General features: G+C 37.1%; 1 long non-coding RNA gene across 1 annotated transcript; it reads left to right on the forward strand.

The window, feature by feature from the left end:
- Positions 1 to 5,812: 5,812 nt before the first annotated feature.
- LOC122158101 lies at positions 5,813 to 49,277 on the forward strand. Its single transcript, XR_006168125.1, has 3 exons — positions 5,813 to 7,866; positions 28,144 to 28,347; positions 48,789 to 49,277. It is a non-coding gene; the product is annotated as an uncharacterized LOC122158101 (long non-coding RNA).
- The last annotated feature ends 22,812 nt before the right edge of the window (positions 49,278 to 72,089 follow it).

Below are 72,089 nucleotides of genomic sequence, written 5' to 3' on the forward strand. Positions count from 1 at the left end.
AGTTGGACTAGGTGATCTTCAGAAGTTCTTTCCGACTCCTGTGATTTTTTGATTCTGTGAAATAGAAGGCATTACTTTCAGAGTGACCTACATACCTTGGCAGTCCTATTTATACCTTGGATAGTAATGCATTAGAAGAGTGAAAGAGCAGTATAGGTAGGAATTATAGTGCTGTTATTAACCCAAGGGAAGTAGTTGCTATGGTATCTCTCAAATAAGTCTGCTCTCCTCTTCTAGTATAATACACTGAGAAACCTAAAGAAGAAGAATGAAGTCACTGTTATATGTTTCCCCTGTAGCTCTGTCCTAGTTGGAGAAGACTCTTTGTAAAGTCATTCAAGAGAATTGGTTTTGTCAGGCAAGCACTAGATGTTCTTGAAGCTGAAAACACAGAGGCCTGTGACAAGATTTCAAAGGCCACTATTTTAAGGCTTTGTCAATCCTCTCTAAAGACATATATTAAGTTTATATTCAGTGGATGTATTATTTTGAGTTAATATCTATATAAATACAGCAGTAACAGATTGAAGTGTGTTTTAGCCCACCAGTTTGCACTGTATTCAGCAATGCAGCTGCTCACTTTCCAAAATGGAAAATGACATTATTTACAGTCTCAGCAATTATGCAATTATAGGACGTATATCCTAGAAAATCCTATATGGGGTTAACTACACCTGCTGATGATGAATGTGTGAACTTAAATTCCCTCTAAGGCTTCTCTCTAAAGTCACTTGCTCTTTTTACTATGGATGGACATTCAGTGTATAATAAGGAAAATGTAACATCCTGTTTTTGGATGAAAATATTTATTTGCCGGTAGTTACACCTACTCAACCTCAACCTTCTAAGAGATGATGTGAACAAATTGTCATTCCATTGTTCTTCATTTGAAAAAGCATTGTAAGCACCGAAAGTTCAGTAAATGTTTATACAACCAGTACTCTAAATTCAGTAATTTAAGAAAAAATGATACTTCTTCACAGAGGATTGCATGAGCATTTAATAGAGATTGTTTTTTCCATGGTATTTGTACCAAGCTGCTATTTGGAAAATTATCTGTAGTTACAAGGATACAAAGATCACCAAAAGGTAATCAGAATAATCCTAATTTTCATTGCTGTTTGATCTCTGGATAAACATTTGTCCATCTAGTGACATTTCTTTTCTGGATTCCTAAATTACTCCAGATATATATTTGCTGCAACATACTAGATTTAATGATAATATGCTTAGAGTGCTCAGTCATTTATCTTGGAATTAACTCTGTTATACTTGCTTCTGTGACACTGATAGTAAGTTACAGCACGGTTTCATTTGATTCAGCCACTTATTTATTAAGTCTGAATATAACGGCAGTGCTATAGCACAAAAGGTATGCTGTTATTGTTAGTACTATCATCACTTATTACAAAAGCCCTTCACCTTTCTATTTTCCATATTGCAATGGGCAATTTAATCTAGACTAAGAAAAAAGATGCTATCTGTAATGCAGAGAAGATGGAGTATTTCTCTAGCCTTTTAACCCAAGAATTGTCAGCTTCTATCAGCAGTAGCAGGGCCTGACACTTAGGGTAGCTTGAACTTGTTTTGCATACTGTGAATTCTTACAACAGCAGCATGAATTGTGACAGGGGCTAATTAGCACTTCTACCCCCTCTGTTCAACTCTTTTATTTTTGATGACAAGTGCCAGAAGCAGTAAAGGAAGTTTAACTAAACCCAGATTAAGAAATTAGGCTCCAACCTTCCAAGTTGAGAAAGACATCTCTACATTTGTGTCAGGTACTTCCAAGTATGTGTATATGTGAAAGTGATATACATCTTTATTCCTATGCTTTGAATACAAAACTGTTTGTGCCTCTTTTACATTTTAGAATAATACATGCAGTGACTTCCAGCTTCCCCATCAAGGTATCAGGATCCTAGTTAAACTAGTGACACTTTCTGGTTGCTTCAGTTGAGATTATTTTCTAGTTTTATGTCCGTGAGTTACAAGCTGGTATTTCCGGAAAATGGAAATTGGACATGACACTTAATTAAACTCCACCCAATGTTACCAGCTCCTTTGACCTTTGTTACATGCTCTGTAAGCTTTTCTGAAATCAGGTAAAATCCCATGGGCCAGCGATACATACATCCACTGGAATCTAGAAGACTCCAATAAGAAACAAACACACAAATTATCTTTAGGTTATAATTATCTCTACTAATTATTTATCATGTAGTAGTACGTAAGAGTCTCACTCTAAATCTTTGCCTGCTACATGCTATTCTACTTGCAAGTAATTCAAAGTCTGTAACAACTTGTAGAATCACACAGAGATGATCACACATAAACTAAGCCAAACTAAGAAGTGAACTCTTTTTAGCCCATCCAGTGTCCTTATCGCTAAATATGCTGTCTGATCTATTTGTCTATTGTGTTTACAGACATGATGTAATCCCAGTACAAGGTAAGAAGAGCATAACTTGCTGTCTATATGGGAAACACCCTGCCATGTACCATTGGCTTCTCTGTCTGAAACATGACATTTCTCTTAAAATAGCTATTGTATATTTTTCCTATATTCATATTCATTTGTTGTATATATGTTGAATACTATATTCATTTGATGTATTTAGATCAAACCCACCTGCAACACAGGCTTTTTGTTCTGTGTTTGTGTTGCACATAAGACAGGTTGAGAACCTGATCTCCAAACAGGGGTCCTAGCACTAGTGCACCACAAATACCAACTGTCTAGAGGCAATGAAGAGCAAGGGTGCTAATGACAGTCTAGCAATAAAAATAAAATGAAAATATCTGCAAATGATGATAAACAGTTTAAAAAAATAAAAGAGGCAGTGTTCTTATTCATTACAGCACTTTGCATCTGCTTAACATTACGTGTATGAAGAGCCCCAAGATTTCAAGGATACTAGTCATATACTTAAAAATTAAGCTTCAAGTTATTGGCATACAACCTTAATGAGGATAATTTGGATAGTCTAATATGCACAATGAATTAATCACCTGGCAGACTAATTATGTCTTACTGAAATGTTGATCCCAACTATAATCATACCAAACATGCCAAACTGTTCAGAACAGAGGGAAACTGGAGAGTTCGCAGTGCAGTATGCAAACAGATTCAGTCACATACAAAGAATCAAAATTCCATGATTTCTACATACTTTGGGGAAAGGTTTTTTTGTGAAGCAGGCTCAAAGATGAAGGTTTCTACTTTAGGAGTAAGGGGAGAGTTTCTAAGCACAAAGTCTGAGAGAAATGAGTCAAACTCAGAATGGAAAAAAGTGATGTGAGCAGTAGACAACTTGTGTGGGACCCATCAAAAAGAAAATTAGTGCATTGTTAGCTTTAGATCTATATATCAGGCCAATGAATATTTTTTTCTGGTATGCTTCTCTGAGCATGGTGCTTTTTTTAGGAGAGATGTTAGGAAGATGATTCGATAGGTTCTTCTGGAGCTTGCACTTAAGGACCACCAAAACTATTTCCTTTACATCTCACTTTCAAAAGTCTAATTTATTGCTTTAGTTAGCATGTTCTATGTTCAAATGAGGGAGCCATTCAATACAGGATATTCTGGATATTCTGGATATTTCCAAGCATTTTTTGAAAACCTGAAAAACTAAAGTTGTGATCTGAAGTACCATAAATCGCTGCAGATGGAGCGAGTATGGGATCTTTTGTTGCCTCAACTTAAACTGTTTTTTTCATCATCAGTAATTCTGAGGAGTTTTCAGCCTTTTGTTCTCTTTCCGTTTTGCTTTTTGATGTTGGATTTTACAATTAATATAAGAAATGTGGAAAGCAGGCCTTCTGCTTTTGGCAAACAACATCACAAATACTGCTTTGGTTTCTACCTGGCTTGTTCTTTAATTACACAAAATTAAATAAAAGAACTTCCCCTCACTAAAGTGTGTTTGGGAAATGTTCAGACACTCTTTTAAAAGTGCAGAACTTCAGTGCCTTTAGGATATAACAATGCTTTATTTGGATTCAAGTGATTAAAGAGCTAATTTTCTTAGTGGGAGGTTAGTACATTTTTACAGAGAACCTTACAGGAATATGGATACATTTGCATTCCACAGGGGCCCAGGGAATTCCAAATTCCCATCTCTCTGCTTGTAGCAGCAAAGACCATTAAAAAAAAGTCAATGTTTCGTATCTTCTGAGTATGATGTCTCCTATAGAAGTAGCTGGAGACAGTCATGTTCAATTTTCCCTAGGGTACTAACTTTTTCTGAAGTTGTCTGTTTAGTCTTTTAGTTGTAAAGTCAGATAGATGATTTCCTCTGCGTTAATTTTCAAATGATGCTGTATATATGATGTTCAGATTTTCTTTCTAATCAACTTGGTAGATAATTTCTGAAAATATTGATTTCTTCCAAGTTAAAATTTGGAGTACAGGAAGTCCAGAGAGACCAGCGCATAAAATCTGCAATACTACATAGCTTTTGACTGTGCTGTTGAATTGTTCCCAGTGAAAAACAAGGCTTAACTCTGATACTTTCCATTCTAAGTATGTATCAGGATTGCAGCAGGTATTTGTAAGAAGTATTTTTCCTTTTTATTTATGCCCAATCTATTTGCCAAATTCAGTCTGACAATGCTATTCATTGTCCTAATGAATAAGTTGTCTGAAAGCTTTTTTCATAGTTTTATCTGGAATGGAAGTGTCAGACTTACAGGATGAAGGGTATGGTCTCCAGTTGATAGCCAGACAGGCATTTAACCGAAGAGTAATGGAAATAATCAACATGGACTTTGGCCTGGGTCCAGGAATTAGAATATTTAAGCTTGCAGGAATGTCATTGTCGATGACTATGTGCCATTGGCTACGGTTCATCTGAATGAAGACATTTCCAAAAAAATTGCTGCTTTGTGTTGGATTTCCCCAATACCAAGTTGAACTCAAATGAATGCTTGCTAAGTGAAATATGTGAAAAACTCACACAAGTATTTTACCCTTAATTCGTCATTCAAGCACTGACTGAAACCAATACAGCTTAGAATGTGTAGATAAGATCACTGCCCTAGCTGAAGTGAAGGATTTCCTGCCACCCTATGGAAAGCCTCATGCTGCTTCCCCGACTGTGGAAGCAATGCTGTGTGTTCTGCCTACTCCTTCATCTCTTTGGCAGGTGACTTCTTTGGGTTATGTGTAATACTGGCTCTGAATTATGGAAATGAATACATTCCCTTGCCATGCAGATGGCTCAAAAGTAAAAAGCTGGCAGACAATTCCCTCAACAATGGCTTCTTTTTATTTCTTCTCCATCTATGACTGAAGCACTTTCTTTTTCCTTGTTAATAATTCCTTTCATTCATTCTCAGGCGTTTGTGCATTTCTCAAAGCACTAGCATTGGAAATGACTTATGACGTGTAAATTTTACATGTCTATTTTTACGTTGCTTTTTCTTCAGCAATGAACACCTAGTTCTTCACTGTCCATCTGGCTGAGTGCTGGACAGGGCAAATCTTGGTTAATTATTGACTAGGCTTTAAAGAGTTAAGCAATGGTTCAAAATCCAGGCAAATCAATTGCTTCAACCTCAGACTGAACTCTGCTCTGGTTTCATAAGAATTCACATATGAAATAAGCTCCATTATCTGGGGAAGAGACCGGACAGTACTGTATATAGTGTAGCTTAAATGCTGAGGAGATCAGTGTTAGATCCTGATTTTAGCAACATAGCACAGTAATCTGTGTTCAGAAAAGTTGGTTTGTTGAAGTAAACCCCCCCCCCCCCCCTTTTTTTTTTTTTCCTACATTCCAGGATTGGAAAGAAAAAATAGAGGCTGGGATTAGAGCCAAACTGAAAACTGATGCAGTCTGTCAGCAAGCCCTCAGGTAACAGTATCATAATTTATAAAATTTACCAACAATAGGATAGTAATTAAAGATAGAAGTTTTCCTGTCCCTATTTTTGGCAAAAGAGATTTCAGAATGCTAAACTGTGCATGTGTGTCTCGTCAAGGATTTAAAACAAAATGAAAAAAAGAAAAAAAAAAGGTAAAAAAAAAAAAAAAGAAAAAATCACACTATCCATAGGAAAAGGGTTTCATTTTTGCTTGTGTTATTTCTTGCTCTTTGCATACTTTTGCATTAATAGGCTGGTGGCTTACTTACTACTTACAAGCTCAGGCTAGAGCTTTTTGCAATTATTTTTTAATTATTATTTAAAATGAGAAACAGCCTGGGTTAGACCATGAACATCTGGAAAATTTCTTGGAGCTTTTGGGTTTGCCCCAGTGCAAGTCCTTCTTATTTCTAGTGTTTGGTCCACTCATTCAAGTGACTTTGGATGTCTCAACTAAGAATGGGACTACATGTGGGAAAGAGAGGAATAGTTGGCTGTTTTGAAGGAACATTTTTCTCCAGATTACATCAACTGTAATTATTTCATATTGTAAGAATAGTGTAGGATCATGTTGAATAATACAGTGAGATTATTGTTGGCAAATGATGACATTTTAGTGGCAAACAAGGATGCAAATAACAATTATGGTACCACATTGTTTTTGTTGGCACTAATTAGAACACTTTCACTGCCTGTCTAATTCCTAATTTTATTTGGAAAGCCCTTGAATTATGGACATTATTTTTTGTAAGTTTTCTATAGTGCCCAGCACAAAATGGAACTCCGTTTATGATTGGGAAATAAGAGTGATGATATAATAATAATAATAACAGTAATAGTAAGAAATTGACAATATCAGTTTATACTTTGATCTTGTCAGTACTCATGAGTTAAGTGGTGTTGGATTAGTCCAATACCTAAGTGGCAGTCTGTCAGAGAACACTTCTGTTTAACAGATGGTTCTGAATAAGTGCACAAATTTGGTGTTAGGACCTTGCCTCGTACCAGGTTCCATCAGACATGAAATTGAGGTCTTGACCACTTGCATCCATAAAAATTAAATGTAATAAAAATTAAATATACTAACTATGAGGCCTAACTACAATACCAGCTATAGCCTACAAAAAGACTTCTTGACTGGTGGTCATTGAATCGAATCAACATTGACCAAGTCCGTCTTTAAGATTCTCTGCCAGATCTTCTTCTCTGCTGTCCCTGATTAAGATTTTCTTTTCATCTCATGTCTTACAGTGTTTGTCAGTGTTACCATGTACTATCCCGTAGATTCTGCATGTTACTGTTTAGAAAATAGGTAGTATTTTCTTCCTATGTACAAATTTGACAGTTAAGCTGAAAAACATAGTGTTCTTCTGGACTCTATACTTAGGAATTAGTTTTCTAGCTTTTCTCAGGGAATTGTAGATATGAAAGTATTTGAAAGGGATCTGAGAATGCAAAATACAAATCCTTCTAGGGGGGAAGCGACGTATTTGACTTTTACTTTTTCATTTTGTTTCTTGCATAACTGTCAAAAGTAATTTCAAAGACTTTGCCTGTTTTGCTCTTCTTATCTTGTACTGTATGTCTGATGAAGAAAGGATGAATGAGGTTGGAAAGGACGACAGTCTTTCCAAACGTATCTCCTTCTCTTAGGAAAATCTCCTTTCTTTCTCACACAAAGGAAGAAAATTTGGTTTTAAATTCAGTTTATTTTCTTCCATAAGTCTTGGCAAACTGTTCAGAAAACAATTTAGATCTGTGCAAATTTATATCCTGGTCATGGAGCCCAAGCTGAACCTAAATACATGAGTAAGGGCTGTTTAGATTGACTGCAGTACTTCATCAGTAGTTCTCTCCATATCTTAACCTGAACTATCACTGCTTAATACCCAATTGAGGAATAGCTGGGAGTGCTCACTGGTGCATACAGCCACTAGGATTGCTTCTATCATGCATATCCTGAAAAACATTTGTGCAAATCACCCACAGAGTAAACAGGTAAGTGTCAAAATACTTCTAATGTTTCCTTGTGTGTGTGACTGTCTTCTCTGATTTCATAGCGTGCAGGCAGTACCCTTCAGAACTCATATATATATCCTTTCCTGAGCTTAAAGAAGAAAATACTAATGATTATACTGGACAGTCCTTTCAGTTATTGGTGTTCTCATGGTATAAAAAGGCTTGTGATATTGCTTCAGAGCTTTCCTGATTTGTTAATATATGCCCAGCTGCTTAGCCTGTATATAACATAAAATGTTTGAATTTATGAAAAACTAACAATAAGAATGTGGATTGTTTACTGAAATAAAACCCTAAACAAGTAGCATTATTGACTGTAATTATTTAAAGCTCAGAAAGTTTCTGAGAAAAGAATGAAATTGAAAATACTAGATGAATTCATGAGGGCTTCCATCACCATGAATACCACCATGACCTCATTGACCTTCTCTCCAAACAGTGCTACTTAGTCACTTCGGGATTCAGTTCACAATCACTCTCCTGGCCTTTAATGGAACTGAGTGACTTTGGGGTATAAGCAGGGCATGATTATAATACCATAATGAACTACCTCCTGCATGTGTATCCCCTACCTTATACTACAGGGAATTAGAATGACCCCAGCTATATGTCATAGGCAGCTAGCAATGAGCAGCAAGTATAAAAGATGAGCTTAGGCTTAATGTGGGAGTATGTAGTGAACTGGGGGCTGGATCCATAAAAGGATTTAGGTCATGAAACATTATTTTTAGGAGCCTAGCAGTTTAGAGAAATTCGCAGCCCCAGAGTGATATGTCACAAGCAGCACATAAAACACAAGGAGTGAGGAACCTAGAAACTGGACCCTCAGAAACCATCAAGCTTTAGCATTGCATAATTCACTCATCAGGCAAGGAGAAGTGCCAGACTAAATTCTGCTCTGAGGTACTGGGGGCTCTCAACGTTTCTATCCACAGTGAGACTTGACACATAACACTGGATCAGATCACCTCTGTAAGGAATTTCATGCATAGAAACAAATGTATCCTGCAAACTAAGCACTTGCAATCAGATCATTCTTCTGAGATTCACTGAACAGTGTTCAAATCTTTATCTTCTTTGATCTGGAGCAAAGACTCAAACTTTTTCAAACTTCTAATGTAAGAGCAATGCCCAAACCATTTGGTTAGCTGGTATTCTGGATAGAGTTCTCAATTGCTCCTGGTGAAAAAGTTAAACACTGTGTATGTAATTAAAGATTCAGGATTTGGCAGTGGATGAGTGGGAGGTTAAGGATATCAGAAGTGCTTAAAAATTGGATTGGCTTGTCCAAGATCTCTCTGTGGACCTAAATCTGGAGCCTGTACAACATTTGGAGCCTGTGACTATCTGGATTCATATTCTGTGGTGGCTGTCAATGAAGATCTCTGAGCTATACAGTGTAGCACTGAAATCTTAGGTGACCATTGGCTTAACGTAGCATACTTACCTAACTGATACTAGCAAAACCTCACTCTTGGTATGGTACAGTGAGTGTCAGTAATTTAACGCTAGAGCTCAGTAAACTGCAGAATAGGAACAAAATAATATGAAAATTTCAAAAAATAATGAAATAATGCTGGTTTCCTCTTACTGGTATATTTCTGGTTTTTATTTATATTAAGTCACCTTCTTTGTTAAGTTCCTAGATATAGAAGGAGAAAAATTTTGTAGCAATGCTATTGGTTGAAGCATACATTTGTAAGAGACTCTATCTCCAAAGGTCAGATCCTTGTGGAAGTAAAGTCAAATTGCTGTGTTTTAAGTGGAGGTTAGTTAGCTTATGAAAACAGGAATGTTTGCAGGACACCTAGTCCTGCCCAGTTTTTTGCTTTAAGGCACCCATTCCTAGAAATTTGTTGTTTCATTTGTTGTCAGATCTAACCATCCCAATATATAAGGTTATGAAAGGATTTGCTTAAGGCATTTTTATTTTTATACAGGCAAGCACTTGGGAGAAGAGGGATGCAGTAAGGGAGAACAAAACAATCTTGGATGAGAAATGTGAAAATGCATAACTCTCAAATGCTTGTGCTTTGGGAAACAGTACTATTTCTGTTTAAGAATGAATGAAAGAGACAGGTGATCTATAGCGTATTGCTTAGAATGAATTAGAACAAGAAGAAAAGTGTAGGTAAGGGATTTAACAAATAAATTTTAGATAAATCTAACAACAGTGGACTGGACAGACTATAAAGGAAGGTGGCATATGTCCTTCTTTTCTAATAAGGAATAAAAGACAAATTGAAGATAAGGCAAAGCAAATGTAACTGTTGAAGAAAAGTTTCTAGGAAGGTTTCTATCTGAAACACTGGGCAAACAAAATTTGAATCTGAATCTCACAAAGTGAATGCAAAGGAGAATAAAGCAAGGTCAATGTATTTTTCCAGCTTTCATTTCAGCTATCTGGCCAGGCAGTGATATGTTAAAACCTTTATTTTCATGTGGTGTTAAGCGAATGTACAGCTAGAGATGCACTAAAATGATGATATTAAAGTAAAAAAATATTGCTTGGGAGCATGCCTCTGTACTTCATCATCCCCCCAGCGTAGTTAGAACTTCTGGACAACAAAGCCAATCTATAGTTATTATATCTCTTTGTCTCTTTTCATATCTCCTAATAGAAGCACTCTTGTAGCTGCTGGCTAGAAAATTAAACAAGTGAACTCTCTCTGTCTGTCTCTCTTTCTGCTCATCAGATTACTGGGAAAATTTAACATTCTCTCGCTCTCTCTTTTAATTCTTTGCAGGCTGGTAGCACACTGGAGGGGCTTAGACTGAACCAGTTTAACTCTTGCATATCTCATGTAGTCTTTACTGCTGTTGGTGGACACATCCTTATTCTCAACCTGCAGAGGGAAAGATGGGTAGAGCGTGTAGTTATTTCCAGATGTTGATCTGGGAATGTGGTTCATTATGAGAGAAGTAATATCTAAACCAGCAAAGCAGAGATGAAAACAGAAGATACAATGATGATCTATGGCATTTTATTGAGGAGACTTCATTTCAGGAGCCTGGGCTATAGTATTGTCATTTAGGTGCACATTCTGGTCAGAACAAAGACAATGATCTTGCATATCTTGATCTTTCCAAGCTTGAACTGAAATCACTGTATGTTTTGGATGACTGTACATTCTGTTGGCATCAAAATAGGTGTAAAAACTAGGGAGCATCCTTCATCTTCTTTGGAATATAAACATAAATTGGGAGATGTAAATTCTTTCACCTGTTAAGTTATTCTATGAAAGTCTGTCGAGCATTCTCTGCTTTATAGAAATGAAAAGTGGTTGGAAGGAAGAACAAAGGAAAACATTCAGGAATTAAATATATTTTGACTGACATAGTCAGTCAAAATAAAAGGTCCTTTTGAGAAATGAGAAGGTTATAGAGGAGTTGGAAAGCATAATAATTTAATGGCAAGAAGGAAAAATGTGAAAAGTCCTAATGACTTCAGAAATTATGCTGGGCCTTGGCATTCATATTTAAGATGAAGACTCTTCTAAAGCTGCTAATAGAAATTTTAACTTAATGTGGAATTTTCCTTTCAAAACTGTATCTAACATTTACTATCAGCAGAAGTTTGCAAATTATACTCTTAGAAATGTATGTACCACATCACAGAAGGGATACCTGCACTTCTAAAGATGTGAGAAGGGGATAATCAATAAAAATGACATTCCTGTAAATTTCCTGGTCTGACTGTGCACTTACTCCATACTTCTGGTCAACAAAGTTACAGTTAAGTAAACGAACATCCTGACTGAGCTGAGGGGTCCACAGATCTGTTTTGTCTAGTCCACTGATTTTCACTGGTTTCTCACTGGCTGGAGTGAGGAAAAATATCTGTTCCTGGCAGTCTGTGAAACCCAACAGCTGCCAAATGCTTGCTGGGACATCCACATACATGCAACAACATAGCCATACACTCATCCGGAAGGATAGGACCGCTACTGCTTACGGTGGTCATCTACAAACAAAGGAGACCATCACCTCTAAACATGGTCCTCTATGACTTCTAGCCCAAAGCATTAGGGAAGTATACTAAGAAAAAGCATGGGAGCAGGCAGTTTCTCAAGCACTCTATCATTCCATACTGAAGAAGACCTTGATGAACTTTTTTTTTGGTAAAACTGAAATTTTTTTGAAACTACTCAGAGTTGAGGAGTTGACCTCAAAACATTTATATACAAATTACTGCGATTGTTTTCAAAATGTCCAGTATACAAAATGTCCAGTAGTGGAACACTGTATGGCATAATGACAAAAGAATGGTTAGAAATAATGAAATTGAATGGGTGGAGAAGCAAGAAGTCTTTGCTCACTGCATTCACTGGCTTAATATTTGAGGTTTCACAAGACAAACACACTTTACTAAAAGGTGGGACTGATAATTATATCTCAAAAGTGAGGTGTTTAGAGAATTATTTAATTAGTGTTACTAAAAGATTTCAAAATCCATAACTAGATAGTATTCTAAAAGTATTTCCTTCAATAAAGACTGCTCACCAGCTGAGAATATGCATTTGGGATTCTGCATTTTCAGTGTTTCACAAAGCAGAAGGTATATGAAAAGGAAAAAGAAAAAAATCTTTTTAAAAAATATAGTTGCTTTTTATAGATTACACTAGGACTCTGACCCTGTAGATCTACTATACCACTGAGAAATCATTGCAGAAGTTGTAATGCTTTAAAGCAAGGAGAAAGCTTAGTGTTTAAACACTTAAATACGAACAGAGAAAATGAAATTTATTCCTTCTATGAATCACAGAATCAGAATCACCCGGGTTGGAAGGGACCTCAAGGATCATGTAGTTCCAACCCCCCTGCCTAGCAGGGCCACCAAACACACACATTCAGGTCAGGTTGCCCAGGACCCTGTCCAACCTGGCCTTAAACACATCCAAGGACGGGGCATCCACAACCTCCCTGGGCAGCCCGTTCCAGGGCCTAACCACTCTCCTTGTATAGAACTTCCCCCTAACATCCAACCTAAATCTTCCCTCCTTCAACTTCGATCCATTTCCCCTAGTCCTGCTGTTGTCAGCCCTTTTGAAGAGTTTACTCCCCTCGTGGGTGTAGGTTCCCTTCAGGTATTGATAGGCTGCAATGAGGTCACCACGCAGCCTTCTCTTCTCCAGGCTGAACAAGCCCAACTCCCTCAGCCTGTCCTCATAGGGGAGGTGCTCCAGCCCCCTGATCATCTTAGTCGCCCTCCTCTGGACCCTTTCCAAAATCTCAATGTCTTTCTTGTACTGAGGGCTCCACACCTGGACACAGTACTCCAGATGGGGCCTCACAAGAGCCGAGTAGAGAGGGACGATCACCTCCCTGTCCCTGCTGACCACCCCTCTCCTGATGGAGCCCAGGATCCCATTTGCCTTTCGAGCTGCCAGAGCGCACTGCTGGCTCATGTTCAGTCTCTCGTCCATCAGGACCCCCAGGTCCTTCTCTGCCGAGCTGCTCTCAAGGACCACTTCTCCCAGCCTGTACGGCTGCCTGGGGTTCTTCCGGCCCAAATGCAAAACCTTGCACTTTGCCGTGTTGAACCTCATTAGGTTCACCCGAGCCCAGCCCTCCAGCCTGTCGAGGTCCCTCTGAATGGCATCCCTTCCTTCCACCGTATCAACCGCACCACTCAGCTTGGTGTCGTCAGCAAACTTGCTGAGGGTGCACTCAATTCCCTCATCGATGTCATTAATAAAGATGTTAAAGAGCACCGGTCCCAAGACAGACCCTTGGGGGACACCACTTGTTACCGGCCTCCATGCTTCAGAAACATGCTCCTATGCTTCAGAAACAGTACTCTAAAATCTCTTTTTAATATAAAACAATTTTTTTCCTTGTCTCCCATTACCGCCTTTAACCCTCCTCCCCCCTCTCCCAGTACAAATTGCATTTGAGCTGAATAATGAAAGAAAGGAGTTGATGTTTCCAATAACAAAAAGAAGCAGATGAACTGATAATTGCCCTTGTATTCGAAGCTGTGTTTTGAAGCAGCCCTCATTGATAATCATGGGCTGAAAGAGTCAAATGGAACCCAGAATATAGGTAAAAGCTAGTGAACCCTTTGAAATGCAGGCTATAGTACTTTGTGTCCAAAAATAATCAGGATTATAATCATTATGTTTATGGTTACAAATTGATCCTAGGCAGCAGAGACACGAGGGACATCAGCTTAGTCTGGATTTTGGCTTCTGCTGTAAACTTCAGCCTTAGCCATCATCTAAATGATTCAACTCTTCCTTATCCAAGTCTTACTTGGCTACCGTCTTGAGGCTTCTCTCCCTTTCCCAATCTTTCTCTACTGCCTTTTCTTTGCGCTCCCAAGATTATTTGGTGTAACTCCTCTCTCCATAGCGTCAAGAAGGTTGAAATGTTCTCCAGCTGTAGTTTAGTCTTCTAGTTATTTACCAAAAAAAGACCTCTATATATGTGTGCATGTGTATATATACTATGCTTTTAGGTGGAAAAGTTTCACTCACACAACAATATAATCTTTCTTTTTTTCAACATCAGCTGCCCACCTGGCAGCTGGTGTTGGTAATTCAGAGACACACACATGACTTCCTAAGGGTCAAATCCTGCTTGCATTAGTAATGTAAACTGAGACATTAACTTCACTTTAAATTGATGCTATTAATTAACATAGAGTTATTTTTCTGTTATTTGTGGTTCTTTTCAAAAGTCATTAAAATCAGAACAGCAAGCCAATGTAATAATGTTTAATACATGCTCTAAATTACTTTAATTATGGAGTAGCAAAAAGGTGGCTAAAAATACATTAAACATTTTCTTTGTGTTATTTTTACAAGTATGCAATGCTGTAGTTGCCAGGGAGCAGTTACACTGTTGCACTTGTAGGACATGGGTTCATGAGATTGTCATAATCTTAAATTGTTTCTCACACTATATAAAATTCCAAAAACTAAAGGAACAGGTGTTTCAAATTGATGAATTTTTTAAAATGTCTATGAGGCACTCAATTACAGTTTTTAACATTGATGTCCATTCAGAAAACATTTCAAACAAATAAAGATTTATTCATCCATCTATCAAGTAAACCATGTGGGACTACATCTTATATCAAATGCATATGCATGCCTGTGTGTCTTAGTATTGTACCGAGACCACAAAAAAAAGGTCTTAAGATAAATTTAAGAAAAAGAATGTGATATTGGACTTCTGCTTAGAAATGATCAAGAAAAACTAGAACTAAAAGATAACACTATTGAAAGGAAAGCATCTAGTGATGGCCTCAAAATGACATTTAGAAACAAATATCACAAGTTCAATAAGCCTGAAAATTAAAATCAAAATAGAATAAGTGGCAAAGGCCATCAAAAGAAAAATCACACAGGACAGAAAAACCTCCAAGGAAGATATCAATTTTCTACCTCTATCCCAAATTACAAAAAAATCTACCAAATCAGAAAGTTGAATAGGATTATCAATCAAGAAGCATCTTCTTTCAGGTCACATACATGAATGTTTTCAGTATTGCATAACATTCACCTTGTTTCCTACCTAAAAATGAAGTTACCTAGTGCTATTTTAGACTATCAGGAGGAAAAAAAATGGATTTTTTCCTTGAAGCTTCTGCAGGCAAGAACTTTTTGCACTGAAGAGAGTTTAGGAAATCTGTTGCAGAAAGTTGAGTAGCTCTGCTCGTATTCTTTGGAATGCTGACCCAGATGTGGCTTATGTAAGGTAGACAGATAAACAACAGAATCAGATTCTCTGACTGATTACTGTGCTGCTGAGCTCAGAGAAGATTTTGAAGGAAATCTTGGGAGCTGAGCTGCCAAATCTGTGTATTCTGTTTATATCTTTAATTGAACCTATGTATAAATTCAATTCAATGTCAGCTCTTTATCAGAAGATGATCTGTTTTGGATATATACTATGCTGAAGGATGCATAACAGCTCCTGAGGGAAGGTTATCTCTAGTCTTCTGCATTTGTGTATTCTGGGCTGACCAGTACTTTGAACCTGCTGCTATAAGATCATACAGCTATCCCGACATATCCCTGAGTACTTCCATGCTCTGCTCTCAGCCATATCTGAATTCATTTTATTAGTCTGTTTTTGTTTTATTTCTGTTGTGCATGAATCAAATTTTATTTTAGAGAAGTAGTAGTTGTTAAAATATTTCCTATTCTTTACTTGATAAAACATAAATATCCAGCATTCAGGTTGGACATTAGGAAAAAATTCTTCTCTGAAAGAGTGGTCAGGCACTGGAACTGGCTGCACAAGGAAGTGGTTGAGTCACTGTTCCCAGTGTTTAAGGAACATGGAGGTGTGGCACTGAGAGGTAAGGTTTAGTGGGGAAATATTGGTGGCATGTGGACGGTTGAACTGGATGATTTGGGGGCTCTTTCCTGACCTTGGTGATTCTATGATTCTAAGATTTTCCATTAATTTGTAATCGTAAGATATTGATTTCCTTTTTCTTAATTCCTACTTAAATCATCAAAAAATTCCCATCTGCTGTTTAGAAGACTGTTTTCAAAATGGTCATTTATTTTCCACAAATAAGAAACATCAGCTCTCACATAACAAATCTATGGGAATAACCTAGTGTGGCAATTCTTTCCCTGTCACCTTATAAGTAAATCAGTCTTTAGTTTGAGCATCTTATTGAATCATATGTCCAGGGTTGGAGGAGAAGTGGGAAATTACACTGTATTCAGAGCAAATAGCCACAATTTGGCAGTATTATTTGAGTTTAAGAAGGGTAGATGTTGGAATTCCTCACAAGAGAATATATTTGGGTGGGTAAGGATTTCATGTACCCCAGCACAATCAGTAAATTCAGCCAGAGGAAGTACTAGATGAACTTCAAGCTACATTTTTATCATGGGTTAGTAAAGTGCCAAAAGCAAATGTAATCTATCTCATGATTCAAAAGAAGAATGATTCAGATGAAACAGACCATAAAGGGGATTTTTTTTTTTGTGAACTTCCACATAGGACCCTATGGTTCTCCCAGACTCCACTGTGTCCTCTATACCAGGAAAGGACTTGTGTTTCCAAGTCTGTCTTCCCAGAAATATTATGTGGTGTTTCCTGTTTTCTGTAAGCCCCAATTCTGTGAGTGTTTATGTGAAGTTGCAACCTATTTGTGGCTGAGAAGGCAGTATGGAAGGCTATTTTGGGTAAGACTGATGACAGCAGAGACTCTCGGTGTTGTCTCCTCCACAACTCATTTCCTTTTCCCTGTTCTAACATCCTTGTCTGCTCTCTCTAGTTTTTCCTCCATCACTTTCATTTTCCAGGCTGGCATCTGCCCTGGGATTTGTAATAAAGTTCCTGAACTGTATGTAAAGTTATAACATATTGAAGTTAGAACTTCTGACATTCACAGACCTTATTTACATTTACAAACATGAACCGGAGAATCCCACAAGCCCTTTGAGCTACCCTGGAGAAGTAATTCTTAATCAGGCTAGCCTATTTCACAGATGAGACAACTGAGACAGATTTCCCAAACCTGACTGTAGGCTTTATCCAAGACCAACCAGCTGGACATGGAAAGAAGAGGATAACCCAGGAATTACTGACTCCAGCCATGTGATCACTGCAGAAGTCTACTTTTTCTCAAAATGAATAGGTTTTCCAGTTATGGAAATTGAATCTCTCAAAATCTGATTCAATTTCAACAGCCATATTCTCTAGTGATTTCAAGAGGCAAAGATTTCTGATGTTTTCCAGCCTTCAATAAGTGAAAATATCTCAGGACTCCCATTTACCAGTACAGTGACATTTTTCCCTTCTTCCCAGCAGGTAGAAGTGGTAATAGAGTCAAGAAAGAGCTATTCCTTGTTGAAGTAATTGAGGGCAGCAGGTACAAGAGCCCAGAAATGTTCAGATGCTAACAGGAATATATCAGGAATACATAGAACACATAGCACTTCACAGAAACATGAGTGTTGAGTTCTTGTCAATTGTGAAATGAGTGTAACGACTTAAATTAAACCATTCATTCTCTACATGTATTATTTCTGATGAATCATCCTTTTCCATGTACCAAGAATACACTGGTTTGCAATTGAGATTCATAAATGGTGCATGACGCAGTCAGTGGGTGACTAGATTTCAGTTCCTATATAACTTCTCTTTTCAGTAATGATGCACTGGAAAATAGTACCCAAAACAGTGTAAGACATCTAGTTTCCCTTATAGCTTTGAGGTGAACTCAGTTGCAAGGTCTACAGAACCAGAATCTAATATTGCTTAGTTTATTAAAGGCTTGAAATTTTTGGAGATCTTCTGGGATCAGTTTTCCTTGCATGATTTCTTCCATTTGAAATGGTAGACGCCCAGCACATGGCAGATTTGTACTTGGATTTTATTCGTGATGTGGTTAGAATAACAGTTTCATGACATAACATTTACATCAATTTCTTTTTTTCTAGTACGCAGATAAGGGATTTTCAGGTTCTACTCTGAGCTCCACCAGCAGCTTGTTCTTTATCCTACAAAAAATTTTGCACTTTTTCCTTTCCTTTCCTGTAAAATTGAGTGGTGTAGTACTGCATATATATAGCAAATAAAAATGCCCTAAAATATAATTAATTCATTAAAAATTATGAATCCTGAATGATATTTCCCTCCAATATATTTATTAATAATATTGTTATATAATTGAGCAAGTATTTAATGAACACTCCCAATCCTCTTACATTTTGTGCCTCTTAAGAAAGGCATCCTTGTCACTGTCATTATCATCTTACACTTCATCATTCTCTTCTTCCAGCTTGCAGTATTTTATATATACTAAAGCCCATATGTTGTTTTTAAAGACCTAAAAGCACGAATGTGAATCCTCTAATATGGAACATTAAAGAGGAGACAGACAAGAACAACAGTTCTGCATGATCACTGAAGATGGAGAACCCGGCTTTGGGGTAGCAGTTTTCCATTTGCCTTTGAAGAGTCATGGGAACATTACAACTTTCCTGCTCTATGGCAACTGTTGGGTCATGGCCTGAAAAACTGATTGATAACCTGAGGAAAGGACTGAGTCAGCCGTGGGAACACAGGTAAAGGCAGTTCACATGTGTGACCTGAAGGTCCTAGACCCCAATTAGGGGCTGAGTGAAACAGGGAGGGATCTCTTTCTGGAGATCTCTCCTCTGTGGAGTCTTTCCTGTAAACCTAGACCTTCAGATACAGGTGAACATTCCTTCCCTGTTTGTTTCTTTTCTTACTTTTACCATGATGATTTTTGCAGCTGTAACACCAACTTTAACACCTGCTAGTGGCACTTTTCTCTAGGTGGAGGCAAAGCAGTCAGCTCCACTAATGCTTAGGAGAATCACTAACTCTTCTTGGACACTGGAAAAGGAACTGGCATATAAAGAAACATGATTTTTGTGTAGATTCATATTCTACCTCATGTACCATGTCTCTGTCCTCTCTGAAACGAAATCCCACTTACATTCCAGAGAGAAGAGAAAAACTCTTCACATCTCCCAAAATCTGATGTATAAGATGTATTCATCTTCAGTTAATTGCATTTAACTCAGCTTTCCCATCGACTGTGTGTGCGAACAGACCAATGAACTAAATAGTGGCCAGCAAACCCAAGAGTGTCTTGCATTGTCTTGCACATAGCTGTCCAATGAGAGGCATCTTACAGCTGCTGTTGCTGATGAGTAAGGAGAGGAAAATCACAGGTGGAAGAAGTAGCAGACAGGTTTGTTTTTCTATTGGTTTGTTTTTGGGGTTATATTAATATTTGGAGATAGCACAACTTCTTTAAAGCAGGCTGAAGAAAATTCAACCAACATCCTCTTTTGAAATCTAAAATTCTATTAAAAATGAAAAGCTTTATAAAATTGGGTCTTTTTTTCCTTCCAATAATTCCATTTAAAGATAGGGAGGGAAAAAAACAACCTATTCTAATTATGTCAAAACATTACATTCCTATCTTTTGGGGAATTAAACACTTAGACTTATCACTTTACTTTTTACTATTTTTTAATTTAAATTCAGAAATTAAATGTATCAACATTAAAGTTGAATCCTATAGAAATTTAATATTTTGAATACCCTGAGATTATTCTTTTTTGATTATTTCTTTTGAATTTTTTTCATTTCATGGAGAATTTGAAAACAGTTTAATTTTTATTGAAAGTCAGAACTAAATTTTGTATTCTTAAAATCAATTTTGAAGTTGAATATCTTTTTTTTTTCTACACAGAGCTGATGTAATGAAAGGGGAAAATATTGTCAAAACCCAATGAATAGCAGAACAGAGCAATTGTTCCTCTGAAGTTTTATTGTTGGAGAACCATTCAAGTAGGGATATCAGACTTGCTGTAACTTGTTTTCCAGGATAATGAGATGCACAGGAGGGAACATAGACTTGTCTCAAAGAAAAAATGTAAGAATTTTATGACAAACTGAGCCTGAGTTTTTTCTTTCCTTTTGAAAGCTTACTGGAAGTTTGCAAAAGCAAGTTTTGCATTACATACCATGTCCATCTAAATGCTCTGGTTTCTAACCCCAGAGGTTAAAATTTGGTCCCAGTGGGTGGAATTTAGTCAGGGCTGAAAGAATTCTTCCCGTTTTTCTACTTGTACCTTCTTCCAGTAGGTCTCTTTTCTGGTAGTGCTATCTGATAATAGTGCACTTCCCATGGCTGGGTGAAAGAACATTCTCCTACCTACAGCCATCTGTAACAGTCTCTCCCATTTCTCTTCCTACCCGACTCTCCATCTTTTTCAATATGTAAGTTAAAAATAATAAGTAAAAATCTTTGTCTTTTGACTTTCACGATTTCCTCCCCATCCTGATATTAATATACTTTTCAAAATTTTCTCTCTGTAAACATGTGATGCCACACATAAATGTATAGCCTTTATGTGATTGGCATTATAAAAAATGAAGCTACATTGTATTGTAAATGATGTTACTGGCTAATACTCATTTGCCTACATTCTTCCTCTCAACCTCTGTTCATTTATAAGCACAGAGCAGATCATGCTTAAGGAAAACAGGATTCATTTCCTTTAAAAACCTCTAAGCTAATGCATTGTTTGTTACTGTGGTTTCTGTGAGAGGACAGGCAGATGGATAACAAAGTAGGCACTCCTAAAGCAAAGCATTTCCAAAGCAAGACCCAGATCAATGTCTGTTTCTAACCTAGGTCGTCCTCTTGCTCTTTCCATTTCATTCATCATAGAAAGTGTATGCATCTCCACAAAAGGAAAAAAATAATTTTCCCATACTGTGAGATTACACTTCTCTCAGAAAATGATTAGATGTGGCTATGCTCTGTATTAAACAAACAGACATAAAAACTCATAGTAAAATCAAGACTGTATGATATGCCACTGTATGATATGAACACACATAGCCAGTACTGATATTGTTTACAGTAAGGACAGCCCAGATTTGTAGGCAGTGTGCACTTGGGCTCTGCAATACAGCAAGAGTCATGTATTTCAAGCGACAATATGGATATTCAAAGAAAAGTATGTTAGATTGTAGCCTTCTTTCTGCCCCAGGCTCTCAAGGTCGTTCCCAGTACAGGCATATAACCTGATGTGAGAGTTGCCTGCCAGATCTTGCTTTCAGACCTTGTCATCCAGACCAAAGAAAGGTGAAACAAAGCAATTGCTGTGGCTTTGACTGCCTTTCCATCAGCACAAAGAGTGGGGGGTATCTCTAGGCTTGCTGCAGGTCACAGCTTGCGTGCATATGAGCAGAGAAGGTATCTGTGCCCATGGAAGCCCTTGTACCTGCATAAGCAGCTTCTACGCAGAAATCCTGTATAATGGAAAACTATTCTGAAAACAAATATAAATTCTGATGATACAAATCTGCCATCCAAAAATTTGAGAAAGCATTTTTGTGACTTAAAAAATATAAATGAGTTCCTTTTTAAAAGCATGATCATCTACGTGTTTTAACTAAATCAGTCTCCACGATCTTGTCACTACCAAGACTAATAATCTTCTATTCTTTCAACAGTCTTTACAATAATGGACACATTTTCAGCTTTCTCAGGTTAGGCAACTTATCAAAGAGAGCTATGTGGCTCCATGCAGAGCTGCAAGTGATTCTTAGCAGCTTACCCTACAGTACATCATGCAGGGACTTGTGCTACATTCCCCTGTATTATGGGCTTCATCAGAGTCTTTGAAATGAAGTAGCTATCCAATATATGCAGGTATCTCACAGGCAGCAAAAACTTTGTTGACACTGGAGAACTGCATGAATTTCTTTATTCAATAAGAAAATGTCTTATACACATGGACACATGCACACACACATGCCATCAGAGAACGGGGGTATAAATAAATCTGTGACATTATCACCTGAGATGGAAGAGGTGAGTGAAAGAGAGTTTTATGCACTATACTTATTTTGCCCCTGTTTTTCATTACATGGATAACCGTAGAGCAGTTCTTGTTAGCATTTAGAAAAAGGGAAAAATCTAGCCTCCTGCAGGGGAGCTATTATTGCTAGAATGTACTAGCATTATCTTGCTTATGGGGGGGCATATTGTTTATGCAGTCTATTTATCAGTGTACAAGTATATCTACCAATATAGCAATATCTCTGCAGTAATGGCATACAGGAATAAAAGAGTTTTCATGAATAGAGAGTTCCTGCCTGTAGCATGTACATCTGAGATACTAAAGGATTATTTACCTATCATTAAGATATGGATTTTTTTATCTGGTCCAGTTTTTCTTGCAGCAGAAATCATATTAAACTCTCTAGCTATTATATCTAACATCCATTGGGCAGCTTTTCATTCCAGGTAACCTAATATAAATGAAGAAAATAAATCCACGACAATTTGTTGAGCCATCTTTTTCTAACCACTCCCCCCCCCCCCCCCCCTTCTCCTTTTCCTGAATTAAATTCACATAATAAAATCCAAGGGTTGCTTTTCACTCACATCTGCTTCAATTAATGTGCATGACATTGTAAGAAATTTTTAATGGAAGAAAAAATCTAAAGCACAATATTTTTAAACCATTGTGCAGGGAAAAGTGCTGTGTATAATACAATGTGCTTATTTGTCATGCAACAGTCAGGTGGGCTTTAAAATGCAGTGTGAGCCTTCCCAGTGTTCCCTTTTTCTTATATCTTCCTGTATAGGAAGTATTTTGAAGAGACTTTAGTGATTTTCATGTAACAAAATACTGTTCAATAAAATTATCTTAGGAAATGCTTGTTTGTTTGAAACAATTAAATTTAATAATAACAGCATTAGCAGTAATATTTGTATAGTAGTTGAAGTTCGCAGCCAGTCAAAAGATTCTAAAGCACTATGTATTTTTTTGTCTTAGTAGATTTTTATCGATTAGTCAATTCTTCTTTTTTGATGCTCTCTTTTTTGTTGTTGTTGTTTCAAAATTCCTATTTTTGCTAAAAGAAAAGGGTAGTTTTGATATGGACAGAAAGATGCCATAGAAAATATAAACAATTGAAAAAAAATCAGTTTGCTGATTTGTGACTGTCCTAAGCGAGTACTAAGAGTTAAAACTGATTGCGCAAATCCACTAATGGAATGTTAAAATCAACTCATTTACATTTCCTTTCTGTACCTCCAATGTAACATAGCCCCCAACTATCCAATGTTGCATATGTTTCTTTTTCATTATACTGTGTCAAAAATGCCATGGTGACACAGAATCTGATTATATATCACATTTTACCTCCCTTTTGAAACTCATTTTAAGGCAGTGATAGAGAGTAGAAGGAAAATGAGGATGCTTTTCTACCCGAGACATCTGAAGTAAATACAAATTTCTCCTTCTGTTGTCCTGGCACATATAGACTGAAAAACTGTTCTGTGCCATGTCAATAAGTTGGTATCTATGCTGATACACCACTGGAGCAAGAAGAGGCTGTATTTAAAGATACAGCTATGGACATTTGGCCTTAAAGATAAACAAGATAGAAGAAGGTATCTTGTTTGTGTATTGAATTATTAGTTAAGTTATGGTCTTTCCCGGCTAGTTGTCTCACATACTGCCTTCTCCCAGTCTGAAGTTATGAAAATAAAAGTGTAATTTTGCATGTAATTTTGGATGGTTACTTTCTAGCCATGCCTTGCTGTGTGCTTTCCTGTTTAATTCAGCCATGTGAATCAGAGCCCAGGTCCTTATTAAACTGCCTTTTTGAGTTCTAGAGAAACGCTGCTGATGCTTTATCTGGCACCAAGGATATGCATAGGCCAAAGTCCTCCTCAGAGGTGACAAATGAGCTCTGTGCATGTCACAGGAGAAAAAGGGGAGCAGACAACATGAGACTGAACCACCCAGGAGCTCAAATGAGTTTTTTCCTTCAATTACTGAAGAGGTCAATTTGTTCTTTATTGACCCTTTTTCATCCTAATTTCTTTTTCTTTTGTAATGTATTTAGGAGAATTAAGTGCTCCTAATATGGCTGAATTGACAACATTAGAGATTCAACTGACTTATTTAAGGGCTTATGTTAACCTGAAGGTTATCCTATCCCAAAGCTTTCCTGAGAAACAGTCATGTCTCTTATAATAACTAAATGTAGCTGAAATACTACACTAGAGTCTTGTATTCTACTTTTATAGATACATAATACACATACAATGATACTGTTTATTCATTCTGTTTATTGGCTCCAACATGATTTTTAATGTGTAACATAAAAAAAGACTTTCAAGTTTAATTGCAGTGTCAACACTATCATGCTCATCTTTATCTCTGTCCTCTTTTACTTCGAGACTAGCATTTTCTTATAGGATATCCACACATAGTAAAGCATCCAAACAACTTTTTCACGTCATCTTCAATGAATTCAGAGGATGCAACAGTTTGCATACTCCTCTGCACACATTTTATTACTCCCACTTTCATTCTAAGGCTGAAGTGAATCATGTCATAAATATCTGTCTTGCACTCATGAGTTTGATATACTATTCTCTTCTGAGATCCTCTCTATACTCATAACTTTAAAAACTGGCAAAAAAAAAAAAAAAAAAAAAAAAAAAAAGAGTATTCCATGTAGTATTTTCTTTAGCAAAATTTCAAAATGTTTCAGAAAATCCTGTTCCAAAACAGATGTCTCTCTATCCTCAGGTTTTATTTTTTGATAATCTGGGAATACTATTGTGTACAATAAATGTATAAAGTCAAGCTCAGTGCTGGTTCTAGAACAGACACTGAAGTAAAAGGATCTATGCTAGTTTATATCAACACTTTTATATCTATGCTAGTTTATAGCCCAGTAAACATAGTGCAGAAAGCCTCTATATAATTTTATAATTTTAATACTCCACCTAACTACAGTTGTACCTACAGTTATAACTACTCGTCAAGTACCTTTCTTATTAGTACAGTCTTGTAACGTCACAAACTAAATGCGTATGTAATTGTATGCATCATATTGTGTATGCAGATTGTGGCAGCATTTATTAACTTCAGCATGCTTTGCTGACCACAGAACTCAAGGTGGGTGTATACTGAGAAGACCAAAATTGCTCTTTAAAGTCGACTCTACCACAGTATATCTGTACAATCAACTATCTTTTCTCTGCCTCCTTCCCTCCCCATACATCTTGTAACAATAAACATCTGGGTAGCTCGTTTCATCATTTGTAATTTGTTGATGAGTTCTACTGGGATATGAAAATATACTAGCCACTTTCTAATAAGATGGTCCTTCTACCATCTTCTTTGAATGCTTATGTTTAGTCAATGTATGACAGACAACCATTAGTGTGAGAAGGCCATCAGACTCTTGTGGTCAGAATTGGGTTTTGACTTTAAGCCTGAGACTGAAGTAGCTCTGGAATTTCTTTTCAGCTCAATAGACCAATATTTCTGTAGATTGTTCTCAGCACATTTTTGGCCCTACATACTGGCATGTGGTACAAACTGATTTGTGAGCTTTTTTTTTTGTGTGTGTGTGCTTTGGATGTTGGAGGTCTTGTGAGATCATCTGGTTTTTGTTTTTTTTTTTTCCCCCCTAAGAATCCTGCCATCTTGGGCCAAAACCTCATGGGAATAGTTGTTCTTAGAACATTTTTTTCAATATGAAAACCAGGATGAGAAAAATACGACATTTTTATTTAGTTTTGGATCTGTCCCACAACAAAGAGTAAGAGTTTCTTTAAATATACGTACATTGGTTTTCTTGCTTTCTTTTTATCCCCTCCTCTAGCTTTATGTTCAAAAAAGGACTCTAATTTCAATAGTCACAGTAACATCATATTTGATGATTACTTTATAGCTAGGTATGACTTCTTTCTTTTGATTCATTTATTTTTTAATTAAGAGATGAATGTTAGTTAGGAATTCATGGCACCTGTGCCTGCAAGTGTAACATAGTTTTTGATGCTCCCTACCACCAAGAAGCAAATAACATGGTTCTGTTACTATTATTGTGTTGTTCCTGTTTCTTACATGAGAATGAGAAAAAAAAAAAAAAAAAAACATTCAAAGCTATTGAAGAGAAACAACAGAAAACTGAAAATTCGTCACTTTTGATCAGGCAGCAGAAGCCAATACCACAAGAGATATGATTAGCCAACAGTTTAAATTGTTTTTAAAGAGAATAGATATAGCTAACAAGATTCTTCCAATGTAATTTTATACTAAAAAATATTATTTAGAATAAACGTGGAAACTAAGCCAGTCTCTGAGTATATAAGAGAAAAGGAAATTTTTATTCCTGGGAGATATTTTCTTCTGTGGTGGCTAACAATTTATTGAAGAGCTTTTCCCTTCAAATTAGCCCCTGAAGATGACCATTTTACCTTTTGAGCTTCATTTGATTTCCATGAAACTCAGGTCATACTTATAGTACTGGGTCTAACTCCCCTGGCCCCAGGTAGGTGCCTGTTGACATGGAGGATCTCCTGAAAGACACATTTCCCAACTGATGTTAAAAGCATTCTGAGTAATCAGAATCTGCTTAGGTAGAAGAACAGGAGTACTGTCGCTTGGTTCTTCACTCTGCTCAGTTTCCAGAACCTCTCTACCCCTTGGCTCCAATGGTTGCAGCTTGGGCTGTGTAACAAGCACAAAAGGTAGCTTTCTGTGTCAGGAAATTTGAAGTCTTTCTTTTTAAACTGTAATTACCAACAATATTACCCATTGTTCTGTAATGAGACTTGATATTTTAAACTACAAAGGAGCACATTTAAGATATAAAGCAGCATTGCTGGGCTTTGTATGTTTTTCTTTTAATTCTAGAATTTGTATTTTTTTCAGTTGATTAGAAACCTGAAGGCAGGAACTCATTCTAGATACACAGGTGCATGCAGTATGGACATATCAAAGGGAATTAATCTATAGAGATACAGATAAAAGAAGCAGGAATAATTGTATATAGGCAATGGATAAGAGAGGAGGGAAGACAAAAGGCAAGAAAGAAGTCAAATACAAATAAAAGAGAATATGAAAAGACTATTATATTATGCTAATGCTATGTGAAATTAAAGTACTTTAAGATCCTCGGATGTAAGATACTATGTAAGTATAAAGTATTATATATATATATATATATTTTTTTTTTTTTTTCCTGAAATTTGAATTGAGTTGACACAGTCTGAAAGCAGCTTCAAATTATGATTATATGAGACTATGGACACAATTTCTGGCAGGTAGCATGAATTTCAGTGTATTGCTATATTTTAAAAGGAGCCAGCAGTGTGAAGTGCTATATTATAAACATGTTACATTAGTCTTAATAGTTAATCCAGTATTCATATTCATACTGTGGGCTTTTCTGAGAGAAACAGCTTTCTAGATGCTTTTCATATTTCCAGGAATAAAATTAAAGCATGTTTAAATACTTGTTAGGCACTGTGTGCAGAATTTTGAGTTACTGCATTGTATCAGAACTCAAGAGATTCAGCTGAGAAATAAATTATGTAAACAATGCAATATGTGTGTGCATCTACAGCTGTATATCAATATCACCCATATCTATGTATACAAATATCCTTATCCTTTTCTGTCCGTCTGGAATGTGTTATGCTGGAGATGGTGAACTTCTCAAAAGAAATGCAAGACATGCTTTTAATGTTGCTTCAAAATTCAGCTGCAAACCAAAAAATGGATAAATACGTCATTATATTTTATAAACAATCTGCTTTCTGATGATTATGATGCAACAACTTTTTATTCTTTTTGTTAAAGTTTGACTCTGAATATGTGTGTGGGAAAAAAATTTAGTGAAAGGTATCACTTCAGAGTAACTTATCCCAAGTGAGATTTGTTGCTAACCTGATAACTGTAACCTCTGCAGTTACAGTGAGAAGTCCTTGCTCCAGTGCAGAAGAGGAGTGCAGAGGCTGTGAGGACACCCACCTCTCCCCCTTGGTTTGGAAGGGATCTGTACTGGAGCTCAACGAAGGCCCCATGTTCAGATTGGCAGCAGGTTCAGTTTGGATTTCCTCTCTGCAGCTGCTCCACACTCCACTTGCACCATGTCCAAACATCTGGCTTTAATGTGAATAGATTTCAAGTACTCTTCTCTTTGTCTCTCTCTGTGTATGTATGTATGTATGTAATTATGTGTGTAATCTTTCTAGAAAACTTTATTCTTTCCTATATCTTTCATTTATTTTTAAATTTATATAATTAAGGTATGAGCTATGTGGCTGATAAAGATCATGTTCTCTCCTACCTTCTATTCTGCTTTCAGAATGTGCTCTTATTAGTGTTTATCCTGAAAACAGATTGAGGAAGTAAATATCGCTAGCCATCAATCTTTTTTTTTCACAAGTTATTCTAGTGTTAACTAATGTAATGTTTCTAAGGTGCAGAAACACCAGCTCATAATATCATTTTTACTTTACTATTTTTTATTTATTTATTTATTTATTTTCCAGAAAGAGGAAATAGGTAAAAGTCATTTATGTCACCATATATCTGATTTTTGAACTTTTTCTTGGCAGTTTTTGTATATTTCACGCCATTTATGATGTCCTATGTCTTAAGTAGATTGGGCACAGTATTAAATTTCGTGTGGGAGAATGGGAGAAAAAGCAGCACACAAAACCAGAGGTTAAATAGCTGGTTTGCTTATCACACCTCCCAGTTTGATTATGGTAGGTTCCGGAGACCACAGGTGGAGGATACTGAATTATAGCAAATAAAAGCCTGAAACATAACAAAGCTACCTGAGGGTTTGGCTGCAGTCCCTGTGCAAACTGTGATTAACTGAATACCTGCCCTGGAATGCTGGTTTGGCAAGAGGTTATATGCACATGAATGAATCTGTCTGCATACTTAGACACTGCAGTTAAACTTCTTTCTCACTAAAAAAAAAAAAAAAAAAAAAAAAAAAAAAGGAGGGAAAAGGGATGAGGGGTATTACTATTCCTGAAGTAGCTGAATATAGTTTTGCTCTGCCTGTTTTGATATAATCTCCCTATCCTCACAAGAAAATTGAGGTGATGAGTGTTCTACACTCAGAGAGAATGGGAAAAATGGACAAATCAACCAAGAGCATTTGGCTGCATTGGGGGCAACAAGGTTGTCTTCTTAAAAATCTGGATGCTAGAGACAATTCCTCTCTTGGTGTAAAGTGATGAGAGACAATTAATGTAAATCCATCTGCATGTTAAATATAAAACCAGCTTTTACAGAAGGACCAGTGAGAGCTAAAAAGCCATTTGTGAGTACCTAAGAGTTTGTTGATATGGAAAAACTGACCAGCACAGTGACAATGTTTCTGCTGGAGTTGTCCATTAGGTGAAGACACACGCTTATGCTTGAAGGCCCCTTCAGAAATCAATGCTATAAATTACCTTTCACCCTAATATAAATTAATCCTGGGAGATAGTTGACGGACTTAGGAAGGCTAGACACAAATTATATGTTAGTGTCTATTAGACTGACTTCTATATGGTCTAAAACTGTATCTGGTTGTGTAGGACTCAGTACAGTCACAGGGGAGAAGTCATGGCTTGTTATGAAAGACTTTACATTCTGAATATGTTCTGTTTTTTTACTTTATTTTTTTGATCCTTGACATGTATATTCCATATGTTGCTAACAATTTGGATCCTAGACATTAACCCTACATCTGCAGGGTGAACTGTTGTAGGCAATGCAACAGTGAACCTAAAGCCTTTCTACTCCATTCCCCTTCTCCCAGCAGAGAGGGACAGAGTGTCCTAACACTTTTGTGACAGAGCTGTTCCAGGTAGGAATGTCACAGCAAATGTGTCCTGCACCCAGCAGCAGACTATGGCCCTAATTGTGTCTGGCTTGTGTGATGTAAGATGGCTAGAAGTTTTCTGTGCCTTTTCTTATGTAGACATGCCATGCATGAACATGTAGTGGAGGAACCTCGCCCTTCATTTATAATTGTGCCATGAGCTCATCTGTGCTCTAAAAGAGTTTATTGTCCAAATCTTGTTGGGTTTTCTCCAGGAAAATTTTTCCCCTGTGTGGAGAACTGGCCCCAAACAAACAGCTTTTCCACTCCTACATTTACTTATTTTCTTTCTGACCCTTCCCTTATTTTAATTTTCTTATTTCCTCAACGTTTTCTGCTAACTGCCTTATAAGCTCAATACTTCTCAGCAGCACAGGCAACACTGACCTATTTTTGGCCCATGTCAGGATGAAGGATACCTGGTACATGCAGCTATCACGGCAATAAGACATTCTCCAAAGCTTCATCACATAAGCTGATTTTTCCATGTGTGGCAGTCTTTTTTCTCTTTTTTCTCTTTTTTTTTTTTTTTCTTTTTTTCTTTTTTTTTTTGGTCAGTGGTGGGGACAACGCTTGTGTGACTACTTAGTGAGTCCAACAATCTGCTCCTCTTTATCTGTTACACCAAATAATCAGCTTATGGTATGACTTCAAAGCCAACGAGATCATGTTAAATCTATGTTGGAATTGTTTTCTTCTGGGTGTCCTACACAAAAACACCCCAAACCATTCGCACCACTGCCATTTACTTATTTGCTTTTTAAATTATTATTATTATTTCAAGATTTTTCCAAAAACTTCTAGACATTTTTCATTTTTATGACATTTCATTTTACAACAGGCAATGAAATCTCATATAGATGCGTATCATCCACACTCTCCACATACAGTTGAACATTATACATAATAAAGCCACATATAGCAATTAAATTCAGTCATTTGGTGGAAAATGGCCAGTTTGTTTTGCTTCTACTTGTTCTGAGAAAAAGACACCCCCCTTCTTCATCTGAATAGGCAAGATTGACATAAAAAAGTACTTCAAGAGCTGAACTCGTCTACTGAACACAAATACAGTGAATTTCTGTATATCTTTAAATGTTTTATATGTCCTAGTCATATATAATTTATTGTGTTGTGAAGCTGAGCTCTTCTTTGAATGAAAATTTTACTGTCAGAGCTTGGGGTACTTTAGTTTGATGATTTAAAACTCCCAATACGCTCGTAGCAAATAGCACTTTTTATTACAGCGTGTTTGTCCAAGAGGTCAACTCTCAGCACAGCAGGACTTTTTCCCACTGTAGAATTAATTCTGATGGCAAGACATCTCTTGTCTTAATTCATCTGGTGCTGAGTGTAGTAGCTTACACAGTCTTAGAGGCTTATTAAAGACTGGACCTGCCATGCACAAGAAAAGAGAAAAAGCTTCACCTTTTCTTATGCAAGCATCCTTTCTAGCAGATTATGCAGCATGTTAAATGCTGCATGTCTGCTTATGCCGCTTTGGTTTTAAGATTCCCATTTATAGTTTTGCTCCAGTATTTCATTTTCTCAGAAATGATGTTGAATTTAAGCTGCGTGGTGATGATAGTAAATTCATTTCTAAGATGAGTAAAAGTGACTAGAATTATGTGCATGTTTCCTGTGAAATATTGTATACGGAGCAGGTCCTAGATTAAAAGACAAGCTTGACTTTAAAGGTAATGTGATTAATTTCCTCAGCCAAAACCAGCTAGATAGTTTTCATGCTTATGTTGATATAGTATAGGTGCCCTATTACACTCACTTACACTCTCCATCCCTTCACCATTAGCCCCTGCTGAGCCTATTAAGTTGGTATCAAGTCAACTTGTCCCTTAGTGATAGTACACAAACTCTCAGAGTGCTGCAGAATTCTGCATCTGTCCTCTTACCTGTCACTTCAGCCTCCTTTTACTGATGTTAAAAGAAATCTTTACTGTCAGTCATATAACCAATTCACTTTGTTCACAGGCTGTGACAACCTTGTTGTGTTTCTCCCACCACACAACCGACTTCTGTGAATTAGTATTCTCAAAATTTAGACTAGCTCATTAGTGTGAATAAATTTGAAAGGCTGCTGTTCAAAACTTTTTTTTTTTTTTTTTTTTTAATGTAGCTTGGCTTTCTTTGGATATAATTTAGGTAACTTTAGGAAAAAAAAAAAAAAAAAAAAACCCTCAGCTCCCAGGTATTCACTTTATGATTTCAGAGCCTAAGGGTCTTTCAGTTGCTTCGTTTGAGATACTAAATTAAATCTTCTAAGTTCCCTATTCCTGTTTTACTTTTATTTACTTATTTATTTGTTTGTTTGTTTATCTTTCATGTAATTGAAAGACTGTCTACTTTTCCTGAAAAGCAAACAGAAATTCAAGTTCCTATCTTATTCATCTTCATGGCTGACCATGTCCAACTGACCAGCTTGTTACCACAACATCACTGAAAGTTTAATGTAGCCTTTCTTCCTCTAATAATTCCATCTAATCCTACCAGCCTTTTTCTTCCTCTAATAATGACATCTAATTCTACCTGCCTTCTTGGTAAATACGAATGTCACTGAACTCTGAACCAATCTGATTAAATCTAAATTCTTCAGAACTGGGTAAAGAAATCACCACTTTTGTTCTTGTTATTAAAGTTCAAATAGCTATAGCATTTAGTTCACAACATTTGTGAAATCATGAAGATATTGTCGCTCCATCGTGTCATGATACACAGAGTACTGAGAGTCCAGTGTTGAGTGCCCTGCTCTCATTCTAACCTCTGTCTGAGTGCTACCTTTAAGGAAATTCTTTACTACAGGCAGTAAGCAGATATGAGGACACTATTTTGAATTGTGCTGGCTTTCCAGGACATTACTGTTAGGAAACCATAAAGGGCAGAAAAGTGATTTTCCAGAAGCAGTAAGCTATAGAATAATTTATGCCAGTAGAGTACCTTTCACAGGAGAATTTCAATGTTTTATAAACAAATTAAATATTGAAGTAAACAATAATGACACAGAGATGAAAAACAGAATACAGGGGAACAAGTATTTTCCATTGAAGTTTCTTAGTTGATGTTGAAATTCCACAGTTTTCATTGGAATATGAGTTACCCTGACAATAAAAAAATCCAACTCAGAATTGGGAGAGGTTAAATAATTTACCCAAGGTTACATCAGTAGCACCTGAGCCCCAGAATGGAGAAAAAAGGTCCTCGAAGTTTTGCCAAAAAGGAGCTCATAATGTCTCTACTATTAGCTATAAAATAAAAATATAAAAATGTCTTTGCATTAACATCAGCACCTTAAAACTAAAAATGAGAGAGCTTGGCCAAAGAGACCTATATAACAGACTGCAGAGTCAGAGTTGGAAAATATAAATCAATCAGTTGAAATCATCCTTTGCTACAGACTGGAGAAGTTTGTGTCTTGAGGAAATGAACATTAAAGAAATCAGAGACACTCTCAAGAGTTCAGGGTGGATATGACTGTGCAGTGAAGCAGATCAGGTTAAAAATCCCAACCTAAGGAATTAATATACAGAATTGTAGGAAAAAAGGTACAATACAATAAAATAATGTTGTGGTGCTCTAAGTATGTATTTGGTGTGTTCTGAGTCTTCCTATAGAGTGAAGCTGCTCTCCTCATGTCAACCTCTTTCTCCCTTTCTATCTCTGTCTTGTCTTCTGTTCAAGATAATTGTCAAAATGCAGGTGTTTTCTCCCTTATCCCAGGCGCAAACAATGATTTTGTGTACACAGTTCATGCTTTATCACCTTTTAGTGGTCAATTTTATGTTCTGTGTCACTTCTCAACTGGGTATACCTGCACTTCTCTTCATATCTCTGCCTGCTGAGGATATTCTAGCAGCTTCCTCCAATTTACCTTGAATCTTAGTACTAATTACTGCTGAACAAAAAAAAAAAAGGATAAGTAGCAGGATCTGTTTTTACTAAGTCTGATTTGTAAATGTTTATTTATGGTGTTAACTGCTATGCACCCACATATATCTATATATGTGTATATTCCTATTTTCCTTTTTTAGGATACCTAACCCATGGGGATTTGTAGGGCAGCACTCCAGCTTAAACCTTAGTCAACTCATTTCTAAACTAATCAGAGAACTAATTAGAAGCATCAACATCTCCTAACTATCAGTCTGCAGGAGGAAAAAATAAGTACCATAGCATAAATACAGAAAATAGAGAAAAACTTACAAAACCTGCTCTAGCAAGTTTCAAAACTTTGAAACAATAGGAAAGGAGGTGTTGATTACTGGAGTATTCAGCTGCTTATAGCCCATTGCCTCATGATTTAGTGAAATACAGCATTAAAAAGTTGGGGGGCATTATATGTGATGGCTACAGACAAGGAGACACCTCTATCAGCAGGGATTTTATGACTCTTGTTTCCTGAGAGAGCTCATACTTCCTAGCGTCTAGACAGGGCATTGCCACTGCCACCATTTCATGGCAGAGGCTGTTTCTGTGCTGCTCTGCAGCAAGCAGCCTCTGTAGCCTCCTCAGTTCCTAAACCAGTTCAAAGCTAACCCCAGATCACTCTCTTGAAGGAAAAGGTCTGGAAAGCTCTGTATCTGAAGCACACTTTCCAGCATGCCCAGATTTTGGGTGTGGTCTGACAACCTACAGCTATGTGTTTTGCTTTTGCCCTGTTGATATGAGGATGACAGTGAGCAAACAGCAGATTGAATGAATCCAGTGCTTCCAGTAGCCCCACATGATAAGATCTAAATGTTGCTTACTGAGAGAAGGTGGATTTTATTGGCAAACTGAGCTGGAATACAGTGAGGCTACTTTCAGAAGACACATGGCCATGAGGAATTAAGTCAATGGAGACCCTTAGAGTTCCGTCCAGTAGTCGTCTCGCTCAAGTAAGTGGTGTCATACTGATATGTAACCCACAAAGTGGGTTTGCTTGCTCAAGGCCACCAAAAGATTTGGCAGAATAAGAAACTGAACTTCAGCCTCCATGTTCTGGGTTGTGTTGTACTATTAGATCATTCTTTTCCCTTTAGTCTAGTCAGAGTACTGAAATACACGGGTTGATACAAAAGACAAACTCTTGTTACTGGTAGCAAGTGGACATTTTCTGTGAACTGCTGAGTGGTCATAAAGTCCATTGAAATTCAGATGCACTCTTCATCAAACTAGATTGAACCCCCAGTATGGGCATATTTAAGTATCTGAAGTTCAAGGGCTTTCTAGTTCTACAAAACTGAACTCCATTGGGTAAAAACAATCATTGGGCAATTAGTTTTTGTATCATAATAGAAGGCAATTCCCCTTAGGAATAAGTGACAAACTTTAAAAGGGCAGATTTTAAAACTATGAGGAAAATGGTTAACAGCAGGCTGAAGGGCAAAGTAAAAAAACTTTAAAACCACAGAAACAGCCTGGAGGCTATTCAAGAACATTGTGTTAGAGGCACAGATGGTTTGTGTATCATTGAGAACAAAAACAAAGTAAAGTGGTGAGAAAAAAACTATGGCTAGGCAGAGAAGTGCAGGGCATTATTGAGGCTGAAAAGGCATCTTTTATAAGCAGAAAGGCTTCCTGAGCAGCCTAAAAAGATCAGGCCATCACCTAAATTGTTGACATACAAGTCAGTAATGACAAGGCTAGTAAGAAAGTGAATGGTCTGCTAGAGGTAGTAATGAGCTGGTGAGTGTAGACTGAGCCATATGTACTTATACCATGTGATTTTGGAATACTAAGTTTGCAGCAGAAATGTCTCATTGTCTTCTTGACATTCCTTTGAATTCTCACTCTTTTTATATATAATATACTAAAACAAAACAATAAGGGAGATGAAACTAGGCAAAAAAAAAAAAAAAAGAAAAAAGAAAAAAGAAAACAAAATTATTCTGATGGTAGTGTAGCCATGGGTTTATTGCCGTTGATGTCTCCTATCTTCATCTTTCTCTCCAGGCCAGCTGTCCCTATCTACTTAGGTCTCACCTGTTCTGTCATGTCCAAAAGATAGGACCATCCGCTTTGAAATAATCTGGGTTGGATTATTCACTGAAAGGCCCAGATTCCCCTAGAACAAACATTTTGGAAAAAACTGTTATGATATGCTGATTTATTTATTTATTATGAACCAATGACCCAGTCCCAATCTAATGCAGTATGCTAACTGAATGTATCTCTGCTAGAATCAAATAGACGAATACCATAATGACCTTCAAGGATGAAGAAGAACAGTCTTTTGATATACATTTTCTGAGAAATTTTTGTCCCATTCAAGACAAGAAATGATACTGTGGCAGGTTAAAGGACTAAGAGAAATGAAAGCAATGAAAGTTGACATAGATTAAATTGAGAAAACCAAGCTTAGAGGTTACTGGTGGTTTCTCAGTTGCTAATGTGGAATATGATGAGACCCTAAGGTAAACCCAGCAAAAGAATATCTGTGGGTTGCTGTCCCCGCTCAGAAGTTATTTTGAGAAAAGTAAGCTTAATTTAAAGACATGCAATTTATTTGGTTTAATTATTTCAGAAGAAGATCTATTCTGTTTCAAAGTTTCAGGTATTTGTTTAAAATGGGCTGGAGATGGCAGAAAAATGAGAAATAAATGCAAGAAACACTACCTAACTAGAGAGATGCTGAAACAGTTTCAATTCTTCCACTTCTCTGCCAAGAGATGATAGGAAATGGAGGAAGATCTTTCTATAATCATATCTCAGACTATCTGAGCCTGTTTGTCCTTTCCCAATACAGCTTTTGATAGAACAGATTGGGTACTCTGTACCACTTCAATCAGCTAATTAAGCATCTTCCAGTGAGGTGGAACAGCATCTGGAGGGACAGGGCTTAGTTTGGGTGTAGGGAATGAGTGAGTCATAGGTACAGATAAGCAAAGAACTGGCCATGAAAATGTTGGTTTATGTGGGCAGACAGGATAAAGTTTCAACACTGTTGACCTCCAAAACCCCTGTGTACTTCATTAATCATCCTCTACACAATTGAGAACTTTCAGAACATCTGGTGTCTTTTGGAAGATCTCAAGTGTATAGGAACTTCTGCGTTAATTTCAAATCACTGTTAACTTTAGAACAGAAGCTGAGACTGCGATTCCACATCAGTCAGTCACAAAAAGGAGGAATTGTACATCTTCTGTCCTTAACAAAGGATCTTTTGGGGTTTTGCATTTTGTTTTCATAGTTTAAAGAAGAAACTATATGCCACTAATCAGCCATTGTACATACACGTACATACACTATTATATGTGAATACTTCTCTATTGCTTCTCTTAAAAAACCTTGGACACTTCAGTTTGAATAACATGTTGATGAGACAAATGTTTTCCTTGAAGAAAGAAAAGCCATGGAGATTTGTTAAAAATTCAAAAAAGGAAAATACTGTGAAAAGATTAAGTTCAATTACAGGAAGTAATAAATTCTACTAATATAATACAAACACAAAAAATGTTAGTCCCCTATTGAAATCAGGATGCTTTTGTTTGATCTTCTGTGAATGTATATAGTTCTATTTATGTGTGCCCATATCTACATCTATATTTATAAAAATATTGTTATTTATGCCCTTGTGTTTATATATATACTTCAAATCCATGACCATAAATCGTCTCAACAGAAATAGCAAAAAGTGGACTACTGTACATCTTTATTTAAAATATGTAGGATGCCAAGACAGAAAAATAAAAAAAAAAAAAAAAAAAGAAAAAAGAAAAAAAAAGAAAAAAAAAGAAAAAAAATACATATTGTTTTTGAAGCTGAAGCATCAATATGGTTGTAATTTTAATGTTTCTTGCTGGAAAAAGGTCATCTTTGGCGAGGTCGGGTTTTTCTTAAGGTCATTTCACACTGAGATATCTGCCTGCTTTTGACATTTCATCTCGAAGAGGCACAACTATTCTGACACATGAAATGGGTTCTTTGCAAACCCAATGGCTATTTCTATCAACATCTGTTATTCTTACACAAAAGGGGAATATGCATTGATTGCAAACAAGGCTTCGCTTTTTTTTTTTAGAATATTAATATCTATATTGTACTTAAAGGTACAGCAATGTCTATCTGAAGTAGAGAAGAAAACACTGGCCTATAAAAGAAAAAAAAATAGCCTCTTGTCATCTTTTACTCACAAATAGAATTAAACAAATTTAAGAATGTTAATTGTTGTTGGTAAATTGTAACACTGCTTTCTGAAAAGCAGCAGAGCAGAGAAATTCACTAAGCATTTGTGTAATTACTCTGTGATATTGGCAGAGAAAAAGCACAATAAAATATTTCTTAACATTTTGTGTGGGATTTTTAAATGCATATTCATTTACTAAATTTCAGTTCTCTCTAGCACTGAGTAAGATAGGAAAAAATCTGTAGCTATATAAACACTCAATCTTGTACCCCCATATTTTTAAACCCCAGAATTTGTATGTGTTTGTGGTGTGGCATCTATACAATTAAAATAAGCTCTGTCAAAGTAATTTAGACTTATGGAGACTATCATTTTTCTGTAAAGCAATCCAGAATTCCACTGGCTGAACCCCCGTCTGGTTCAAGAGCATTTTGCAGAATTCCCTTCCTTGAGAACAGCACAGGAAAGAACATAGCTTTCTGCATGCTCCTCATCTGCAGACAGCTCAATTAAGTCTCTGACAATCCAAAGCAGAAGCATTTAGTTGATCATTCAGTAGTTAGGATTTGTTTGCTGAGTGCTGTGACCAGTCATGTGATATTATATCTGTTTCCATATTGATGGCCTGTTCTTTGCAAGCTATTGCTTTCTTCCAAAATGAATGTCATTTTATCAGAAAACAGGCTTTGTTTTCAGAATGTATTCATATGGCAAGTGCCCAAATCTGCTGTTTGTGGATGTTTGTAGGAACATAGCTTTGCTCACATGAGTATTTGAGAACAGTGAATAACAAAGGACATGAGCAAGCTGAATCCAACCCCAGTTCTCTAATCAAGCAAGCTGCAAGTGAACAATTTTTTTACTCTCTACTGGCTCACTGAACTTGTAACACTAGCAAACTCTGCACATTTGGAGTTACTGTGCTTCCCTACTTGCTAAATGTGTCATATTTAACTTCTCTGCAATATGAGGATGCATAGCAGACATTCACAGAGAGCTACAGGTGCTGCTTTTCTGAACTGAAGCCATATGTCCATAGGGCATTGAAGAGGTTAATATCCAGGTGTTGGAGCTTTATTGTTGGAACATGTTCTGTTGCTTCCAGACTTTGGCCTTAAATATATTCCTTTAACATATTTTATGTAAGTGTCATGATTAGATTTATTTAATGCACAGTGTTCCAGAGCATGTCATCTTTGTGGATGACCGAAAAATACCTCATCAGCTTTTGATAGCTTTACAGTACAGCAGGGTGATCAGCTCTTATTTCACACTAATGCATACCTGTTTGAAAACAGAATTTGAATATTCTTAGTTTGTGCATTAACTGATAGAAGGAAAGCACAAACACTCACATGTTCTGTGGTGTTATATTTGATTAGAAAATAATGCTTGGGGTCTCAATATAATAAAATAATGTCAAGAAAACATTAAAGCACCCTTAACTCTGCCATTTTTTTCCCCAGGGCATTGCATTTGTCATATGAAACGTGTGGCCTTTTCTTGTATGAGTCTCAAGGAGTAGTAACTGCTGCATAACGGTACAAATAAAAATAATGATATGCGATTAATAGCACCTTGGTTAGTTGTACTTATTCCTGTATAAAGCCTGGAAAGACAGAATTAAGAGCTTTCTAATATGATCATCGGTGCAATATGGTTGGCTAGACTATACTCCTGAGATAAAAAAGAAGCACAAAAATTAGCAACTTGGATTGTGCTAAGTATAAATTTCAAACATCTCTGTTTAAGTAAGTGGTGCACATAGAATTTAAAATAAGTAGGAACAAGAAGACAGTATGGTGTATAATGAAAAAGTAAAATCAGATTCATGTCCAGCTATAATTTATGACATAGGACAGCCTGAAGCCTCTTTCAGGCATCAGACTGTGGCTAAGCATAGATAAGAAGGGCTTTGGGACAGTTGTCAGTTGATAGCTAGTGAGAATTTTAAGTCTGGGTGTATAAATATGGTGAGCGTATATTGTGCTGTGAGACAGCCTAGAAAGAATTATAGGAATATTGTATGGTGGAGGCCTATGTGGCTCCCTCAATATGAACTAGCAACTTCAAAGTAGGCCAAGCTTTCGAAAATGGCAGATCTTTTAAAACATCTCCTCCATGCTGGCCTACAAATTTTCCTTCTCTGGCAATAACTCTCACTGTTTCTATATTGAAAGCTGGCAGTCTGGAGGATCCCAAGCCTTCTCATCACTCTAACAAGATTTGATTGGATGATGAAGGTCTGCACCATCTGAGAAACTGAGCAAGGAAAAGCCCAATAATGGTTCCTAGTTATTTAAGTAGAAATAAAGATAATTCAATGTATGTGGGTGTAATTTGCTTCCAAAAAGGCATTTCAATGGGAAGAAGTTGTGCACATATGTTTGCTACTGAAGTATCTCAGCTAGCTTGGAAGGAGATGAGGCACATTGGTACTTGAGTGTCTTTATTTCCCTGCCTTAAGCAACTAAAGCTAGAATTTGAGAAAATGGGGCAAAAAGGATATTCAATTACTTGCACCCATTTGAATGGCAGGATGACAGTTTTCTTCAGTCATTGAGGTGGGTGGGAACCTGACACTGAAAGAATTCATGGAGAAGTGCTGAGTGAAAAAAAATCACTGCTGAGAGAAGGATGACTTACCATGTGGAAAACATGCTTTCTAGCTAGGTTTTTGCTAGGCTAAACCCAGGCTAAGGGAGGCTGAGAAATATGCAGGAGGAGAATAATCAGAGATGTCAACGTTTTATGGGCTGGTTGAGCCTGGTTCTGTGACCAGCGGGGCAGAGGAGTATGCTGATCTGCGCCTCTGGAAAAGGGAAACAGGGGACCCCAAAATAATATGGTATCAGAATGCAAGATAACACACCATAATACAATATGATTAGAATTGAAGCTAATAAATCAAATATAATGAGAGAGAGAATGTTCGAAAGGTGGATAGGACTCGCCACAAAGCTGGGGTGAGATGGGCAGTTCAGTTGAGCAGCAGGGAGACGGGAAGAGAGCCGACAAAGAAGAGCGGACAAGAAAGAGCAGGTGAATTGCCAATATTCTAGGATATTTGTAAACTTTGAGCACTGCTATCTTGCATTCCAATAATATATTTAGTAAATTAGTTTGTTTCTCCTCAGATCGTTGCTGTTATTTTTAATTATTTTGGGGTCCCCTGTTCCCTTTTTCAGAGGCGCGGATTTTGCGAAATCCCTCCGCCCCACTAGTCGCGGAACTGGGCTGAACCAGCTCATACACTGTTGACAAGAGATTATCAAGAAGACGGGAAAGAGAGGTGTCTGAAGTGACAAAATTCCTCCAAGGAAGAGAGCATGCTAATTGCTGTTACTGCTGACACCACTGTATAGTGACCTGTGTCTTACTAGAACATTACACTGTGGTTTTAAGATTTCTTTTATCCTTATCCTACAGCCTTCTATTTTAAGGATGGAACAAAGATATAATTCTGAATATCTTTCTCATCAGAAGATAGTGATTGAAATTTCTTTTTCCATTTTCATCCTTTGTTGATTGAGTTGTCAAGTACACTACCTTGGCAATAGAAGTTGAAATGAGCAGTGTCTTCCTAGTTTTGCCATGCTGTGTCAGTACTGAATAACCGAGCCTTATCAACTACATGCTGAGTCTGACATTCAGCTGAGTTCCTCTGGAATTTTTATCACTATTTTTTCTATGACACTCAGAAATGGCTTACCTATGATGTGAACTATTAAATTGTGTGTGTTTGTTCTGGTTTTTTTTTTTTTTTTTTTTTTTTTTTTTTTTCCCTAGGGACTCCTAGAAAGCACCAATCTTTGGAAGAGTTCTCTCTGTGTCAACAATTACGTGTAATAAACTGAGGCCATTCCCAGGGAAAAGTCTGCAAATTCTACTATATTACTTCATCATTACTTGGAGTATCTCTGTTGATTTACTGGATATTAACTTATATAGAACAATCTAGCACTACTGCCCTGCTTTAAACACTTATTATTGATGCCATCCTATTGATGGCAGTAGAAACATTAGCAAAAATATTTTGGTACCCAAGAGACTCTGTCAATATTGAATAGTGATGTAACATGATATCACTCATACTGCAAAGGTAACGTGTACATAAATGGTTCCAGCAGTGGATACAAGAAAGCAATTAATGCCATCTCCAACTTACTCATATGCAGTATACTGAAGCAACACCAGAACCCTGGCACAGCATGCTCCAGAAGTGATGTTTTATGGACCAGTTTTTTCTCTTATTAGCTCTTAATAAGCTGATAAATCTGATTAATTCAGAATAGTATTTGTTTTAGTCTGAATGGAATTCGCTTTGATTTCTCAGCCACTGACACCTTGATTCATTGAGAGAACATAAAAATTAGGAAAATTTCAAAAAATAACGCTTTGATTGGAGAAAGGGGAAGGAAACCCAGTTCACTTGGCAGTCATCCAGTTTAGGTTCTTCTGGGTCTGATGCCTTCAGTTTGTTTCCTATCACAGATGTTTGATATTACTTATTATAATGGTGTATTTCCACTACTGTCCAAAAGAACTCCAAGGTTGTGTTCAGAACAGCACAAACTTTCTTTGCATGATGTATTCAATATGGTCTCATAGTTTTGAAACCGTTCTTTTATGGAGACACACTGAAGGGTCATAGATGCCTAATTTTTGTCCTCCTTCTACACCTATGTATTTTTCCAGTCCCTATGAATAGATTAATCAAGCACTCGAGGGCACACAGGTTTTGCATATAGTTTTACCTGGACAACAACTTACTAAGCTATCAAAAGCTAGCCTCTTTTCTAGGGAAAACAGACTACCTATTATACCTCTTAGGTCAATCACCTCTCCTTCATTAATGTGTTCTGGTTGTTGCTCCCACTAATGTATATATATTTTTGTCTCTGTCTTTCAATAAAGCTATTAGAGTGCACCATAATAAACCACCTCTGGCACCTCATCTTCAATCAAAAGAGGAATGACTATTCTACAGAGTACCCAGCTTACGTTGTTAACATTCTGTCCCTGCCTATCTTCACCTCACCTTACCTTCTTGTTTATATGAAGAAGTCGTTCCTCCTTTCATATTTTCTTTTAATGGAAATAAAAATAAGGAAAAAAAAAAAAAAAAAAAAAAGAAACCAAATTCCTAATTTTTCCATCAGGAGTAGAAAGAGCAACTGCATTTTTTCACCCTCTTTTAGAGGCCACTTTTAAAGCTATAAAAATATGTTGTATGGATTGGACTAAACCATGTTCTGAAGTAAGATTATTTAAAGATCAGTAGAGCTGCATGGCATTTCTGATAGAATGAACATGAACCTCTGTGTTCAATTTGTATGTTGTTTACCAGAAAATACTTTTTTTCCTGAATCTGTGCTTCATATGCTAATACAAAATTCAGAGTGTGAAGAACAGTGAATAATGACCATGATAAATTATTGTTATTTATCACTATCAGCACTATTTTTTTACACTGATCCACAGTGTAAAAAGAGTGAAAGAAAAAGAACTAACTCCTCCCTAAAAGGTAGTTACTCTTTAATTAAAGCATTATCCTCAAGTCACTAATAAACAGTGAAAATTTAGCATGAAAATGCAGGAATAGCCCCTTCCCCCAGATTTTAAAGTCAACAAATAAATCCAAAAATATGTCATACTTTTGAAAAAAAGAGTTTGTACATCTTCAATGCATCCTTGTCCCTTTGCGTGTTAAGCTAGTGACCTTTGAAAGCTATGCTGAGAATTAAGGAGATTCCAGATATCCTGTTGATGAAAGAAGTGCATATCAGGGTTAATTTTTAGGAAAAGCACTTATTTCCAATTCTTTCAAAATCTTTTTTTTTAATTATTATTATTTTGAGATACTCTGCCATCATGCTTAATGGTCATGAACTTCCTCAGGCTTTCTTTATTTTAAAATTCATAGTACTAAATCCTATTAAAACACATGGTGGACTTGAGCTGGAAGTCTTTTCCAGATATTATTTTCCCTGCAGTGAATGTATAATAAAATTAAGTGTATGTTTTCAATAACCTTGCATATACTCAAAGAAAATGTAAAAAACTTTGCTGTTAGCTTAAGGTTTTCTTTGGAGAGGTAATAAGGTTTAGGTTCTCAGGTCATCTGAAGACAGGTCCCCCAACAGAACACTTCTACACATTGTATATGTTTTCATTATGGGTGATAGATAATTGCCTTTACACTAGGTAGAGTGGATTTTACCTACTGACACATCTCTCAAAGTCTGTGTCCAGAGGGTAGTTGATTCATTTTTTAGTAATGATGATTTGTGGTTACCGAGTCATGTAATAATAATAATAATAACAACAACAACAATAATAATGTATTTCTATTTTTACCATGTTGTTTTGCATGCATGGTATAAAAACTGAATTGCATGAACTGTGCCACTAAATCTACATACACAAGAATCCTGTCTTATTTCAGCTATAAAATAGGACATTATTATGCTATAACTGGGGCTTTACTTGTTTGAGAGCTCTACCAAAGATGATTGGGTCAGTGTGTATTCATGAATAATCCATAATATTTTCATTGCACCAGGACATTTTTGTATGTACACAGACTAATTTTGAAAGAATAATTAAATAAGAGATATCACTTTCTTTAATCTTATCTACCATAAAATCTCTGTCAAAGGTAACTTCCTTTCTTGCAGATTTCTTTACTCATATAATGAAAAGACTTATTTTACAAGGAGTGTGCTTGATCTGATCTCCAGAAGACAGCTGAAATACCCATCACATCTTCTTTTCTCGCTATTCTCATCTGGTGAACAAAAATATGACAAAGTCGTAAAAAGTAAAAGATTTTCTCAAACCTTTTCTTCCAAGTGAGTAAAGATAAGGAGTATTTATTTGAAAAAAAAGATACAGAAAGATCTTTTCAACAGAGACAAGCACAGTATCTCCTTCTTAGATACAGGATATATTTAGATAATTTCAGGCCAAAATGTCTAACATGAATTAGTATTGCTCTTGGATAAATGGACTTGAAGAAATATTGGATGTGTACAAGGAAGTGTTATTTGCTTGTTTGCTTTCTTATATTTCTTTTCTAACTCCATAATGTGCAATTTCCTGCCTTTATTTATTTTTGCCGTGGATGAAAACTTGTGACTGTTAGCATAAGTTGAAAACAACTATTGTCTAATTATTGCTACAAGAGTTTGATTTCTACTGAAATCATATGACATTGTTCTTTCCCCTCCAAGTCAGTGGAAAGAACACTTCTGAAAAGCAGACGCTCATTAAAGTGCTTAATTTGAAAGAAGATAACTTAAGGCATTATTTTGGAAAATTTAGCATATAGGTTTTCTTAAAAACTATTAAGCAGAGTTCATTAAAGAGTCACAGCTGGGAAAGGACACACAACAATACAACTCAATGCGTTCCAATTTAGTGTAATTAATATAATTTTATATAATATAATAAATATATAATTATAATTATATAATAAATGATTTATTTATTATAATAAATTTACAATCATTTATATAATAAATGATTAAATATTCATAATTTCCTCAACTTTATTTCCTTTACTACTACCTTGGTTTGAAGCTATATACTTTTCCATTTACTTAGTCAACCTGTGATCATTAGTATGGTTGCATATATGATAGGCTGTGGTTATAAGTAAGCCACTGTAGTTGACATCAGTTACAACTTGTTTTTCCTTCTACAAGGATTTCCTGATTATGCACTGAAAATATATTTGATTGATATTAGAATAGAAGATATTTGAAGAAAAAATTAAACCGAATTCACGCCAATGGGAAGGGGAGATTCCTCTTTAAGGAAATAATTGAGCTGTTAGTTAATTTTACTTGTTACATGTAGAAAAGGGCAAAAATCTTCCAATGAATTAATATTCTTCCCTGAAATGATTAAAAGAAAAACAAAAGAGTTTCTATCTTAGATGTATTTAGTAATTATGTTCCTGGTACCTTTTTTCATATAATCTAAGGCAGATGTAAGAAAAAAAATACTGGTAATTTACAGAACATTGTAAGTGTCAGCTTTTCCTGACCAATTTTTCTCTGCCCCTCCCCCAGTCTTATTAGTAGCAATTTTTGTTAATTGATAATTAATACCTTTACCTTTGTTACAAGAAACTACTTGTATATCAATACTTCTGGTTCGATACTATATACTTTATTTTTTGTGTAAATAATGCATAAAGTAAAATTATACTTTAAAAGTAAATTTCACAATTCATTTATTATTGTCTCTACTTTATGGTACTCTGTAGCTTTTCCTCCCTGTAAATCTAGAAAGATTTGTAATAAATAACTGTTAAATCAGTATAATAAAGCTACCAACATTTAAACATCACTATGCATTAGCCATGGGTGTAGAAGGATGACATTAAAACATGATTTCAAACAGTGTAGTAAATGTTAATTCCTTTTATCTAGAAACTTCAGTAATACTGAATTAATACTGTCATTAAAACAAATTTTTGTTATAGCAAAACAAATAATCCATTAAAAAAAGATAATAATATTAATCTGTATATTAATTCCAGACATTGATGCTGTCTTCAGTGTAAAGTATAGACCTTTAAACATGTGAACACATGGAAAAATCAGCTTTTTGAATGTCACTATCCAGCAGAAAACACTGACAAATTACCTCAGTTTCCCTACAGCATTATTCTTTCTCTTATACCATTTCCTTTCAGTGCTCAATTAAATAAGTAATACACCAATATAGCTGAAGAAAACAATACCATTTTGTTTATGTAACTTGACCAGATTCCCAGAATTCAGTGATGAACAACTGTCAGGCTGTTGAATACAATCAGAACAACAACTGACTCGTTATTTCAGGATTTTCTCTTATTTAATAGCTTATTTTGATACTCTTGACAAAGATAAACCCTTCACATAGGGATAGGCTTGAGGAGGACTGTTATCTTTCTGTAATATATCAGAGGTTAGGTATCTTAATGATGAAATCACAGGCATTCACTTCTAATGAATGTTTGCAAATCAGCTGCTTGCAGCTCCTAGGTCAACTTAAGAAGCATGATTAAAACAGAGCCCCCTTAAATTCTACTGTATCAGCATCAAAAACAATAGGTCAAATATTCATCTCCTCCACCTTCCTTTCCTTTAAACAACAACAACAACAACAAAGGTACTGATGAAAATAGAGAGAATACTTACCAAGAAAAACCTTTGAGACTCTTCCAGAAGTTAATTCTCCACTAACTGAGGAAGGAAGGAGAGTGCTGGATGAACTGCAGTCCCACTGGTACTACCAAGAGCAGCCTTTCCTGCCCTGTGGGACTGAGGAGTAGCTGAAACTCAAGCACTGCAGATGCTCTCCTATCGTAGAACAAATATGCCAGCACAGTTTGGCATCTGACAAAAGCACCTTTGTCCTTGGTATGTTAAGGCTGTTAATCATGGAATCATACAATCCTTAGAGTTAGAAGGGATCTTTAAAGGTAGTCTAGTCTAACTCCCCTGCAGTGAACCGGGACATGCACAGCTAAGTTAGGCTGCACAGGTCTTGATCCAGCCTCACCTTGAAAATCTCCAGGGACATCAACCACATCTCTGAACAACCTTTTCCAGTCCCTCTCTACCCTCACTGCAAAAGACCTTTTCCTTATACCCAACCTAAATCTACCCTCTTTGAGCTTGAAGCCATTTCCCTTTTTGCTATCACCGCCGACCCTGCTAAAGAGTCTTCCCTTTCTTTCCTATAGCTCCCCTTTAGATATTAACCACCTTCTAAGTAAGAAAAGCCATACAAGAGCAATCTCACTGACATGAGAATTAGTGAATCTGTCATATCACAAAAGGTCTCAAAAAGTGTTATGAGCTCTGGGCTTAATATCTCATTTGAACAATCTGCTGCCACCTGTATTCTCTGTTTCCATATAATTCCATATAATCTGAAGCTGTAGTAATAGAAAGAGCACTGCAGTTGCCAAGAGTCAAATCATGGGCAACCACAGTGAGTTTTGCTTTGGAGAGGGTTTGCTCCATTAATGACAGGAAAAGAGAAAAACATTGCTTATCTAAGCCACAGTCTTAGCATGCTGAAGAGTTATAGAACTAAAATCACTTTCCAGTAGCATGCATAAATGGACACCAGGTTTTCTGAGCCAGACATGCCAGTCTAAACTTCAGCAATTATTCTAGTAGCTCTACTCTACTCTGTTTTCATTATCTCAGCCTTGTATAAAATGAATATCACTATTCACTGTCCTCCGAGAATCACAGTCACATAGACATGAAATCATCTGTTCTGCAGCCAATCACAAAACAGACTGCATAGAAACAGTCAGACATCAATATACAGAATATATGCAAGCCTGTATCTTCTTCCCAAAATAAATTTATGCATCTAAATCTCACTGAAGAATTCTATTGGAGCATGTGGACTTCTTATAATATAAAATGATCTGCATGCTATTTGCATTCATCAATACTTACCATGCAGAAATGGGAAGAAATAGAATTATTTGTTTTGCTTAGTTTTATTTCAAAAGAACAACCCTACCATTGTGTGCAAACAGAATTAAGTAGTATTAGTAGTACAAAGTTCAACCATATATTTTTTCTAGGTTTCGACGTATGCCTGAATGCAGTATCTGCTGTCCTATTTTGGCTCATATTGTTTGGAAACCACTGGAGAACTATCAGCGATTTTTCAGGACAGTTCTGTTTTCTGATGTATAGAAGCTAATAAGTACAAACAGTTGCTAAAGGACTGTAACTAGTCAATTTGGGTAAGTATTTTCCTTAAAAGACCTCATACTGCTCTTCAACCTGCTGAAATACAAAGTGCCAACTGGCATAGCACTGTAACACTGTGTTGTTAATATGAGATATATTAAGCCAAAAAGAAGAGGAAAATAAAGCAAACAATGCAAATATTCATTTCAAAATAATGGGGGGGGAAAAAAAGGAAATATAATCATCAAATTTGCAGAGCACTGGTAAGACACCAGAAAAAGTGGTAATAATGAATCTAAAGCAACAAAGAAATAGGAAGGATTTCCTGCCTAGGTGTTTTTGATAGCTTACTTGTAATCTACTTGGGTAAACCTATACAGTACATTATGAAGAAATGCTGTTTTCTTGAGATAGTCTCTGCATCTCATGTTTTGTGAGATAATATTCAGGTGCACTTAGAACATTTAACAACTAGAACTTGGCAGGATGCAATTTCTCCTTCTGGAGACATTTTCTGAGATTATGATTATTATTTATTTATTTATTTTAAATTAAAATCCAAACTTTTGGAAGGGAACTAAGTTGATATGCATTTCAATATCTTTTTTCTTCGTGCTCATCATTTTCCTTTCACATAAGCATACTTAGCTTTTATAAAATGAAAAGAAACTTCATATGGAGAAGTACTTTGAATTTCAAAATGTTCCAACAGGTTTTTTCAATCATTTTCTTTTTATTTACTCTTAATTTCAGGAGAAATAAAAAACAGTCAAAAATAATCTTTGGTTGCAATGAATTATCATTTTATGCTGAAGATACATTTCATACAAGTGCTCCCTGAAAAGTCCCAAGAACAGAAGAAAAGAAAATAAAAAGAAACGGTTTTGCCCAGCATTACAGTCTGAACAATGACTTTTTTACCTTCTTGAATGTTCTCTTTTTACAAAGCCAAATATTCTACAAATTAATATCAAGTTGTCCAGGGAGATATTCTTTGGTTCAACACCTTGATTTTGTATTGTTTTTTTAAGAGACAGCTATTTCTGGCTGAGCAGTTCTTTCCTAGCTGGGCCTTCTGTCAACCATATGCATGTACAGAGTACACTTTTTTTCTGTAAAGCTATATTTTTAATCAGCTTGAGCTACCATGCTAGGATATGATGGTAACAACACCTGTGTGTTGATGTAGTCTAAAACACTCACTTCATGTGACCTGGTTTAGTTAGTGTTCATACAACAAACATTTTCACAAGACCCAGCACCAGAGTCAAGGCCCTTGTTGCAATATTGATACACAGAATAATTCTTCATTAAAATTCCAAATCAAGGGGACGTTGATTTCCTTCCCAGACCAATGTGTGCAGCATACTACAGAAAGGGTTTGAGTGACATCCACAGGATAGCGGTACCAGTACTCTCCTCCGTATGACCCAGGCTCTGAGAATGCTTTATTCTCTTCACCACATCCACTGCTCACAGCACATGATGTGTTTCACTGAACACAGTTTTGGCTGAATAAAATACTCTTTATTGCCTGTGTTTTGCTGTTTGCCACTGCTGCTCACATGTCCACTACATCTATCTAGAGCACACAAGATGACTATTTCTTTAGGACTACTAGGTACTCTAGGACTAGCTACTCTAGGACTAGAAGGTGTCAATATCCAGCATCAGACAAGATAGTATTTCAACCTAGTGCTAGAGACTTAGTAGAGCTAATCGCTATGTTTGCTGCCCAAGATCATTGCCTTTCATCTGACTCAGACTCTTGTTCCCATCAGCAACTGGTTCTATTCCTTGGCAGTTTTCAGGGGTCACCAGGTCTTTAGCACTGAATATCGTGCCGAAAGATATAGACAGTGAAAGGGTCCTCTGGGACTCATCAGTTAAACTCCTCCTAGATCCATTGGATTCTGGATCACATTAATAAATATTTATATATAGGAGCTGTTTAAAATAGACAAAAGCAGTGGGGCCTGTACAAGAACAGTAGTATAAACAAAAATAAGCCCATTTCATTTTTTTCTGTTTTCCAGAATAACATTCTAGGACTGCTTTACATTTCCAGCGGGACCTTACTATATGGAAAGTACAGCATACAGTAGAATTAACTTTTTTTTTTATTCAGCCATTTTTGCTGTTCTGTATACAGGTCATGACCTCTCACCTCCTGTTTATTTCTTCCCACGTTGACCTTTCACTGAAGCACAGGGCTAATTTTGTGCTCCAGTGACCAAGAATAGGAATTTGTCACTTTATTCAAAATGGAATGAATACAGGTATGTCTGGTATTCTCAGCTGGGCTTAACCCTCTGCATGCTGAAAACAGTCAAATAGTCTAGTGATCTCTATTAGGAAATATCTTTTCTGAAGTTGTGCTACTTTTTGTAACAAAAGATCTTTTGCTTCTTTTGTCTGAGAAAGGGTTTTTCTTTTTCTATTCACAGCCGGGTACAGTTTTCTTTGTTACAAAATACAATGAACCAAACAGAAGAAAATGACAGGTTAGAGGTCCTTAGAAATTTGCAATGGTTCTAAGGGAGAACTTTCATTAGTGTTAGGAAATAACCTCCATCTTAATTGTCTGCTGTACAAACAAAGTTTTACATGTTATCTTTGACTGAGAAAGAAATAACTAATTTCTGCAGTATGATGCCAGTAATGAATTCTTATGGACTAATCTTAATAAGTATGTGCAAAGTAATCTATGCTTCTCATGTTGAGTTATAAAATATAATTCTTTTCCTTATGCAAATACTTTCACTGGTACTTATCCATCTATTCAAATCATCTGTGCAGTAGGGCTCTTTTTTCTGACTGCTGATTCAGTAAAGGAAAAAAACGTCAGTGGATCTGTGCAGGATTTGAAGTCAACACTTCACTCCTGTGTTAGAATTACAAAGCGTAAGGGTGCCAGCAGAAAAACAGTAGGTCTCCAGTGAGATAGGCAGTAGGTTCAAGCACTACCTGCCAATGTGAAATAAGTTTTTCCATGAGTGACGGACTTCTAGAGTCTGATTTTCTACAAACATATCCTTTATATTTCTATCGTCTTACTGAAATGACCATTCTCTCTCTTTTCCTTCTGGTGCTTCTTATGTTAATGGTCACTCCAAAAGTAATGCCTCCTATTTATTTCCATGGAAACTACATTAGATTCAAAGAGCACAAGAACATTATTTGATAGAGGATATTCTTAGCTACAAAACTCTATTTTCCAATATAGTCACCACCATTAACTATGCATTTTCACCAACAGTGTAGAAGAGCCTGCATATTGTGCTCATAATAATCTGAGACCCTCTATCACTGTTGCCACCTCTGAAAATGCACCACCCACCACCTTACTGTGCTCACATCCACTGTTAAGTTTCCACAAATGTTCTGCAAGAGTTGAATATCAATCAGTATCATTTTGTCACATGGAGAAATTCAGTGACAAAACTTTGCTTCATATGCACTTCCATGTCAGATGCCATTTTGTCAAACTCTCCCTTTGCTGACATCTGTTGCAAGGCAACAGACTGAAATGGGGTACTGGTGGGAAGATTCAGCCTCTACTGCCATACTGCCAACATCCACCTCTGATGTTGTGGGCCAACATAATAAAATCAGAGGCATTACTTTTGGAGCAGCCCTAGTATATTTCCAGTTCTTCATCTCATGCTCTGATCTTTTCTCCTAAACACATTATCACTGTTGCCTTCCCAGATTCTGTCATTACCTGACAAACACATGCCTGACTGATAATGAACTATGAGCATGCTTTTTGGCCAACCAGTATGCGTGAGTTCACCAGCCATCAGCAGAACAGCACTGCTGAGCTCACAGAACATCCTTTTCATCAACTGAAACACTCATATCTGAAAAACTTAGCAGCTTAATTTACTTTATAGAAAATAAGTTTAAATATTGCTTATAGGTAGAACAAGAGACATAAATAGCATGATTCTCTAGGCTTCCTAAGACACAAGAAAACAAGCTAAAAAACTTCAGTGACCTTGGAACCTTTTACAGATCACTGGCTGAGACTGTCCTCCATCCAGAAAAGAGACCTCCCAAATGTGTTTTCAGCCAGGCCAGTGGCTGATCTTACAGAAATGAAACAAGGATCATTTGAGAAATTTTGTGCAGAAATTTGACCCTCCAGGTTAAAATCAGTAAAACACAATCAAAACAAATTTACATAATTCTACATATACTATGCCCTGGAAAATCTCTAAAAAATCTGAAGTCTCCTCTGTCTTCTAACTGTGCCAAAACTGTGTATAGATTAGAAGAAGAAAGTTGAATTGTGAAGTCTGCTATGTGGGCTGGGATCTTCCCTTCAGGTGTGGGCACTCAGTGTACCACAAATGAATGCTAAGTTTTATGTGCAGCTTTCTAAACCTAAAAATGGGACTCATTTCACTGAAGGTGGAGTATCCTCACTCTGATTTCCTCAGTGCTGAATTCAGGGTAGTTTGACTTAGGAACTGCAACATGAACAAGGGATGCACTTTGCACTTAACTCCTCAGTGCTGGATCTGGTGGGTGGGTGTGTGCTCAGGGGGCTGCAGGTCCCATGTCCAATGGAAATCGGAATGAATGCAGTTTGTTCACTTCCCAATTAAAGTCTCTAGCTACTGTATTTATTTTATATTTTGAGAAAAGGGAAGTACAGTTGTGTGTGAAATTGAGTGCGATGCATCTGTAGCAAAAAATGCAGTAACTATTATGCTGATGCCAACAATAATACTGTAGAAATGTAGGACATATTTTCGCCTTTCAGTTAGCTGAGAAGCCCCCATTTTAAACTTTCTGAAGGGGAGAACTATATCCTGCACTAGTCTAATACATGATTTCCAGATTCATCTAAAATACACCAAAGTAAAATATTCACATGAGATAAGAAAACGACAAGAAAGATCCTAAAATCAAAATAATCTATTTATTCAGCACTTTGTTAGCAAACACAGCTTACTGCCAAACAGGTAATTTTTTAGCTGAATAATCCCATGGAAGCACTGAAGTACTGCAGAATCTGGTTTATGTACTTATTACTGATGTCTAGTGCTATCCCATCTTTGGAAAAATTTTCTGCCCACCCTATGTATGGCACAGTTCAGAGCAGCTCCTCCTTTAGAAATAAAACATCATGTCATTCCCTGTTTTCAGTCTTCACCTCTCAGAGTGCAGAGTATGATGCCAAGGGAGTGGGAGTCAGTAAAGAACATGTGCTTCTGAACTGGTAGATCTTTAGTAGCTTACTGTGGGGCTACAATTTGTGTAGCTTGCTGATAAATTAAGGATCCATCTTCCACAAGCTGGTGAATTTGTCCTCATCAGTGCCTGCAGAGAACCTGGTTTTACTTGTTTCATCAACAGACCTATTTATTCAGAAATTATTCCTTCCTATTAGAATATGTCAGTATTTATCTGTGCAGATTTTTTTCTTGAGGATGTGCGCTCTCCACGGAGCTTTCTACTTCCAGAATCAGAAGAGCAGCAGTGTTGTGGTCCGGCTGGGGGTTCTGGCTCTTTCCCTGAACTGTAATGCTTTACACAAGTGGCAAATCAGAGAGGCATCCGCACCAAAACTGTCCTTGCTGTTCCTGATATTTGCATACTAACTGCTCCTATGGTGACTGTTTAACTCTGATGTACTGAATGCTGGAGCAGGGGGGTAGGGAGTGAAAGAAACATTTTAAAAAATTACATCCTAAACAGAACAGAACAATATTACTGAACAGCCCAATGTCACATTTCTCAAGTTGCTTTACATGGGAGCTTCCTTCTGTCAGTATGCACATGCTCTGATTTTGATCTTTTGAAATTTCTGCATCCCTTAGGTTGTATTCTTTCACTCCAGAATAACTCTTATTGTGATAGATGAGTTGGAACAAGTGTGGGCTTCCTCACAGCCACTTCCTGTCAAACTGCCCCACGCTAAGCAGCAAGCTGTGCAGTGAAATGGAAGGGAGCACAGAAGTCCACTTCTCCCTTATTTCTTCCCCATGGCAAACTGACCATGAACAGTGACCCCCAGCAGCACAGCTGAGGCATGAAACTCTGCTGAATTAGTCAGAAAAAGCATTTTCTGACCCCAAACATCAGAACCCAATGGAAACATATGACCTGTGGCTGCAGAACCCCTTTTCCGATGTTGTATTTGGACTGCACACAGACAAGATGGGCCAGACCCTTTCAGGAAGCTAGCTTAGTGATTCTCAAATCCAGTTTAAAGCGAACCAGTGAAACAAGAACTATTCAGCAGACAGATTCTGCTACTACGGGGATTTACATTAAGCAGTAAAAAAAAAAAAATAGAAATTCTGCCCCTCTTTTAATTAGGTAGTGAAATCAAATATTTTTCATGGCTGACTTTAGTCAGTTACATGTAAACTGAATTGACGATGAGTCATTGCAGTAGCAAATTAGCTACTTGTAGTTGTTGACAGGGTCAACAAGAAATCTACCACATTTTTAAACAAAAATAATCTTGGGGGTATTATACGTTACTTGGTTCATGTATGCACTTCTTTTCCTTAATCACATTCAGAATGCCATTGACAGGAGAAGAGAAAAAATAGAAGATCTTGGAAATTTCACTTCTTGTTTGTTTGAGTGGCAACTCTCCACCCAACTGAAGTAAAAAATTAGCACCATAACCTTTCATTAAAGAACAATAACAATATGGTTTTTTTGTGCTTTCAATTGTCTAAGTAAATAGAATTGACTGCAACAGTTGTTAGTGAAAGGATCAAGCTCTCTGGCTCCCCTTATTTGGTTAGTAACATTTCAATGAAACTACAGCATATATGACTATGCTTCTGCACAGCCAACTCTTTGGTTTGTGGCAGTAAGGAAACCAAAATTTATTACCAGATGAACCACTGGTCTTGTGATTAACTCTTAGCATAGAATCACACAGAATCATAGAAGGGCTTGGGTTGGAAAAGACCTTAAAGATTCATGGAATCTTCATAGAGTAGCCTTAAAATCATTTAGTCCAGCCCCCCTGCTATGGGCAGGGTTGCCACTCACTAAATCAGACGCTAATTTAGGTTGCCCAGGGCCTCATCTAACCTGGCCTTGAATGCCTCCAGGGATGGGTTACCCACAGGTTCTCGGGGCAGCCTGTTCCTGTGCCTCACCACCCTCTGAGTAAAAAATTCCCCCAACCTAAATATGCCTTGTTTTAGTTAAAATCATTATTACTTGTCCATGTCCTATCATTCTCAGACTGTGTAAAAAATTTGATTATAAGTGGATCTGATATAATATGATATGATATAATATGGATCCAAGTTGAGGGAGGGAAGATTTAGGTTGGAATGGATCCAAGTTGAGGGAGGGAAGATTTAGGTTGGATGTTAGGGGGAAGTTCTATACAAGGAGAGTGGTTAGGCCCTGGAACGGGCTGCCCAGGGAGGTTGTGGATGCCCCGTCCTTGGATGTGTTTAAGGCCAGGTTGGACAGGGTCCTGGGCAACCTAATCTGAATGTGTGTGTTTGGTGGCCCTGCTAGGCAGGGGGGTTGGAACTACATGATCCTTGAGGTCCCTTCCAACCCGGGTGATTCTGTGATTCTGTGATTCTGTGATAAGTTCCTTTTAAATACCAGAAGGGTACAAGGAAATCTCCCTGGAGCATTCTCTTCTCCAGCTGCTTCAGCCTTTCTTTGTAGTGTTCCAGCCATGCGATTATCTTTGTGACCCTCCTCTAGACCCTCTCCAACAACTCCACATCCTTCTTGTACTAGAGGTCCCAGCCCTGGACACAGTACTCCAGATAAGGCCTCACAAGGGCAGAGTAGAGGGGGACTATTCCCTTTCTTGCTCTGCAGCCATCCATCTTTTGTTTTAGCTCAGGGTTCTGCTGGTCTTCTGGTCCACCAGAACTCCCAACTCCTTCTCCACACAGCTGCTCTCAATGAATTTTTCTCCCAGTTTTACATGTATCTGCAATCGCCCCAACCTGAGTGCAATCCTTTGTACTTGGCCTTGTTGAACCTCTTTAGGTTCGCCTTGCCCAAATTCTCAAGCTTATCCTGATCTCTGAACGCATATGACTGTACGAGTAAGTTAAAGCACAGTTAATCAGGATCTTGAATGCATATTTTACGTGAGATCATCTTACAGTTAACAACTCTAACAAATATATATGAATAGCACTTGGTTGCCAGCACGGCAGACTCTTGCCTTGCTTTACCACCTACCTGTTTACTCTGTGGGTTGCTCCTGAGATAATATCTGCTGGATTACAAGTTACGAATGCAGTGAACACATTACTGTGGTCATCATGTTTTAGATGAGCTACAAGATTAAAATTTTTTTTTTGGCCATCCCAATTAAACTTTTTCTTGCAGTCAAAATCTCCTCATTTGGCTCCAGTGTACAGAGTGCTGTGCTCTAAATCAGTGAAACCTCTCTATGTCATTGAAATATTCAAGTTAAAAAAGCAATAGTAAATAGAAAGATTTTCTGCTACATGTATTTTTCAAATAAAAACCAGTGTCTCTTCTACTTAATCAGCTTCACCATCTCTCTTCTTTGGAAGGCCTTTTGGTATTTGTGCTGGTCCTCTGAATCTAACTATTTTGCCTCTCTTCCAGTATGTTACCCAACTCTGTTGTTCCTTCCAGTATTTGGCATTTGCTTTGGAATTCTGTTTGTCCATCTGTTATTTGTCCTTTTGGTGATGCGTTCTGCTGATTTCCATTTGTTCCTCTCAGCTTTCTCAACAATTTGAGCTTCTGAAGTACTATGGCATCAGTCAGCTCTATCTCGGCCCAGGTGGGCTTTTGTGCAAAATGACAGAAGGAGGAAAATGGCCCAGATCAGTGTCACCTTTTAACTGGAAATTCACAGATTCTTCCTTTCCAGTGGTCATTCCCACCAAGTGCTTTCACTGTTTCAAGGAATATGTTATGCAAGGGGATTGCTTCTATTTTGATTTCTGTTTTGCTACTTCCATCTTTCTGGATGTTAATAAGAGCTGTGAAATCATGAAAATGTCTATAATGTCAACATATACTTTCACCAGTATTGACTGAGCTTGCATTTTTCTGATACATCTTCATTCTCCACTATATCTGTATCTATCTCTCTTAGTTACTCTTTAAAAAAACTTACTGGCCTGGTCTATCCTGAGTAGAGCCACAGCTGCACCCATTTCTTTTTTTCTTTTTTTCAACAATATCTTTTTTTTATCTCTTAAAAACATCAACAAAAATAAAACCAAACAAGCAACAAACCACTACATACATTTTCTGAACATGACCTTTACATGGCATGACTTTATTTTTCAGGCTTAGAACATTTTGTAGACAGAATTCTGTATTTGTCAGCTCACAAGTTGCCTGTGCACAGCAGTGTGGCATGACTAAAGGGATGCTCAGCTATTGATCAATAACACAAATTCTGTTTTATTCCTCCCACAGTTCTGAAAGCCTGTTTTAAGGTCACACCATGTCCAGCCCTAATGCAGCAGCCTTAGCAATTATAACGGGTTTGAAGAGCTTTGTTTGAAAGTCAGCTTTGAGCAGGACCGTGTCTGTTTTGTACATTCCTTTTAGAATTAGATTCATTTGGTAATGTGGTAATGTGGGAAAATCAGATTTCTCAAGAAAGCAGAATATTTTCCTGGCATAAATGATCTTTTTTTTTTTTCCCCCATGAGAATTCAGTTTGTATCAGTGGCCCTTGAAGACAGCTTAATCTTAGTAGGTGGATGAAGGACACTTACATCCTTTTGTTCTAAGCTTTTAAATTAGGCATTAGTTAACCTGTTGATTGGGGGTTAGAGCTTATGATCCTTGAGGTCCCTTCCAACTCAAGCCAGTCTATGATGATTCTATGACTTAAGTACACTGAATTTCCTAGAATGATCACTCATGTAATTTCTGGGTAGAAGACTTATCCTACAAATTTTTGCTAATAAAAATCAGAGGCAGGTATTTGGCAGAACTTTGGATAACAGGTGTGTCTTTAGAAGGAACCTCCTTCTCCTCTTCCTCTTTCCCTTCCATCCCCTACTGAGAAGCCATAATTTCATTACATAAGTACTAGATATTAAGAGTAACTTATGAAATGCTTATGTGTGTGTGTAGGTTGTTTGTTTTGCTCAAATCACAAAATCAGGAAACCCAAATCTGTAAGAAAAATCCGAATAAAAAACCCATTATATGTGCAAGTTCATTGGATTTTTACACAAGTGTTTTACACATGCACAGAGGATGGAATATGCACATGCATTCTGCTCCTGAGCATACAAACTCTACCAAGGAGTCACTGCCTACAAGAAAATATCTCTGCATGTTCAGAGGTCTTTTGAAAATTTAACCTTATCAACCAGATCTCATCTGATGACCCAGTTGTATCTGGTGCTCTAGAAAGGCAGGCAGAGAATGCACAAGATGCTTTGGGTCTGTCTACCTGGCCCAATAAGCTCAACCATGGAACTTTATCATATTAATATTAACAGTACTGTACAACAGGCATAAACATGTCAGGAGAGATGAAAAAGAGACAAAAACTACTACCAGAACTGCAAATAATCACCTTCTGATTGGAATCTCTGATCAACTATTACGTTTTAATATTTTGATTGCTGGTGATTCTAGTCTAAAAACATACAATGTGTGTCCACAAAATATCCTTGGAGACATGAAATATGAGGGAAAAAACATAAGTGCTAGGTAACATATATAGAATTATAAGAAAGAGGTGTAAATAGTGCACTAGTGACAAATATATGCAGCCAATTACATTTTCTGTGTTGATCATAAAAGGCCTTTGGAAAAAAAATTAATGTAGCAACTTTCAATAGGGAGGCCAGGTATAATACTTGACCACTGAGTCTAATGTGATCAGCAATCATTAAATCATGTCTAATTCTTACAGAAAGTCATGTAGAAGTTGCCATCACAGTGAGAGATGTCAGCCTGTGAAGGAACCAATCAGCTGATACATGCAAACATCATTATTACACACACTGCAATGTACAATTGTCTTGAGCCACATTGTCTTTTTAGATGCTATTCCATTGAGATGTACAAATCCAATATTTTTTCTCTGCAGCAGGCTGCTTACCTTACATCATTGTGTTACAAGACTTAACATTTTTAAAATAATTAAAACATTCCACCTTTCTATGTCACACTTAAACAGCAGCAACTATAGGAGGATTACAGTCACAGCCTTCTATACTACACGCAGGTTAAAAGTGAGGGCTTCCTGACTGTAAGCTAGTTAGAAACACTCTGAAAGTAAGATTTAACTTTGCTAGCAAAGGGAAAATAGAGGAGCTTCCACAGACTGCTAGCAGTGTACAGTCAAAAGAGAGAATGGTAATTCTGCATTATAAACAAGAGGCATTTCTCTCTTTTTATTCCTGAGAGCTACAATTAAAGGATGCAAGTTATAAAACAGTGTATTATGTGATGCATTGTTTTTAATCTCACTGCCTTGCATTATATATCAGGTTCATATAATTCTTCAGACAGGAAAAGGCTTGTTCCGTAAAAATACAGACTGCTGCATTTGAAATATAAGTTCCCGCACAAGCGATGTATATATCACCAAGCCAACAAACTAACTCACTTACTTAATACACTAAACTTCAGGTTCTTCCTATATTATGTGAAATGGCTTGAAACAGGAGGCAGCTGCCAGGAAACATCACTGCTTCTTTGCTCAAGAGAGACAGGGGAAAGAAGAATGAAGAAAAAAATTCCCTCGATGGATGCCACAATAGCATGTCTTTCATTATCGCCCTGTGTCAAGGCACTGTGTAATGTTCATTGTGCATGCATAGTAAATTACTATTTACCTGCCAGTGCCTTTGATAAGTCAGTCTTTTCTCCCTCTTTTCGTCCACACAGCATGGAACAGTGAAACCTCTTTGCCTATAATTCTTATTAAGGTGATACCTTTTCTGAATAAGAAAGTGCACACTTCCAAAGGAGGCATTCTCTTGGGTTTTTAAGGGCCATTGTTTTTATTGTTTTCCTTTTATTTCTCCCACCCTGCTGTGTTTTAATGCTATAGTGACTTCTGTGTATACAACTCTCATATTGAAATGTCTGCCACAGATATATGCAATATTAAAGAGTGCTTATGAATTTTTGACATCTAATTAGTCGCTACCCAGTTAACATGTCAAGACTCAGAGGGATTAGGGAGTCAGCCCTTTCTGAATAAGTTAAAGCTATGCCCTGTCCTTTTCATGTATTATTCTTTAATGTAGGTGGTGATTATTTTGCTGTGATTAATTGATGAAGCTCATTGGTCTGGCAAGTGTTACAGAATTCACCATTCCTCACTTTTATTTCTCTCTGTAGGGCTTTCCCACTTATTTGAAAGGAATTGGTTCTATTCGGTCTGTGAAGCCTCATTGTCTTTCCTCAATACATACACATAGACTTTTCATAAGATTTTGTATATTTAATTTTATACATCTTATGCTATAAAGGAAGAAAATAATTAATAATGCTTGTTTTATTTTGTCACACGCTGCAAATAAGATCTCTGTAAAGTGGTGTTTATTTTTATTTTTCATATAAGTTTCTGACAAAATTACAGACATATATTTCTGCAGGATAAAAATAGATTTAATTTTTTTTTTTTTAAGTTATTATGATTTTATATATTTATGTGTTTTACAAATGCCCCCACATTCAACAAGGCTTGGAAGATTTGGGGTTTTTTTGGTCCCTGACTATAAGCAATATTTCACACAGACAATTTCCCTCTTTCTCTCTCTCTTTTTTTTTTTTTTTTTTTTTTTTTTAGCATTTTGAGTGTTTTTTCTTTGAGATGATACAATATCCTCTGTTGTCAGCTACGGTGAATTATATCAATTTTAGCATCCAAATGGAAGCCTTAATTATACAATCTCTCTTTTCCATGTGCATGTTCTTTTGTAAAGGGGAAAAAAAAGACAAAATAAAAGGAATGTTGGGGCAAATCTTTAAACACCTGTAGAAATCTAAGTGATGCATATTTAAAACAATGTGATCACTCATAAATTCAGCTGTATGCCAAGGTTCCTGCTGACCTGTGGTGCACTCCAAAGGAATGTTCCATTGATTATATACAGCTGTGGATGCTCAGAAAGAAACTGCACATATGTGTGCTTCATGGTCTGATATATTTGTTACATCCCCCTCTGTGTAAGTGATATTGGGTTCTATATAAAGAAACAATAAAAACGTATGCTGAGCACATAATGGCTGTGCCGTTTGCCTACGCAGGCACCACACCACCAGTATTTAACTCACTGCTTTGTAAAGCACTGGAAGATCTACCTTAGATACAAAAGGCACAGTAAAAACATACATGCACACACCCGTACTCAAAAAGTTGAAGTGGGTATTTTTTTGTTTTTTGTTTTTTTTTCTTTCTAAAATACTGTGAAGGAGCATCCTGCTGCATGTCATTGTATTTTGTTCATGATTTCAGTGTAGTCAGCTCAAGAGTTTGGGGCCTTATAAAAGTGTTACTCAGTCAAGCAGTTTCCCTAAAAGGATAAAACCAGAAAAGGAATTTGCAGAGCACAATGCAAGAGGTAAATGTATAGATATAGTTATGGAAATATTTAATCATACACTGTGGCTACTGAGTACTTACTTCAATTTCCCTACCTCTCCATTGCAAAGGAGCCGAACAAAAGGCTGTTGCCATCCGAGTTCATTTCTGCAGCCTCCTGGTTTTATGGACAAATAATTACTTTTCACAAAGCAGAATCAATCCCATTATGAACCTCCACTATTCAAATCTGTAATTGGGACAATAAGAGAGCTCCAGCCGGTTTATCTTCCTTTGAAATGAACAAACTCATGCACACAGTCCTAAAAATTGTGTTGTTATAAATAAGGCTTCCTCTGCACAGGCAGAGTTTTTAATTACAATCTTGTGTGCCAATCAGGGTTTGTGCTTTTTAACGTACATTTAGGGGGCTGTTTCTAAGATATTTAGTTGGCAAAAATAAGCAAACAGTGATCTGTTATTAAGCTTTAAAGGAAATAGCTGCATGTGAGGGAAAGGGGAGAGTGAAGGGAACTAGGAGGTTTTAACAAGGTGTCCCTCCTTAACCCCCATTTGTGTTCAGTTCAGAAAAATGTTGGGTCTGCAGGTTATTGCAGAGGAGTTAAAAACAGGAGTCAGAGCAGCTTCGCATGCCTCTGAACCACAGCTCCTCAGGAACAAGAGCTGACATCGGCCCTGCCACAGAAAGGAGAGCCACAAGGCAACAAGGAAGTGAAATAAAACGGAGTGGGGCAGTTGTTGGGGATGGGAGCACAGAGAAGGAAGAGGGGGGCAGCATTAAAAGAAATATCAATCAATTGAAGCACATTCACTTTTTTCCTGCACAGTAGATTCTATCAGAAGAAAACACTGAACTTTGTAGTGTTAGCAGCAGCTGAAATTTAGAATTATTGTTTCCTCCTAACAGAAGACTCATTTTCCACGGCCGCATTTGCAGCATAATAAGCTTTTTGTTATTTTTTCAATTAGAGTCAATTGACCTAACAAAATGGTTGGCAATTAAGTGATTTTTGTAATGGTCCGGGGGTAATTTAGTCGAGCTTGTCAGCTGTGTTTCATGAAGCCGAGATGTCTTTTTTTCCCACTGCCTTTCTCTCCCTCCCTCCCTCCCTCTCTCTCACTTACCCTCTCTCTCTCTCAAGCATAATGGCTCATAATTTCAAAATCTTTTCCTTCTGTTTCCCTCACAATAATTCGCAATTACAGGAAGTTGTTGGAGGTGATTTTTTTTTTCCTACCTTGCTTTTTGAGTCAGTAATTTTAAATAAAATGTACATACTTGTAAAAAGGGGGCTATTACAGAAATCACTTTTTGTGTAAACTCAATTATTTTATGAATAGTGACACCAGTTTCTGCTGGGTTCAACTCCTAAAGGCTGATGTATTATTATTTTCAGGGTAAAAGGTTTTGAACATTTAGAGCGCTTTTTCAAATCAAACTGGTATTCAGGAAGATAAACAACAACTTAAATGACGAGGAGGCTTGTAGTAAGGCTTACAGGTATACAAGGAGAGCAAATGCCATCAGAACATTTAAACAATAGTCTGCAGCTATTGGACTTCATCTCCCCCTGCTATGATTTATGGAGGGATTCCTCATTTGCCTAATTGATTCATTTTCTTAAGACAACATCTGGAGTTGCAATTCCTATTAAAGTGCTGTAGTTAGATCTGATGACTAGATCAGATGTTCTTTCATTTGTATTCCTTTTATTATCTGTTTTTGTAGCACGCGCGCTGAAAACTGAAGCCACGCAGCCGTCCACCAATGAATCCAGAGCCTTCCTAGCATCTGTTTCCAAACGGCTGTCTACTTTTTGATTTTTAAACCCTTTCTTTATTATTATTATTTTAATTTATTTTATTTGATTTTAAATTTTCTCTAATCCTCAACGACGCTCCACATTTCCCCTGGTTTCCAAAGCCACCCTGCTAGCCGGCGGGTTGCGAAAGATGCGCAGCTGCCTGGAGCCGTGCTTGCGACTGCTTCCTCGGCAGCCGGCAGAAGGGGGCACTGCTGGAGCAGAGCAGCCGGCTCCGCGCCCCCGGCCCGCCCGCCCCGGGCTGACTGCCCCCGCAGGTCGGTTTGCCTGCGGCTTTGCCCCGGCCTGCGGTCTGCCCCCGGCCTGCCCCCTTGCGAGCCCTCAGCCTGCTGCCCTTGCTGCCTGCCTGCCCTTGCACTGCTTCCTTGATCCCTGCACACCTCCCATCTCGAAACTCATCAGGCGTGGCTCTCGAGCCCCTGGTGTTCGGTTTTGGCCTCGTACTGGTCTCCTGGGCCAAGAAATTGTCGATGAGCTGAGAAAGCTGGGTGGATAATGCTCTGCTCTGGCTGCTTTGCAATAAATGGCAGGGAGTGGCTGGTATGGTGGTGATATATTTCTTTTACATATTTATTTGTTTATTTTAGCGGTGTCAACATTATTTGTTGGAGGCTGATTTTCATTTTATTTTTCTTGTGTTACCTTCTGAAAGTTTCTGAAGTATTGCATAAAATTTCCAGCTAAAATCTATGGACCAGCTTCTAAGAGGCATTTTTACCCTCCTTTTTTCTTTCCTCTTCTCCCACATCCACTGTCTCCTGGAATTGGGTTCTGAGAAACTGGCCTTCCATCTTGCCTATTGGGACAGCAAGATTTGTGTGAATTATTCTCGGCAAATATTACTTTCACATTTGGATCTCCGCTCATTTCCCTTATGACCCCTGACAGTCTTCTCCTAGGGTTTGATTGTAAGTCACTTTAGTCTGGACTGGGCTAGAGCCTCCTAAGGCTTCGATTAATCCACTGCACCTAGCATTTCTGTGACTATAAAAGGAAAAGTTATGATTCTGAATAAGCATCGTGTGGAAGAAAGAAGCAAAAGCATAAAGTATTAAACTTTCATCCAGCACCATAGGAGAGATGTAGTTATTAAATTTCAGCTGCTTATCAAACTGATATGAAAGTCATTTTGCATGATTGCTTTGCATCCTCAAATCTTCTGCTTTTATTTGCAGTGCATCTCTGCGCTTTCTTATTAGAAAAATACTCAAAGGATAAAAAAGCTGATAATATTATTCAGTTTTGACAATTAGGTAGAAAAAACATTTTAAGAAGTGCTTTTTTTATTGCAGCTAGTAATAATAGTGGTGGTCCTCCTGGTAGCAGTCTCTTCTGATGCTACCCAGGGTGATGCTAGCTTTACCCTGTAATGGCTAATGCCCTGATGGTTATACTGGTAAAGCTGTTATGGAGCGTGAGCTTGTATGTCACTCTCAGTATCAAAAACAATGCACGCAGCCACAGCTTATTCCGTCTTGAGAGATCCAGATTTCATGGCTTTTTCACTTCCCCTTTCCATTTCAAAGAATCACAGACAGACTGGCTGGTACGTGTGCTAAGGAGGGGCTGGAGAGATAGTACCTTCTCTGCTTTGCACACTCAGTCCTGGACTTGCCTATGGCTTCTGCCCTTTCCCTCAGGATCACTTTTCCCTTACTCCCTTCAGCAAATGTATGTCTGTCTATTTATAATCAATCTCTCATACACTTTAGTGGCCCAGCAACTGCCTTTAATTGTTACCTCCCCACACTGTGGCTCCCTTGCAGTTCAGCTTAATCCATTCCTGATGCTTTGCGTGTGAATTTAGGCAAAGCTGTGAGCATGCATGGGAATTCTGAGCCCGTAGGAGATGGGAACGAATCATCCCATCTCCCACAACTCTCCCTTTCTCCACCGTGTGTTTCCACAACTTGATGCTTGCTTTTTTTTTTTTTTTTATCCTCCAACAAATGTTCCAATCATTTCTTCAGTGCTTTCCCCCCTTCCTGTTTTCTGTCAATGTTCCCCCATCTCATGCTGGGTCTTACTCCTCCATGATTTAATTCACTCTCAGCAACTGTCGCAAAGCTGATGGCTCCCTAGCATTTATCTCTTTATCTTTGATTGCTACCTTCTGTCCAGTCTTCCAGTCTTTGCATCTCATAGTTTCTATCTTGTATCTCTGGCCAGATGTCTGGTCACAAACTCAGTACAACAAAAATGCAATCTCTTTACATTCTTTTTTGAGACCTACTTTTTTCATCACTGAAGATAATTTTTTTCTCTGTTGTGCGATGCTGAGGGTATTAGCACCATACCTGCTCCTCTCACTTCTAAGTTTGATTTCTACAAATCAGATAGTTACTTTTTCCAGTCTTTACAAAGTATGTCTTTGGATCTGTGTTCCCCAGACTATGGGAATTTTCCCCCTCTAAATTTTTTGCACCTCTACTTTGCTGTTCTCTCAGACAAAAATTTGCTCCATCTGTTAGAGAGAGCAGTTTCATATACTTCTTGCTTTTGAGACTTGGGAAGGACAAGTTTTCCTACCAGGGAGATGAATTATAGTGACCGTCCCCATGTGGCACATCTTCAGTTTTTGGGTTGTCCTGAATTCAGAGTGGGATATTCCAGATTGTAACTCAAGGACTAAATGTCTGAGCCTTAAAGGATCACATTTTCCCAAGTACTCAACCACACATCACAATCTCATCCTTGTGTGCATCTCTCACTGGCTCTCACTGACATTAGGGAGCAATCTATCTACTGTGAGGGGAGGATATCTCGCATGCAGGATTCCTCATTAGTATATACTTATTACTGTGTTGCCCAAAGTATTTTACACATTATTAGATATGATTTTATCTTACACCTTGTCAAGAAAAAGAACAGATGTCCTTATAAAAGACAATTTAGTCAAGGAAAAATAACAATTAGCCATGAATTTTGCTAAAGAAATCAGTAACTGTAACTTGTGGCCAGCCTGCAGAAGTAGAAGCAAACTGGCTGAATTTTGCTGTACTGATCTTTGACTTCTTAAAATCTGCATTTAAGTCCTATACAGTTTTTGAACCAAATATTGCTCTGATGAAAGAGAGTAAAATTATCTTATTTCACTGGCTAGAAGCTAATATTTTCTCTCTGAAGGTCTCCATTTTCAACACAAAAAGCAAAGGCAGGTCACATGTTAAAAATATATATAATGTCCTCTTCAGAATGCTTTAACATGCCCAGCAGTATATTCCCACTTTATTCCTCGAAGAGTAAAATTACAGTGTGTAGCAGGACTGGCACCATGCTTTCATGCCGTGCAGACATTAGAGCAGAGGGAATAATTCACAATGAATAGTTTAGTCAGTAAGTTTAGCCTTTTTTCTACTTATGGGATCTCCATGGGCAGACTGAGGTTTCCTTGAGTTTATTATGCAAAAGAATTCAACGAGATCCTTTTTCCTCTCTAAGTACTTTTAATTGCATGGATTGCTCAGGAACAGTTCTGTGTGAACATTCACCAGTGAGTTCTTGAGCTTTGTTAGTTATGATTACTTTGATGAGTCACATGGTGTTGATTTATTTTTCCAATGCACTGAGCGTGCAAAAACTTCTGGGACACATATTCATGTGTGTGAATCTAAGATCTAGTTTCCATCAATACTAATGCACACTGTTCTGAGATTCTCTGTGAATAGCCAAAATAATAATTAAATCCTACCAATGCCCCTAGAAAGCAAACAAAACTAGAGGATAGTATGGTTAATGTGAATCAATTTCCAAATTCCAGTGTCTGTACAAGATTTTTTTAATAGCGTTTACCCAGCTACATGAAATTTTAGGAATGATTCTGTAGTCTCACTCCTCTCCTTACATTCCTTCATTCCACTCTGTGTTTCTTTATTCCTATGAAGTAGCAGTGGAATGAAATAAAACCTAACCTTTCCCTCCCCAAAAAATTCAGTATTAAAGTAAATGTATTTGAGTACCAAGTATCCAGCTCCTATCTTTTGTAGTTGTACATAAGAGGTCTAGTTCAGTCCCTGCCTACATCCAGGATGAGGATTCAATTAAGAAATATAAAAGATAATATGGTGCTGTAGGGACTGAAGTAGTTTTGAAACTCTACCCTGGCTTTTTGTAAACAGAGGCACATTTCTTTGAAAGCAAATATTTGCTGTTAAAATGAAGCAGTTTTCTATGCTGTGATCCACCACTCCAAATTGTAATAGAAAATACATAATGGAGTGTAAGAGCTAACATTTATGAAAAATATTTCAGTATGAATTTCTCTTTCTTAGCTACAAGTCTCTGCCCTCAAGAACTTCTTCACTGTAGTTGCAAGGAGTCATTGAGACATAAATTGTGCCCCTTGCCATTATTCTCCGTGGTTTTCTAGAAGAAATCTGTGTTATATCTCCATGTTGATATGCATTGAATAGGCATCTGTTTTAAACCACCTCAGTCTCTTCAGCATGTGATGGAAAATATGATCTTTGCTCTAAATCTGATTACTTGATTGAAGAGCCTGTCAGTCTCTGATACCTTGGACAAAACATCCCATCAGACTGTCCAGTCTTCTGAGGACTTCCAAGTTTGGAACCATTTGTACCACTTCTTATGCTGACCAAGTCACAAGCCAAATTTGTGTTATCAATTGGATCTTTTGCTTTAAAGACTTATTTTGACTGCAGCTGCTATTTATCTGAAGTTAATGTGAATTCTTCATGACAAAATAAGAACACAAGACCAGGTCCTTCATAACTCCTCATAGCATCAGCCATTTGCTACAATCTGTATGCAATCTTTATGCCCCATCATTATTACTGAACTTATGACAGGCTTTTCTATGGCGACGTTGTAACTTCATGTTTGCCGATTTGACTAAACTGGTCTTCATTAAGTGAGGTAGTATTCTTTCTTCATCTGTGAAAGTGAGGCAAAGTCTTGAAAACAAAGTCGAATTTCATGTTCATGTGAAATGAAAGACATGATTTTTTCTAAACATGTAACATGTTACATATTAACATGTGTAACACTTCTCATGATCAGGACACATTTTGTGTGATCTTGCTTCCTGTCTAGATTGGTCTGCAAAGTCCATCTTGGGTTTACAGAACAACTAAATGAAGGATAAAAAAAATATTTGTATATTTTAAATTTCATGGATAATATTACAACACATGGATGTGTTTTGGAAATGTAAGAATAAAATAGCAAAAATGCCATCATCTGCAACTGTTCTGGTTTTCACACAGAAGTGGAGGGATGGTATCATCTGTGGAACTTTTTATGAGGATGGAAAAAATTGAACAAATGTTACTGCTGTTTTGCTAAACTAAAAAACAGCTATTTGAGTTTCAGGTCCAATAGAGGTAGAAAGGTTATATTTCTTCTTATTCCTTCCAACTCAGACATCCTTCTCCTTGCTTGCTAAACTCCTTTCTGGTAGTACTTTGTGCATGGCTTTCTTTACATTTATAATTCCTTCCTTATCTCCTATCCATTTCTTATGCATAAATAGATATGAATCTTCCATCTTTTTTTTGTTCCCATCCTCTAAATGATACTAATTCTTACACAGAATCTTACAGTTGCAACATTTCTAAATGTTCTGGCCAGTTTATTGCTGCATGTTTCAGACCCTTGTATTTTTTCCCATCCTCTGTGTAATTGTCAGAGCTAGAGCACATCTGTTTACTAATCTCTGCAAGCTCATTATCTCCATGTCCAAAGTGGGTGTTCTTTTTTATTGTTAAATGGAAGCTCTACCAAATCCCTGGCACCTAGAATTCTCCATTCTCACGTTCCTTACATCTCTTCCCTTCCTCTCTATTGTTGACTTGCCATGTGAAACTGAACTTTTCCTTGCGTTGTTTATCTCTTGGACTGCATTGGAACTGCACTCTCTGCTCCTAGTCATTTATCAGAAGGCTCAGCCAACTCCTGTGAGCAGGAGCAAAATCCTACTCGTATGACAGGGCTACTGACACATAGGAACTTTGAGAACCATAAGAACCCTTTAATAAGCTTTTTTTCTTTTTTTTTTTCCTAAGATGCTTAGGAGTCAACCAGTTTTCAAGACTCAGCTTTAAATTGCAGAGGTGTTAAGGAAACAATTGAAATTTGTATTTATTTTTAAACATTGGCAAGCAATATATTTTCTACAGTCTTATTCTCAGAAGTGAATATTCACCTGGAATAGAGCCATGAAGTAGGAAAATTCACCTAAATGTTAATTTTGGCAAAGCAATTCCCCCAGGAAGAACATTCTGCCAACCAAAAATTCAAGCTATCTTTATTTCTAAATTTCATGCTGAAGAAAGTTGTGTTGAAAATTCAGTTATCTAATTAATTATCAAATAAAAGTTGCATGGTTTTCTTTCTCCAGGATTGACCAATCAATATGTGGGATCCCTAATATATTGGTGAGAGTGGATTTCTATTCACTCGTACTTTTAATATTTTGATTACTTTCCATAACTTATCAGATAATTTTCACCATTTACATTGCTGGAATTAAATGATCTCTCTAGAAGTAGAAAATATAAAATGTACATACTGTACATCATGCAACATCCTTTTAAGAATATTCTTTTGGGCATTGGTCACTGCCAGTAAATGTTGATTTCAGGCAAGAGAAATATAATTATCTCCATCAGAACACTATACAACTAGCAACATTTGCCACACTATGGATTCTAGGTTACCATAGTATTGCCCTATGCCTAGAATAGGGAATAACTGTGGTATATCAGATTCCATTGCATGGTAATTGCTACTTTTTTACTGACCACCTATGTAGCATTAAAAGTCTCCTGCCCAACTAATTCACTTATTTTAAAGCATATTATGGCTATATTTATTCTCTGTTCTACCTCAGAACACTAGTGTGCCAAGTACATAATGCTGGGTTTTCAAATATCTCAGAACATACATTTATGTGACGAGTAGGAAAGAGGCATTCAAAGGTGGAAGAGAAAAATGGAAAACAATTATTGGAGGTATGGAGTTCAGAGAAGTGTCTGTGGTGCCTCCGTACATTGGAATGGAGATGGGAGGGGACCAAACGCAAATGTGAAAGAATCAGAAAGGATCTTTTTAGTGCAAAGGAATATGCTAGTGGAAGAGACAGAAAAAATAAACACGACAATATAGGAGATAAAGAAGATGGTGCAATTGAGACTGACACTATGACTGAGCTACAAGGACTCACTAATTCAGAGATGAACATATACAATTCTTTTTCACTTCCTTCTCCCTCCAAGAAAACAAAATTTGCCTCTGTACTGGGGAAAGCTATGGAGTATTGGATGATGTGTAAATGGAGTAGTGGAAGATAGGTAAATGGTATGACCATGTTTGGGAACAGGTGGAAATATAGGAATAGGAATGGGAAAACAGAAAAAAGGAAAAAAATAATCAGTGAAACTGGAGGAAAGGTGACACAAAGGGCCAGTGAAAAGCCCTTTGGGATCTTAGCTGGTGAGAAAAACAAATTCAACTCTCACATTACAGGATTTAGAGGAATATTAGTGCTGTCTGTACGCAGTCAGTCAGAGAGGACCCATCTGTGCACTTGGTTGAATTTTGCCTTATTTGAGTGACTTCTCCTAAGCTTGATAGTGTTTCAGCAGCCAACAAAGAGTTGTGACACACTTACAATAAATACGAGCGTATTCAAACTTATTTGTCCCACTATTTTTTTCCCTAAAATATTTGTAAACTTTTTTGAGCTTTGGGTTTATGAATTGTGCAGATTTTACCTTTACTTTCCACAGAATATTTTCTGTAAGCATTTGCCATGTTCTGAGATGTACTGATTTGAAGGATGACTTTCTAGAATGTCTCCTTTAGAGCATCTT

This window comes from Centrocercus urophasianus, unplaced genomic scaffold (genome assembly GCF_019232065.1).
Source record: "Centrocercus urophasianus isolate 14NV4802_14NV808 unplaced genomic scaffold, USGS_Curo_1.0 seq_14, whole genome shotgun sequence".
NCBI lineage: Eukaryota > Metazoa > Chordata > Aves > Galliformes > Phasianidae > Centrocercus > Centrocercus urophasianus.